This window comes from Anoplopoma fimbria, chromosome 7 (genome assembly GCF_027596085.1).
Source record: "Anoplopoma fimbria isolate UVic2021 breed Golden Eagle Sablefish chromosome 7, Afim_UVic_2022, whole genome shotgun sequence".
In the NCBI taxonomy this organism is placed as follows: Eukaryota; Metazoa; Chordata; class Actinopteri; order Perciformes; family Anoplopomatidae; genus Anoplopoma; species Anoplopoma fimbria.
The window spans coordinates 5381000-5447810 of NC_072455.1; the positions used below are offsets into that span (position 1 = coordinate 5381000).

At 37.4% G+C, this 66811-nt stretch overlaps 4 protein-coding genes across 4 annotated transcripts in view; all 4 read right to left on the minus strand.

Annotated features, from left to right (window-relative positions):
- Positions 1–25205: 25205 nt before the first annotated feature.
- On the minus strand, positions 25206–35584 carry LOC129093016 (solute carrier family 12 member 3-like). Its single transcript, XM_054600879.1, has 23 exons — positions 35514–35584; positions 35077–35185; positions 34388–34498; positions 34179–34290; positions 33927–34057; positions 33751–33835; positions 33044–33201; positions 32745–32852; positions 32219–32342; positions 31942–32043; positions 30965–31120; positions 30767–30866; positions 30543–30654; positions 30193–30327; positions 29773–29879; positions 29448–29530; positions 29253–29321; positions 28067–28171; positions 27767–27878; positions 27116–27202; positions 26657–26792; positions 26181–26248; positions 25206–25344 (listed from the first exon to the last, which is right to left on the minus strand). Exons 1-23 carry the CDS (start codon positions 35582–35584, stop codon positions 25206–25208), a joined length of 2520 nt encoding a protein of 839 aa, XP_054456854.1.
- A 12193-nt stretch (positions 35585–47777) lies between these two features.
- ltb4r (leukotriene B4 receptor) lies at positions 47778–53357 on the minus strand. Its single transcript, XM_054601264.1, has 4 exons — positions 53254–53357; positions 51678–52214; positions 49879–50140; positions 47778–49203 (listed from the first exon to the last, which is right to left on the minus strand). The coding sequence occupies exons 2-4, from the start codon at positions 52154–52156 to the stop codon at positions 48808–48810; spliced, it is 1137 nt and encodes a 378-aa protein (XP_054457239.1). The 5' UTR covers positions 52157–52214; positions 53254–53357; the 3' UTR covers positions 47778–48807.
- Positions 53358–55104: 1747 nt separating this feature from the next.
- Positions 55105–57776, minus strand: ltb4r2a (leukotriene B4 receptor 2a). The gene is made up of 4 exons (XM_054601984.1): positions 57222–57776; positions 55954–56154; positions 55804–55844; positions 55105–55408 (listed from the first exon to the last, which is right to left on the minus strand). The coding sequence occupies exons 1-4, from the start codon at positions 57774–57776 to the stop codon at positions 55105–55107; spliced, it is 1101 nt and encodes a 366-aa protein (XP_054457959.1).
- Positions 57777–63626: 5850 nt separating this feature from the next.
- The window catches only part of LOC129093863 (E3 ubiquitin-protein ligase TRIM47-like), a 4543-nt gene continuing 1358 nt past the window's right edge, over positions 63627–66811 (minus strand). Inside the window, exons 2-7 of the mRNA XM_054601985.1 lie at positions 66107–66475; positions 65772–65867; positions 65098–65331; positions 64386–64542; positions 64237–64296; positions 63627–64156 (exon numbers count right to left, since the gene is read on the minus strand). Of these exons, the coding sequence (XP_054457960.1) occupies positions 63627–64156; positions 64237–64296; positions 64386–64542; positions 65098–65331; positions 65772–65867; positions 66107–66475 (1446 nt within the window). The remainder of the gene's footprint in view (positions 64157–64236; positions 64297–64385; positions 64543–65097; positions 65332–65771; positions 65868–66106; positions 66476–66811) is intronic.

A 66811-nucleotide genomic window follows, 5' to 3' on the forward strand; every position in this document is an offset into this window, starting at 1 on the left:
AAAGAAAAGAATAGTTTTGGGTAAAATAGGCACTTGTTTGAGTGAAAAAAGAGAAAACCACTCCATGATTTAACGGTTCATTCAGCGTCAGAGAAAGCAATCATCTGTTTATATAAAACTCCATAAATGTGATCATCAAAAATAAAGATTTTACATGATTAATGCACATAGCCATAACCAGCTATTAAACAAAACGTGACAAAAAAGAAGTTCAAATGTTCCATTTTGAATACGTGGAAGCATTATCAAACCAGCATGTAAACTGGTGTATTTATTCCCATTCCAACCATAACATGCAACATCAAAAGATGAATAAACAATCCACATTTTAAGAGAAAGACAATATAACAACTTCAGAAAACAGAAAGTGATCTTTCAGGTGTTCCTGAAACAGAATGTGGAGACAGAAAAAATCCCTTTCCCAATATAAAATCTGCTGTTGGAAAGTCTGGAATTTCACAAATCTCTTCCCCCTTAGATTGTAATTCCTACGTTTCCCAGAATGCCATTCCATAGACACAGAGGATAAGCATAATTTAAAGTCACACCACTGCAAACAAACTGAGTAAATGTATAAAACGCCCGTCACCAGTGACTAAATTGGGTTTTTAACACTTAGAACAGATGAAATTAAACTTCTCGTCAGCATTCTTTTTGAACCACTTATGTTGTCCTCCTGTTTCCATGGCTCCAGACAGGTTACATTCATCCGTCCCTCTAGGTGATTCCCAGTTCTTGTAGTTGAGCACCTCGTCACTGACCCAGAACCATGAATCCAGAAGGCAGTTGTAGCGCAGTCCCATCCAGACGTGGGGACTGTTGGCCATCTTGGCTCTCTCTTGGACCCATCTCTGCTCGTCATGGTTAGTGATGGAGACCGGGTTACGGTGTTTCTCTCTGCAGTAGTTCAAGGCCTCCTCCCAGGTCTTGTTCTCCTTGATCAGGATCACTTTATCTGTCATGGTAGAAATGGAGACAAGCACAGGATCACAGCAGCAGCTTTGTTGGTGTTCTCTTGACTTTTGAGAGCACTGCGCTCCAATATGGTTTATTTAAATCATGTTTGGTGCTGATGGTGAATATTTTTAAATGCCTTTCGCAACTTGTAAGGAACATTATAGGGGATCATTTCGCAAAAAAAATAGTTATAATATTAATAGGTATGTATTCTTTAGTGAATAATCCCCTGAAAATGAGAATCGTTGGGTTTTGGTTACCTCAGAATGAGACGTTTATATCTATCTGCAAACTACAACCTCACCACTAGATGACGCCAAAAACCCGACACACTGGATCTTTAAGGGACATTTTATGTTAGAGCAAGCAGCGTCATAACAAAGTCTCTAAAAGAAAGCAGACAGAGCTCATGTACATGAAGCAAATAAGTAATCACCTTCATAGCAATAGAAGGGTTTTGTTTCATTGCATTTATCCGACTTCCATTTTCCATTTGACATAGTCATAGCACATGTATTGTTGCCTTCTTCAAATACACTTTGGTCCGGATTCCAGTGTCTGAAAGAGACACTACTCTCATCTGACCAACTCCAGGTGTCTGTGAACAGGCCGATCCACCTGCCAACTTGATCCACAAGCGACTTATTCTTAAATTCTGGGTCATTTAACTGTTCGAGTCCACTGATCAGGTCTGTGTAATTTTCTCTGCAGTATCTCTGAGCCTCTAGCCAGGAACTCTCATTTTGACTCAAATAGAATTTGTTTTGCTGGGTTTCTGTGGAATGAACAGAAACACTTAAGAAATACACATTTTTATTTTTTATTATGTCTTGTAAAATCCTATTTTATTATTTTAAACATGTGAAATAAATGAACATGATTCCACTGCATTTTCAGGTATTTACTAGATGAAAGTGTGTGGAATAATGAGCTGAATCACATAATTTCTTCTAAAATAGAAAATAAATAAACCACAAAAGCGTAAGGCCTATACTTGATTAAAGACAAAAATAAATTGTAGATATTTTTTCTATCATCATTACACCCAAAAAAAGTATATGTATAGTATATGTTCACATGGACAACTATTGTTAGACTAAATGGTATTCTGTATACACATAACATTTTTAGCCAACTCACCATTGTAGCAGATAAAATGTCTCCCAGTATCACAGAGGGCATCATGCCAATTGTTCCCTTTCACTATCACACAGTTTTCAGGGTAGTTGGAGTCGTCCGGCTCTCCTTCAGCCCATTTTGTCTCACTATCGTTGAACTCCACTCCTGGCTGAGACCAGTGCCACGTCCTGTTGACTCTGTTTTGGTTTCGTAGCCCAATCCATGCTCCATTTTGATTATTTTTATGGTCAATGAGGCTCTTCACATCCGTCATGTCAAACACTGTGGCCAGGTCAGTGTAATTCTTTCTGCAATGATTCTTGGCTTCATCCCAGGTCTTACTCTCTTTAACAAAGTGGTACTCGTAGAGGCGACTTACGCAGAAGGAACACTGACCTAAAAACAGAAAAATACGTGAAAGAATTTAACAGGGAGTCTGACTATTCTTATATCATTTGAGAGGTGCAATCGTTTTGAGCCGTAGTGATTCTAACTAAAATAAATTCAAACAGAAGCAGATGATCCACTTACCCATCAGGATGAGCACAAACAGACTCCTCTGCATCTTTGCTCTGTTAGATGAAACTGATATTTTTAGTGTGCAGTGAACCAAACCCAATTTTTTTTAACAGTTTGTTTGTTCAGTTATAAATAAAACAAACACTGTACCACACTTTACGGTATACAAAGTTAAGTCTAATAAGGAAGAGGAACGCTAGGAAATATGCAAACCGTTGTCAAAGCAGAACTAACAGTGTGCACACATCACTTTTTTTTTTTCATCCGACATAAGACATTTATTTGAATACAATTTTACGATTATACAAGAAACTAAAATGAATGTTTCTGTGTAAGCTTCTGATGTTCTGTTTGCTTCTATTATCAGAATTATTGTCATTTTCTTGAATTCACATGTAATACAAGGAACAAGAGGAACACGATGTGAGATGAAAATATATCAGTCAAATCAAAGGACATTTATTGTAATTGATTGCATTATATGGTCAGGTGTTCCTGTTATTCTGTCCACCATATGTTGTTGTTATAAAGCACAAAATAAAGTCTGATAAATAATCAAGTTTCCGTATTATGAGTAAATAAACCCTACTGTAAATGATATTACGTGTCATTGGAGAAGTAAGAAAGGCTGTGTATTAGAATTACTAGTAGTCACTTATACAACAATATATAGCTGTAACATGTATTTTTTATAAAACAGGCAGAAAAAGTAACCATTGTTATGACATTGAGTAATGTCTGCAGAGCAAGCTGCAATGCATCCCCTCCAAAAAACACAAAAAAACAGAATCCTGAACCTGAAGACTGAAACCAACAGCAAGAAATAGTCCACTAGCTTCACAAACCTTCAAAGTATTAAAGCGTTATTGTATTTTTTTGCATTATAAGGTCAGGTTTTCTTCTTATTTTGTCGATCAATCAATTGTAAATATCTGTAAACCTTATTGGAAATAAGCTGATGTGTAATTTGTACGTCTGGCAAATTAAAAAATGCAAATTGTCAATCTGATTCGATGTGAGATAATGTGAAATATAAACTGAAGAGAGACAATGTTGCACCGTCCACCTCTGCACAATAAACAATATATTAAAATGACACAACAGAATCATAACTTACATTTTGTAAGTCTTCCTCTCAGCTGCTTCACCCTGGTGTCTCTCCTCATGTACTGATGAAGACTCAAGACATAAACCAGGCAGGTGCTCTCTTTTAGCCCCCTTTATGCCAGCATTTGAATATTAAAATACAGAAGTGGGATGTCCATCAGAGAGGAGAAAGGATCCTCTGATGACACGAATGTCATTTACATGATGTAACAGGTAAACAAAGAGGAACACACTTCCCTGTTGACTGTCCAACGTGCAGCATGAACGTTGTTATACCAAGAAAATCTACTTATAAGGAGAATACTTTAAATTTAAGTTAACTGTTCTGAAAAAACTTAGTATTGTAATGTCAAAAAATTCAATTTTGTAAAATCCAAAGTTTGTTTTTTCCCCTGAATTTGAGGATAAATGTGATTTTAAGGCATTTTTTTGTTGTTATTCTATTTATTTTCTCATACATACTCTAGAACATTGTAAACAATGCCATCATTTCACAATGATATCAAATTCCATTACAATGTAAGTCCATTTCTATTAAAGTTAATGTTTTAGGAGTGTAGTATATTTTAACAATATTTAATCTGAACTACTCAAACATTTCAATAGCTCTGTTTACTTTGTAAATATACATTTTTTAACATGTGTTGCAGAAGCTATTTTCATGGTTACTGATGTATGTGTTTAAATATAAAGTTTATGGTGTAGAGTCCATCTAATAAAAACTGATTTCTGTAGACGACGTGCAAACAACAAAGTAGAGTAAAAGATACATCTTAAAGGAGCGTTGCGTAGGTTCTAGTGGCATCTAGTGGTGAGGTTGCAGATTGCAAAGGGCTCATTCTAAGTTACGGAAAAACACACAACGACTCTTAGTTTCAGGTGATCATACACTAATGAATTGTAATCCATATCTGCTCATAGATCCCCCTAAATGATACACACTGGTCCTTCAATCAAGCTGTTTTATCTAAACTCTCACTATGATCTTTACCCGGCCTTAACTGAATACATGTTGCTCCTACACAAACAGTACTCAATGCTTTTATTGCCATGTTTCACACAACTAAAACACACATTCTGTGTATTTTTAAGCCCCTAATATTGTAAGTCTGGCAATATTAGTAGAAGTAGAAGTAGAAGAATTTAGCCAGTGTTTTTTTCTTCTTCTTTTTTTCTCTATATGGAATCAGTATGGGGATAAATCAAAACATAATACTTATTTAACTTAATTTCCATTTATTTTCATAGCTTTGTTGCATACAAACACTTCTGTTAACCTCCCCCACTGTGCACCAATGATCACACTAACATGTCAGAAATATTGTAAAGTAACCATTTTTAATAAGCAGTCCACCACAGAAGAACATGATTTTTAAGAAGCCATAATCATCTATCGGTTGTACATTTTGAACAAGATAATAAAATAAAAGTAAATATATTCTCAGTTTTCATCTTTTAACTGTGATAAAAAAAGGTAAGATTTCATGTTAATAGTACATCAAAATAATATTAATAAAGTTAAGTAAGTAAGACAGTGACGTACTTTTCTTGTTGTCTAATAAAGTTATGCTTTTGGCAGATAAATGAGGGGAAAAAACTTTAAAAACCAAAAAAAAAAAACAATCATTTCGGCATAGTTGCAATGAGCGTTATGGCACAATGGTTAAAAAATAAAAACTTGTGGAAAACAATCAGAGAAACTGAGAGCAGATGCGATTGGCTGTTGCTTAATTGTCCTGTGAGCAAAAAAGTAATAATCAACCAATCAGTTTGTACAAGAAGCAGCATCCACATGAGTTTAAATTATAATTTGAGATCCAAAATATGTCATTTTTAACTTCCTTCTAGGATAAAAACAAAAGGAGTGTTTTCTGATTTGGATGGACGAATTTGAGTCCAGTTTCATGATGTAACAATTCAAAATTACTCGGTTAGGTTTAACAACAGGTTAAAGAAAAGAATAGTTTTGGGTAAAATAGGCACTTGTTTGAGTGAAAAAAGAGAAAACCACTCCATGATTTAACGGTTCATTCAGCGTCAGAGAAAGCAATCATCTGTTTGTATAAAACTCCATAAATGTGATCATCAAAAATAAAGATTTTACATGATTAATGCACATAGCCATAACCAGCTATTAAACAAAACGTGACAAAAAAGAAGTTCAAATGTTCCATTTTGAATACGTGGAAGCATTATCAAACCAGCATGTAAACTGGTGTATTTATTCCCATTCCAACCATAACATGCAACATCAAAAGATGAATAAACAATCCACATTTTAAGAGAAAGACAATATAACAACTTCAGAAAACAGAAAGTGATCTTTCAGGTGTTCCTGAAACAGAATGTGGAGACAGAAAAAATCCCTTTCCCAATATAAAATCTGCTGTTGGAAAGTTTGTAATTTCACAAATCTCTTCCCCTTAGATTGTAATTCCTACGTTTCCCAGAATGCCATTCCATAGACCCAGAGGATAAGCATAATTTAAAGTCACACCACTGCAAACAAACTGAGTAAATGTATAAAACGCCCGTCACCAGTGACTAGATTGGGTTTTTAACACTTAGAACAGATGAAATTAAACTTCTCGTCAGCATTCTTTTTGAACCACTTATGTTGTCCTCCTGTTTCCATGGCTCCAGACAGGTTACATTCATCCGTCCCTCTAGGTGATTCCCAGTTCTTGTAGTTGACCACCTCGTCACTGACCCAGAACCAGAAATCCAGAGCGCAGGTGTAGCGCAGTCCCATCCAGACGTGGGGACTGTTGGCCATCTTGGCTCTCTCTTGGACCCATCTCTGCTCGTCATGGTTAGTGATGGAGACCGGGTAGTGGTGTTTCTCTCTGCAGTAGTTCAAGGCCTCCTCCCAGGTCTTGTTCTCCTTGATCAGGATCACTTTATCTGTCATGGTAGAAATGGAGACAAGCACAGGATCACAGCAGCAGCTTTGTTGGTGTTCTCTTGACTTTTGAGAGCACTGCGCTCCAATATGGTTTATTTAAATCATGTTTGGTGCTGATGGTGAATATTTTTAAATGCCTTTTCGCAACTTGTAAGGAACATTATAGGGGATTATTTCGCAAAAAAATAGTTATAATATTAATAGGTATGTATTCTTTAGTGAATAATCCCCTGAAAATGAGAATCGTTGGGTTTTGGTTACCTCAGAATGAGACGTTTATATCTATCTGCAAACTACAACCTCACCACTAGATGACGCCAAAAACCCGACACACTGGATCTTTAAGGGACATTTTATGTTAGAGCAAGCAGCGTCATAACAAAGTCTCTAAAAGAAAGCAGACAGAGCTCATGTACATGAAGCAAATAAGTAATCACCTTCATAGCAATAGAAGTTGTTTCTTTTACTGCATTTATCCGACTTCCATTTTCCATTTGACATAGTCATAGCACATTTATTGTTGCCTTCTTCAAATACACTTTGGTCCGGATTCCAGTGTCTGAAAGAGACACTACTCTCATCTGACCACCTCCAGGTGTCTGTGAACAGGCCGATCCACCAGCCATCTTGATCCACAAGCGACTTATTCTTAAATTCTGTGTCATTTAACTGTTCGAGTCCACTGATCAGGTCTGTGTGATTTTCTCTGCAGTATCTCTGAGCCTCTAGCCAGGACTTCTTCATTTCAATGAAATATGATTTGTTTTGCTGGGTTTCTGTGGAATGAACAGAAACACTTAATAAATGCACATTTCTATGTATTATTATGTCTTGTAAAATCCTATTTTATTATTTTAAATAAATGAACATGATTCCACTGCATTTTCAGATATTTACTAGATGAAAGTGTTTGGAATAATGAGCTGAATCACATCATTTCTTGTAAAATAGAAAATAAATAAACCACAAAAGCGTAAGGCCTATACTTGATTAAAAACAAAAATAAATTGTAGATATTTTTTCTATCATCATTACACCCAAAAAAGAAAGTATATGTATAGTATATGTTCACATGGACAACTATTGTTAGACTAAATGGTATTCTGTATACACACAACATTTTTAGCCAACTCACCATCGTAGCAGATAAAATATCTCTCAGAATCACAGAGGAGCATCATGCCAATTGTTCCCTTTCACTATCACACAGTTTTCAGGGTTTTTCCCTGTCGTCCGGCTCTCCTTCAGCCCATTTTGTCTCACTATCGTTGAACTCCACTCCTGGCTGAGACCAGTGCCACGTCCTGTTGACTCTGTTTTGGTTTCGTAGCCCAATCCATGCTCCATTTTGATTATTTTTATGGTCAATGAGGCTCTTCACATCCGTCATGTCAAACACTGTGGCCAGGTCAGTGTAATTCTTTCTGCAATGATTCTTGGCTTCATCCCAGGTCTTACTCTCTTTGACAAAGTGGTACTCGTAGAGGCGACTTACGCAGAAGGAACACTGACCTAACAACAGAAAAATACGTGAAAGAATTTAACAGAGAGTCTGACTATTCTTATATCATTTGAGAGGTGCAATCGTTTTGAGCCGTAGTGATTCTAACTAAAATAAATTCAAACAGAAGCAGATGATCCACTTACCCATCAGGATGAGCACAAACAGACTCCTCTGCATCTTTGCTCTGTTAGATGAAACTGATATTTTTAGTGTGCAGTGAACCAAACCCAATTTTTTTTTTAACAGTTTGTTTGTTCAGTTATAAATAAAACAAACACTGTACCACACTTTACGGTATACAAAGTTAAGTCTAATAAGGAAGAGGAACGCTAGGAAATATGCAAACCGTTGTCAAAGCAGAACTAACAGTGTGCATGCATCACTTTTTTCATCCGACATAAGACATTTATTTGAATACAATTTTACGATTATACAAGAAACTAAAATGAATGTTTCTGTGTAAGCTTCTGATGTTCTGTTTGCTTCTATTATCAGAATTATTGTCATTTTCTTGAATTCACATGTAATACAAGGAACAAGAGGAACACGATGTGAGATGAAAATATATCAGTCAAATCAAAGGACATTTATTGTAATTGATTGCATTATATGGTCAGGTGTTCCTGTTATTCTGTCCACCATATGCTGTTGTTATAAACCACAAAATAAAGTCTGGTAAATAATCAAGTTTTTGTATCATGAGTAAATAAACCCTACTGTAAATGATATTACGTGTCATTGGAGAAGTAAGAAAGGCTGTGTATTAGAATTACTAGTAGTCACTTATACAACAATATATAGCTGTAACATGTATTTTTTATAAAACAGGCAGAAAAAGTAACCATTGTTATGACATTGAGTAATGTCTGCAGAGCAAGCTGCAAGCATCCCCACAAAAAACACAAAACAAACAGCATCCTGAACCTGAAGACTGAAACCAACAGCAAGAAATAGTCCACTAGCTTCACAAACCTTCAAAGTATTAAAGTGTTATTGTATTTCTTTGCATTATAAGGTCAGGTTTTCTTCTTATTTTGTCGATCAATCAATTGTAAATATCTGTAAACCTTGTTGGAAATAAGCTGATGTGTAATTTGTATGTCTGGCAAATTAAAAAATGCAAATTGTCAATCTGATTCGATGTGAGATAATGTGAAATATAAACTGAAGAGAGACAATGTTGCACCGTCCACCTCTGCACAATAAACAATATATTAAAATGACACAACAGAATCATAACTTACATTTTGTAAGTCTTCCTCTCAGCTGCTTCACCCTGGTGTCTCTCCTCATGTACTGATGAAGACTCAAGACATAAACCAGGCAGGTGCTCTCTTTTAGCCCCCTTTATGCCAGCATTTGAATATTAAAATACAGAAGTGGGATGTCCATCAGAGAGGAGAAAGGATCCTCTGATGACACGAATGTCATTTACATGATGTAACAGGTAAACAAAGAGGAACACACTTCCCTGTTGACTGTCCAACGTGCAGCATGAACGTTGTTATACCAAGAAAATCTACTTATAAGGAGAATACTTTACATTTAAGTTAACTGTTCTGGAAAAACCCATTGTTGTAATGTCAACAATTCAATCTTGTAAAATCCAAAGTTTGTTTTTTCCCCTGAATTTGAGGATAAATGTGATTTTAAGGCATTTTTTTTGTTTGTTATTCTATTTATTTTCTCATACATACTCTAGAACATTGTAAACAATGCCATCATTTCACAATGATATCAAATTCCATTACAATGTAAGTCCATTTCTATTAAAGTGAATGTTTTAGGAGTGTAGTATATTTTAACAATTTTTAATCTGAACTACTCAAACATTTCAATAGCTCTGTTTACTTTGTAAATATACATTTTTTAACATGTGTTGCAGAAGCTATTTTCATGGTTACTGATGTATGTGTTTAAATATAAAGTTTATGGTGTAGAGTCCATCTAATAAAAACTGATTTCTGTAGACGACGTACAAACAACAAAGTAGAGTAAAAGATACATCTTAAAGGAGCGTTGCGTAGGTTCTAGTGGCATCTAGTGGTGAGGTTGCAGATTGCAAAGGGCTCATTCTAAGTTACGGAAAAACACACAACGACTCTTAGTTTCAGGTGATCATACACTAATGAATTGTAATCCATATCTGCTCATAGATCCCCCTAAATGATACACACTGGTCCTTCAATCAAGCTGTTTTATCTAAACTCTCACTATGATCTTTACCCGGCCTTAACTGAATACATGTTGCTCCTACACAAACAGTACTCAATGCTTTTATTGCCATGTTTCACACAACTAAAACACACATTCTGTGTATTTTTAAGCCCCTAATATTGTAAGTCTGGCAATATTAGTAGTTTCTGAAGGTGACTTTTTAGAAGTAGAAGAATTTAGCCAGTGCTTTTTTTTCCTACTTTTTTCTCTATATGGAATCAGTATGGGGATAAATCAAAACATAATACTTATTTAACTTAATTTCCATTTATTTTCATAGCTTTGTTGCATACAAACACTTCTGTTAACCTCCCCCACTGTGCACCAATGATCACACTAACATGTCAGAAATATTGTAAAGTAACCATTTTTAATAAGCAGTCCACCACAGAAGAACATGATTTTTAAGAAGCCATAATCATCTATCGGTTGTACATTTTGAACAAGATAATAAAATAAAAGTAAATATATTCTCAGTTTTCATCTTTTAACTGTGATAAAAAAAGGTAAGATTTCATGTTAATAGTACATCAAAATAATATTAATAAAGGTAAGTAAGTAAGACAGTGATGTACTTTTCTTGTTGTCTAATAAAGTTATGCTTTTGGCAGATAAATGAGGGGAAAAAACTTTAAAAACCCAAAAAAACAATCATTGCGGCACAGTTGCAATGAGCGTTATGGCACAATGGTTAAAAAATAAAAACTTATGGAAAACAATCAGAGAAACTGAGAGCAGATGTGATTGGCTGTTGCTTAATTGTCCAATTTGAGTCCAGTTTCATGATGTAACAATTCAAAATTACTCGGTTAGGTTTAACAACAGGTTAAAGAAAAGAATAGTTTTGGGTAAAATAGGCACTTGTTTGAGTGAAAAAAGAGAAAACCACTCCATGATTTAACGGTTCATTCAGCGTCAGAGAAAGCAATCATCTGTTTATAAAACTCCATAAATGTGATCATCAAAAATAAAGATTTTACATGATTAATGCACATAGCCATAACCAGCTATTAAACAAAACGTGACAAAAAAGAAGTTCAAATGTTCCATTTTGAATACGTGGAAGCATTATCAAACCAGCATGTAAACTGGTGTATTTATTCCCATTCCAACCATAACATGCAACATCAAAAGATGAATAAACAATCCACATTTTAAGAGAAAGACAATATAACAACTTCAGAAAACAGAAAGTGATCTTTCAGGTGTTCCTGAAACAGAATGTGGAGACAGAAAAAATCCCTTTCCCAATATAAAATCTGCTGTTGGAAAGTTTGTAATTTCACATCTCTTCCCCCTTAGATTGTAATTCCTACGTTTCCCAGAATGCCATTCCATAGACCCAGAGGATAAGCATAATTTAAAGTCACACCACTGCAAACAAACTGAGTAAATGTATAAAACGCCCGTCACCAGTGACTAGATTGGGTTTTTAACACTTAGAACAGATGAAATTAAACTTCTCGTCAGCATTCTTTTTGAACCACTTATGTTGTCCTCCTGTTTCCATGGCTCCAGACAGGTTACATTCATCCATCCCTCTAGGTGATTCCCAGTTCTTGTAGTTGACCACCTCGTCACTGACCCAGAACCAGAAATCCAGAGCGCAGGTGTAGCGCAGTCCCATCCAGACGTGGGGACTGTTGGCCATCTTGGCTCTCTCTTGGACCCATCTCTGCTCGTCATGGTTAGTGATGGAGACCGGGTAGTGGTGTTTCTCTCTGCAGTAGTTCAAGGCCTCCTCCCAGGTCTTGTTCTCCTTGATCAGGATCACTTTATCTGTCATGGTAGAAATGGAGACAAGCACAGGATCACAGCAGCAGCTTTGTTGGTGTTCTCTTGACTTTTGAGAGCACTGCGCTCCAATATGGTTTATTTAAATCATGTTTGGTGCTGATGGTGAATGTTTTTAAATGCCTTTCGCAACTTGTAAGGAACATTATAGGAGATTATTTGGCAGAAATTAGTAACAATATTAATAGGTATGTATTCTTTAGTGAATAATCCCCTGAAAATGAGAATCGTTGGGTTTTGGTTACCTCAGAATGAGACGTTTATATCTATCTGCAAACTACAACCTCACCACTAGATGACGCCAAAAACCCGACACACTGGATCTTTAAGTGACATTTTATGTTAGAGCAAGCAGCGTCATAACAAAGTCTCTAAAAGAAAGCAGACAGAGCTCATGTACATGAAGCAAATAAGTAATCACCTTCATAGCAATAGAAGTTGTTTCTTTTACTGCATTCATCGAAGCTCCATTTTCCATTTGATATAGTCATAGCACATTTATTGTTGCCTTCTTCATTTTGGTCCGGATTCCAGTGTCTGAAAGAGACACTACTCTTATCTGACCACCTCCAGGTGTCTGTGAACAGGCCGATCCACCAGCCATCTTGATCCACAAGCGACTTATTCTTAAATTCTGGGTCATTTAACTGTTCGAGTCCACTGATCAGGTCTGTGTGATTTTCTCTGCAGTATCTCTGAGCCTCTAGCCAGGACTTCTTCATTTCAATGAAATATGATTTGTTTTGCTGGGTTTCTGTGGAATGAACAGAAACACTTAAGAAATACACATTTCTCTGTATTATTATGTCTTGTAAAATTCTATTTTATTATTTTAAACATGTGAAATAAATGAACATGATTCCACTGCATTTTCAGATATTTACTAGATGAAAGTGTTTGGAATAATGAGCTGAATCACATCATTTCTTGTAAAATAGAAAATAAATAAACCACAAAAGTGTAAGGCCTATACTTGATTAAAAACAAAAATAAATTGTAGATATTTTTTCTATCATCATTACACCCAAAAAAAGTATATGTATAGTATATGTTCACATGGACAACTATTGTTAGACTAAATGGTATTCTGTATACACATAACATTTTTAGCCAACTCACCATCGTAGCAGATAAAATATCTCTCAGTATCACAGAGGGCATCATGCCAATTGTTCCCTTTCACTATCACACAGTTTTCAGGTTTTCCCTGTCGTTCGGCTCTCCTTCAGCCCATTTTGTCTCACTATCGTTGAACTCCACTCCTGGCTGAGACCAGTGCCACGTCCTGTTGACTCTGTTTTGGTTTCGTAGACCAATCCATGCTCCATTTTTATCATTTTTATGGTCTGCGAGTCTCTTCACATCCGTCATGTCAAACACTGTGGCCAGGTCAGTGTAATTCTTTCTGCAATGATTCTTGGCTTCATCCCAGGTCTTACTCTCTTTAACAAAGTGGTACTCGTAGAGGCGACTTACGCAGAAGGAACACTGACCTAAAAACAGAAAAATACGTGAAAGAATTTAACAGGGAGTCTGACTATTCTTATATCATTTGAGAGGTGCAATCGTTTTGAGCCGTAGTGATTCTAACTAAAATAAATTCAAACAGAAGCAGATGATCCACTTACCCATCAGGATGAGCACAAACAGACTCCTCTGCATCTTTGCTCTGTTAGATGAAACTGATATTTTTAGTGTGCAGTGAACCAAACCCAATTTTTTTTTTAACAGTTTGTTTGTTCAGTTATAAATAAAACAAACACTGTACCACACTTTACGGTATACAAAGTTAAGTCTAATAAGGAAGAGGAACGCTAGGAAATATGCAAACCGTTGTCAAAGCAGAACTAACAGTGTGCACACATCACTTTTTTTTTTTTTCATCCGACATAAGACATTTATTTGAATACAATTTTACGATTATACAAGAAACTAAAATGAATGTTTCTGTGTAAGCTTCTGATGTTCTGTTTGCTTCTATTATCAGAATTATTGTCATTTTCTTGAATTCACATGTAATACAAGGAACAAGAGGAACACGATGTGAGATGAAAATATATCAGTCAAATCAAAGGACATTTATTCTAATTGATTGCATTATATGGTCAGGTGTTCCTGTTATTCTGTCCACCATATGTTGTTGTTATAAACCACAAAATAAAGTCTGGTAAATAATCAAGTTTCTGTATTATGAGTAAATAAACCCTACTGTAAATGATATTACGTGTCATTGGAGAAGTAAGAAAGGCTGTGTATTAGAATTACTAGTAGTCACTTATACAACAATATATAGCTGTAACATGTATTTTTTATAAAACAGGCAGAAAAAGTAACCATTGTTATGACATTGAGTAATGTCTGCAGAGCAAGCTGCAAGCATCCCCACAAAAAACACAAAACAAACAATCCTGAACCTGAAGACTGAAACCAACAGCAAGAAATAGTCCACTAGCTTCACAAACCTTCAAAGTATTAAAGTGTTATTGTATTTTTTTGCATTATAAGGTCAGGTTTTCTTCTTATTTTGTCGATCAATCAATTGTAAATATCTGTAAACCTTGTTGGAAATAAGCTGATGTGTAATTTGTACGTCTGGCAAATTAAAAAATGCAAATTGTCAATCTGATTCGATGTGAGATAATGTGAAATATAAACTGAAGAGAGACAATGTTGCACCGTCCACCTCTGCACAATAAACAATATATTAAAATGACACAACAGAATCATAACTTACATTTTGTAAGTCTTCCTCTCAGCTGCTTCACCCTGGTGTCTCTCCTCATGTACTGATGAAGACTCAAGACATAAACCAGGCAGGTGCTCTCTTTTAGCCCCCTTTATGCCAGCATTTGAATATTAAAATACAGAAGTGGGATGTCCATCAGAGAGGAGAAAGGATCCTCTGATGACACGAATGTCATTTACATGATGTAACAGGTAAACAAAGAGGAACACACTTCCCTGTTGACTGTCCAACGTGCAGCATGAACGTTGTTATACCAAGAAAATCTACTTATAAGGAGAATACTTTACATTTAAGTTAACTGTTCTGGAAAAACCCATTGTTGTAATGTCAACAATTCAATCTTGTAAAATCCAAAGTTTGTTTTTTCCCCTGAATTTGAGGATAAATGTGATTTTAAGGCATTTTTTTGTTGTTATTCTATTTATTTTCTCATACATACTCTAGAACATTGTAAACAATCCCATCATTTCACAATGATATCAAATTCCATTACAATGTAAGTCCATTTCTATTAAAGTTAATGTTTTAGGAGTGTAGTATATTTTAACAATTTTTAATCTGAACTACTCAAACATTTCAATAGCTCTGTTTACTTTGTAAATGTAAATTTTTTAACATGTGTTGCAGAAGCTATTTTCATGGTTACTGATGTATGTGTTTAAATATGAAGTTTATGGTGTAGAGTCCATCTATTAAAAACAGATTTCTGTAGACGACGTGCAAACAACAAAGTAGAGTAAAAGATACATCTTAAAGGAGCGTTGCGTAGGTTCTAGTGGCATCTAGTGGTGAGGTTGCAGATTGCAAAGGGCTCATTCTAAGTTACGGAAAAACACACAACGACTCTTAGTTTCAGGTGATCATACACTAATGAATTGTAATCCATATCTGCTCATAGATCCCCCTAAATGATACACACTGGTCCTTCAATCAAGCTGTTTTATCTAAACTCTCACTATGATCTTTACCCGGCCTTAACTGAATACATGTTGCTCCTACACAAACAGTACTCAATGCTTTTATTGCCATGTTTCACACAACTAAAACACATATTCTGTGTATTTTTAAGCCCCTAATATTGTAAGTCTGGCAATATTAGTAGAAGTAGAAGTAGAAGAATTTAGCCAGTGTTTTTTTCTTCTTCTTTTTTTCTCTATATGGAATCAGTATGGGGATAAATCAAAACATAATACTTATTTAACTTAATTTCCATTTATTTTCATAGCTTTGTTGCATACAAACACTTCTGTTAACCTCCCCACTGTGCACCAATGATCACACTAACATGTCAGAAATATTGTAAAGTAACCATTTTTAATAAGCAGTCCACCACAGAAGAACATGATTTTTAAGAAGCCATAATCATCTATCGGTTGTACATTTTGAACAAGATAATAAAATAAAAGTAAATATATTCTCAGTTTTCATCTTTTAACTGTGATAAAAAAAGGTAAGATTTCATGTTAATAGTACATCAAAATAATATTAATAAAGTTAAGTAAGTAAGACAGTGACGTACTTTTCTTGTTGTCTAATAAAGTTATGCTTTTGGCAGATAAATGAGGGGAAAAAACTTTAAAAACCAAAAAAAACAATAATTTCGGCATAGTTGCAATGAGCGTTATGGCACAATGGTTAAAAAATAAAAACTTGTGGAAAACAATCAGAGAAACTGAGAGCAGATGCGATTGGCTGTTGCTTAATTGTCCAATTTGAGTCCAGTTTCATGATGTAACAATTCAAAATTACTCGGTTAGGTTTAACAACAGGTTAAAGAAAAGAATAGTTTTGGGTAAAATAGGCACTTGTTTGAGTGAAAAAAGAGAAAACCACTCCATGATTTAACGGTTCATTCAGCGTCAGAGAAAGCAATCATCTGTTTATATAAAACTCCATAAATGTGATCATCAAAAATAAAGATTTTACATGATTAATGCATATAGCCATAACCAGCTATTAAACAAAACGTGACAAAAAATAAGTTCAAATGTTCCATTTTGAATACGTGGAAGCATTATCAAACCAGCATGTAAACTGGTGTATTTATTCCCATTCCAACCATAACATGCAACATCAAAAGATGAATAAACAATCCACATTTTAAGAGAAAGACAATATAACAACTTCAGAAAACAGAAAGTGATCTTTCAGGTGTTCCTGAAACAGAATGTGGAGACAGAAAAAATCCCTTTCCCAATATAAAATCTGCTGTTGGAAAGTTTGTAATTTCACAAATCTCTTCCCCCTTAGATTGTAATTCCTACGTTTCCCAGAATGCCATTACATAGTCCCAGAGGATAAGCATAATTTAAAGTCACACCACTGCAAACAAACTGAGTAAATGTATAAAACGCCCGTCACCAGCGACTAGATTGGGTTTTTAACACTTAGAACAGATGAAATTAAACTTCTCGTCAGCATTCTTTTTGAACCACTTATGTTGTCCTCCTGTTTCCATGGCTCCAGACAGGTTACATTCATCCATCCCTCTAGGTGATTCCCAGTTCTTGTAGTTGACCACCTCGTCACTGACCCAGAACCAGAAATCCAGAGCGCAGGTGTAGCGCAGTCCCATCCAGACGTGGGGACTGTTGGCCATCTTGGCTCTCTCTTGGACCCATCTCTGCTCGTCATGGTTAGTGATGGAGACCGGGTAGTGGTGTTTCTCTCTGCAGTAGTTCAAGGCCTCCTCCCAGGTCTTGTTCTCCTTGATCAGGATCACTTTATCTGTCATGGTAGAAATGGAGACAAGCACAGGATCACAGCAGCAGCTTTGTTGGTGTTCTCTTGACTTTTGAGAGCACTGCGCTCCAATATGGTTTATTTAAATCATGTTTGGTGCTGATGGTGAATGTTTTTAAATGCCTTTCGCAACTTGTAAGGAACATTATAGGGGATTATTTGGCAGAAATTAGTTACAATATTAATAGGTATGTATTCTTTAGTGAATAATCCCCTGAAAATGAGAATCGTTGGGTTTTGGTTACCTCAGAATGAGACGTTTATATCTATCTGCAAACTACAACCTCACCACTAGATGACGCCAAAAACCCGACACACTGGATCTTTAAGGGACATTTTATGTTAGAGCAAGCAGCGTCATAATAAAGTCTCTAAAAGAAAAAAGAACGGAGCTCATGTACATGAAGCAAATAAGTAATCACCTTCATAGCAATAGAATTTTTTTTTTTATTGCATTTATCCGACTTCCATTTTCCATTTGACATAGTCATAGCACATGTATTGTTGCCTTCTTCATATACACTTTGGTCCGGATTCCAGTGTCTGAAAGAGACACTACTCTCATCTGACCACCTCCAGGTGTCTGTGAACAGGCCGATCCACCAGCCATCTTGATCCACAAGCGACTTATTCTTAAATTCTGTGTCATTTAACTGTTCGAGTCCACTGATCAGGTCTGTGTGATTTTCTCTGCAGTATCTCTGAGCCTCTAGCCAGGACTTCTTCATTTCAATGAAATATGATTTGTTTTGCTGGGTTTCTGTGGAATGAACAGAAACACTTAAGAAATACACATTTCTCTGTATTATTATGTCTTGTAAAATTCTATTTTATTATTTTAAACATGTGAAATAAATGAACATGATTCCACTGCATTTTCAGATATTTACTAGATGAAAGTGTTTGGAATAATGAGCTGAATCACATCATTTCTTGTAAAATAGAAAATAAATAAACCACAAAAGCGTAAGGCCTGTACTTGATTAAAAACAAAAATAAATTGTAGATATTTTTTCTATCATCATTAAACCCAAAAGAAGATGAAGTATATGTATAGTATATGTTCACATGGACAACTATTGTTAGACTAAATGGTATTTTGTATACACACAACATTTTTAGCCAACTCACCATCGTAGCAGATAAAATATCTCTCAGAATCACAGCGAGCATCATGCCAATTGCTCCCTTTCACTATCACACAGTTTTCAGGTTTTTCCCTGTCGTCCGGCTCTCCTTCAGCCCATTTTGTCTCACTATCGTTGAACTCCACTCCTGGCTGAGACCAGTGCCACTTCGTGTTGACTCTGTTTTGGTTTCGTAGCCCAATCCATGCTCCATTTTTATTATCTTTATGGTCAATGAGGCTGTTCGCATCCGTCATGTCAAACACTGTGGCCAGGTCAGTGTACCTGTTTATGCAATGATTCTTGGCTTCATCCCAGGTCTTACTCTCTTTAACAAAGTGGTACTCGTAGAGGCGACTTACGCAGAAGGAACACTGACCTAAAAACAGAAAAATACGTGAAAGAATTTAACAGGGAGTCTGACTATTCTTATATCATTTGAGAGGTGCAATCGTTTTGAGCCGTAGTGATTCTAACTAAAATAAATTCAAACAGAAGCAGATGATCCACTTACCCATCAGGATGAGCACAAACAGACTCCTCTGCATCTTTGCTCTGTTAGATGAAACTGATATTTTTAGTGTGCAGTGAACCAAACCCAATTTTTTTTAACAGTTTGTTTGTTCAGTTATAAATAAAACAAACACTGTACCACACTTTACGGTATACAAAGTTAAGTCTAATAAGGAAGAGGAACGCTAGGAAATATGCAAACCGTTGTCAAAGCAGAACTAACAGTGTGCATGCATCAATGCTTTTTTTTTCATCCGACATAAGACATTTATTTGAATACAATTTTACGATTATACAAGAAACTAAAATGAATGTTTCTGTGTAAGCTTCTGATGTTCTGTTTGCTTCTATTATCAGAATTATTGTCATTTTCTTGAATTCACATGTAATACAAGGAACAAGAGGAACACGATGTGAGATGAAAATATATCAGTCAAATCAAAGGACTTCTGACTCAATGTCATGGAAAACTAGACATTGTACCGTGAGCATTTATTGTAATTGATTGCATTATATGGTCAGGTGTTCCTGTTATTCTATCCACCATATGTTGTTGTTATAAACCACAAAATAAAGTCTGATAAATAATCAAGTTTCTGTATTATGAGTAAATAAACCCTACTGTAAATGATATTACGTGTCATTGGAGAAGTAAGAAAGGCTGTGTATTAGAATTACTAGTAGTCACTTATACAACAATATATAGCTGTAACATGTATTTTTTATAAAACAGGCAGAAAAAGTAACCATTGTTATTTTCGCCCTGAGTAATGTCTGCAGAGCAAGCTGCAAGCATCCCCCCCCCAAAAACACACAAAAAAAAAGAATCCTGAACCTGAAGACTGAAACCAACAGCAAGAAATAGTCCACTAGCTTCACAAACCTTCAAAGTATTAAAGTGTTATTGTATTTTTTTGCATTATAAGGTCAGGCTTTCTTCTTATTTTGTCGATCAATCAATTGTAAATATCTGTAAACCTTGTTGGAAATAAGCTGATGTGTAATTTGTACGTCTGGCAAATTAAAAAATGCAAATTGTCAATCTGATTCGATGTGAGATAATGTGAAATATAAACTGAAGAGAGACAATGTTGCACCGTCCACCTCTGCACAATAAACAATATATTAAAATGACACAACAGAATCATAACTTACATTTTGTAAGTCTTCCTCTCAGCTGCTTCACCCTGGTGTCTCTCCTCATGTACTGATGAAGACTCAAGACATAAACCAGGCAGGTGCTCTCTTTTAGCCCCCTTTATGCCAGCATTTGAATATTAAAATACAGAAGTGGGATGTCCATCAGAGAGGAGAAAGGATCCTCTGATGACACGAATGTCATTTACATGATGTAACAGGTAAACAAAGAGGAACACACTTCCCTGTTGACTGTCCAACGTGCAGCATGAACGTTGTTATACCAAGAAAATCTACTTATAAGGAGAATACTTTACATTTAAGTTAACTGTTCTGAAAAAACTTAGTATTGTAATGTCAAAAAATTCAATTTTGTAAAATCCAAAGTTTGTTTTTTCCCCTGAATTTGAGGATAAATGTGATTTTAAGGCATTTTTTTGTTGTTATTCTATTTATTTTCTAATACATACTCTAGAACATTGTAAACAATGCCATCATTTCACAATGATATCAAATTCCATTACAATGTAAGTCCATTTCTATTAAAGTTAATGTTTTAGGAGTGTAGTATATTTTAACAATTTTTAATCTGAACTACTCAAACATTTCAATAGCTCTGTTTACTTTGTAAATGTAAATTTTTTAACATGTGTTGCAGAAGCTATTTTCATGGTTACTGATGTATGTGTTTAAATATAAAGTTTATGGTGTAGAGTCCATCTAATAAAAACTGATTTCTGTAGACGACGTGCAAACAACAAAGTAGAGTAAAAGATACATCTTAAAGGAGCGTTGCGTAGGTTCTAGTGGCATCTAGTGGTGAGGTTGCAGATTGCAAAGGGCTCATTCTAAGTTACGGAAAAACACACAACGACTCTTAGTTTCAGGTGATCATACACTAATGAATTGTAATCCATATCTGCTCATAGATCCCCCTAAATGATACACACTGGTCCTTCAATCAAGCTGTTTTATCTAAACTCTCACTATGATCTTTACCCGGCCTTAACTGAATACATGTTGCTCCTACACAAACAGTACTCAATGCTTTTATTGCCATGTTTCACACAACTAAAACACATATTCTGTGTATTTTTAAGCCGCTAATATTGTAAGTCTGGCAATATTAGTAGAAGTAGAAGTAGAAGAATTTAGCCAGTGTTTTTTTCTTCTTTTTTTTTTTTCTCTATATGGAATCAGTATGGGGATAAATCAAAACATAATACTTATTTAACTTAATTTCCATTTATTTTCATAGCTTTGTTGCATACAAACACTTCTGTTAACCTCCCCCACTGTGCACCAATGATCACACTAACATGTCAGAAATATTGTAAAGTAACCATTTTTAATAAGCAGTCCACCACAGAAGAACATGATTTTTAAGAAGCCATAATCATCTATCGGTTGTACATTTTGAACAAGTTAATTAAATAAAAGTAAATATATTCTCAGTTTTCATCTTTTTACTGTGATAAAAAAAGGTAAGATTTCATGTTAATAGTACATCAATATAATATTAATAAAGTTAAGTAAGTAAGACAGTGACGTACTTTTCTTGTTGTCTAATAAAGTTATGCTTTTGGCAGATAAATGAAGGGAAAAAACTTCATTGCAGCATAGTTGCAATGAGCGGCATTACACAATGGTTAAAAAATAAAAAAGTGTGGAAAACAATCAGAGAATCTGAGAGCAGATGTGATTGGCTGTTGCTTAATTGTCCAATTTGAGGTGGAATGACACTCTGCTGACATGAGTGGACTTCTTGTTGCTGTGTCTCAGTCTGGTGCCATCTGCTGGAATAATCCAGTACAGCATGTAGAGCAGAGGGGAGGTGGATTGTATGATTAAAAGACTGAATTACGCATATTTCATTTACAAAAATGCATTTAAAAGCATTTGTATTGTGTTCATCATTTTAAACATGTGAAATAAATTAACATGATTCCACTGCATTTTGAGATATTTACTAGATGAAAGTGTTTGGAATAATGAGCTGAATCACATAATTTCTTATCAAATAAAATAAAAAATAAACCACAAAAACGTAAGGCCTATACTTGATAAAAACATTTATTTGTAGATATTTATTCTATCATCATACCACCCAAAAAAAGATGAAGTATATATCCACATGGACAACTATTGTTAGACAAAATAGTATTCTGTATACACATAATATTTTTAGCCAATTTTACCTGCTCTGGGTTGTATAGAAGAACTATACAAATTCTGGATATACTGTCCACCTCTGCAAATAAAATAATAAACAGCATAAAAATACTTAAAAAATATACTGAATTTACATCTTTTGAATTCCTGCTTCACTCTGCTCCAATGTCTCTCCCTTCTCGGCTGATGAAAACTGCTCACACTTCTATATTAATCTTCTTCATAGACTCTTGTTTTTACATGGATGTCACTATTTGAATATGAAAATATTGAAGATGTCTGATCCTGATCATTGCCAGGAAGCTGTCCACTGTTGACAAGAATAAGTCCTTATGCTGAAGGATATTTTCATATTAGAGAAAAACAAACGTGTCACATTAAGCAGATAAAATGTATGTTACACAAAATGCAACCTGTGGAAATAGTGCAGAATAATGACGTTTAAAAATGATAAAGAATCACAAAATCTAGGAACTTATGAGAAAAATATTCATTTTGCTTTATATATTATTTGAGCTTCGAAGACACACATTTTGGGATCCTAAATAAACTATTTCAAAGAAAATCTTACCACCTGATTTAGGACTACTGTCATTCCTGCAATGAGTTTGCCCTTTTTTTAATCATTAATCTCATTTTATTAGGATTCAAAAATCAGATCAAATATTAACACACAGGCTATGTGAACAGTCAAATAATTACCTTGTACTGTAAAAGCAAAAGTTTAAGTCAACCTGGAGTCCTGTTACTTTTTTATTTATAGACATGAATAGGTCATTTGCCACAGATCATGTTTAATCCAAAATACTTTTCATCAGTAACATCCAATATTTAAATCTGGTTTGCACAAATAAAATCAACAATTATCAAGTGTTATTAATGTAAAAATGGCTCAGTAACTATGTTGATGAAGTTATAATATAGTGTTATTTATCAGTTACATACCCAGTTAAATTGCAATACATGCTGTACATGACCTTTGTTTGATGTTCACACACATAATAAGATAACATTTGAAATACATACTTCCAAACATGTAATGAAATTCTTTCCGTCATTCAAAATTCTCAGACATTCAATTCATAATCTTTAGTATAGTTCAATAGATAGCCATTTTGACATGTCATTACAGGATAAACACGGGTGCAATTAAATAAATAAATGATGACCCTGTTGCATTTAGGTGGGCCAGGGCCCTTGTATTGTTCAGGCTGGCTCACTGGAATGATGGTGATCCAATCAATAACACCTGTTAACCCTGTTAGGACATGTTAACATGGCTCCTAAGTCTCAAATTTGAATTCAATAGTTTCACAAATAATACAAATAATTAAAATGTTTAAAGGAGAACTTGCATTATGGAAGGGGATTCTGAGAATATTGAATGAAACAGAATATTCTGAATGAACATTTCTGTGTATGAAATCATCACACATGTTATTCACCACTACTCCCTACATAGTAGACATTCACTAGTTTACTTCAAATTCAGATTTTGGGCACTTATGAATCACCATCTTGCATCATGACTGACAGGTGTCCTATTGCATGACTGTTCATTTATGCATATATAAATTGTGATATGTTGCATTAAATCGGGCAGTGCCCACGCCATGGAAAAAAGAAATTCTGCACTAATTAAAATAATTATACATACTACTTTACTTATAATACTTATGATGCTTTTATTTAGCAATTATACTAATCATCTCAAGCTTAGTAAATAACACTTATCTTACAAAAACAAGTATGCTTTGAGAAGCTCATTTCTCAAAACAAAGAGGACCAAGAATAGACCCTTGTGGGACACCAATTCAAACCTTAACAGCACTTGGACACTACGACCTGGGTTCTACAAGTGATATTGATAATACCCTTCAATGAACTGTTCATCTAGGCTACAAGGAAGGTTTTTTTGGGTCAAATATCAAATTTATATATACATTATAATATAGTAAATAGGGAGTTCGTTTTGGAAACATCTTATGTTCGTGTTCATTCCTTATTCTCAAGTTTCTTTCAATAATTTATATATTTCTTTTAATTTTCGGAGACTTTCATTTAATTTCATACATTTTTAAGTTTCATGAAAAGCAACAATATATACAGTATCTATTTATACATAGAGGAGTGACAAATTAAAGTAAAAACACAGATACACGGCTAGAGAAGCAAATGCAGATACTTCCATAAGGGCGTCATACATGACATGATCAGTCTGCAGGTCGACACATACTGGCTGTTTAAGGACTAGAACCAGTCTGCACAACTACTGTACTACTTAGTTCAAGGTCGTTCTCTTTGGGTCTGGGTGCATCTTGTATTGTTTTCTGTTTCGGGTCGTTTTCTGTTTCGGCCTTTAAGCATCTAAGGGGGTCCTCCACTCTTTTCCCTCTCTTTGCTTCCACTGCCAGCTGTTGCCGGGTGTGACCCACTAAGATGGCATCGACATCCTGAAAATAACCCTGAATGCAAGTATCTGCATTGCTTTTATATTCCATCACTGCCTATAAAAGCTCTTGCGCTGTACATTCTACACTTTTTATGTTCAAATTTTATCGAGTTTTTTCAATACCTCCGCTGTTTTGTTTTTTTTCTTACTAGTTTGTGTCGCTTTATCTTATGTCCATCCCTGTAAGTCAGGATTCATTGGCAGTAGAAAGTGAGCACGTTCTGCTGGTTTCCTCGTATCAACACGGCGGGGCAGTGGAGGCCACAGGTCAGAGTATCCAGCCAGGCCATGTACAGAGCACTGGTGCAGTCTCTGTGTGGCACAGGAAGGCTCCTGGATAAAAAAAAACAAAATAAACATCACATTTACATGAACATAACAAAACTGCACAACAAGAATGAAGTTACTGTTTGGAGGGAAAGTCAAAAGTCAAATTAGTGTCCGCTGTGGTTTGCAGCGATACCCAGAGAGTCCTTATCGTTTCCATCTCTTTCTCTTATCTGAATCACACTTCCATGGAAATACCAAAGGTCTGCTGGCTTTTTGTGTATGGTTTTGCATCCCTGTGCACATCAGACTATGTTTGGTATCCATTTCCTCATGCGATTTGTTCATACATTTGTATATTGCTTTTGGCTATTTGCTGTTTGTCCATGTATTTATATGGTGAAAATTGTATCCGTTGTCAAAAAGATTGAAAATCTCAATGGAATAAATCTAGCTAATTAAAGGTTTGATGAAATAAACAAATAAAAGCATTCAACCCTCCCTATCCAGCTTATATAAAAAAGGGTTTATAACATACTATAATGTAGTTGTAAGCACACATCATTCTTTATTAATGTACCTTTCAACCACTATAACTGTGGGCGGTTAATGAATGATAATATAGGAGACCATATAAATAGGTCTTCCATGTAACAAATGCCGAACATTAATAAAGACTTATGTCCTTATATCTGCTCACAGCTGCATTATAGTGTTTTATAAAAGCTATAAAACATGTTTACGTAGTGCTTATAAATGCTAAATTGCATCTTATTTTGTTTTAATAATTTTCCTGTTATTTGTATTAATTTCTACCAATTTTGCAGGATATCTGAGGAGCCTTTACGTTATATTTCCATAACTTGTCATAGCTGAACTGATCATGTGAACTGTGTACTCACACAAGCACGAGAGCAGCATGTTGTGAATTCCTCCGGATGATTTCGTTCAGCCTCACTTTTCTCTCGGACTGTGAAGGAAGGAAAAATTAATTTGAGGCATCTGGCAGAGTTTATTAACCGTGGATGACACCGATCAGAATCAGAAGGAATTTAACTCTTTGTTTTTTTCATTGCTCCATATTTTCACAGGAACAAGGACAACAAAGTTAAACAAATAAAAGGTAAATAATAGACAGTACTATTATGTAAACATATATTATGTACATATAAATATAGTGTATATTAAAATATTGTCACCAATGACAAAAACAGCAACAGTATGTTTGTTGACATGAATGCACACACACACACACACACACACACACACACACACACACACACACACACACACACACACACACACACACACACACACACACACACACACACACACACACACACACACACACACACACACACACACCACACACACACACCTTAAGTTTGAAGGCCTCAAATTCTTTGTCTGATATTTTCCATGGGGCGCTTTGTCTCAGTTCCTGAACTGAGACGCCTTCCTGCTGTTCATCATGTAGCCTGAAGGGGGCGACACTGTCCACAAACCTACTGAGGCTTAGAAGAGGCAAAAGAGCAAAAGGACAGAAGTCAGCCTGTGATGAAGGACAAAGATAAAATGTATTGAAATTTCAAACAACTGCAGGATTTTATTATTGTATTTTTCTTTTTAATTTTAACATTTTTATTTGATAAAACTATATATTTTTTTAGCAGAACAATCCATGATTGTCATCTTGAATGGCACCAGTTTTTGGTGCTAGAGTCAAAACAATAAAGCTTAACAGTGAAGATGCCAGCATGTTGTTTTAGACTGATCCCTTCCTGTATCAGTTCAACTGTTCAGATTTCAGTGAATGAGAAGGTTTTTCCGGACATACTTTTTGGCGTTTGGATGCCTCTCGCTGTCCGTCACGACTGTAACATTGTTAAAATCCAAGCGAAACCTCTTCAGCAGAGCAATCATCCTAAAAGAAACAAAAGTCCAAGTCTCAGCACATCAGCTTCCAGAAACACAACGCACGCTGATCAATATTGTAAGATAACAGTGTCCTAATCTGATTTTTTTTAAATTAAAATATAAACGTTGAAATCTATCAGCCTACAATCTGCCGCAATCAAACTGCATGAAAGAAACTTAAAAATATAGTATACGTGAAGATAAAAGTCCTTACTGGACTGCAGAATAACAGGTGATGTATTCCAAAATCCCACACACAAGATATGGAGTTATATTTTATTATAGGGAAAAACAGTTTATCATAATCCTTATTACTTGTCAATTGTATTCTTATTGATTTCCTAAATTTTCCTCTTACTTTTCCATCAGGACATGACTGAATATAGAGTTGTGATGTTTATATAATGTCTTTTTTTAGCTCAGGCAAAGTGGAAAAAAACACAGCAGCATGGTATGCATCATGTTGGGAAGCTATCTTGTGCTCACTAGAAACTTGTGGGGAAAAGTTGACTTATTATTATTATAACTATTATTCCATTATTATTCACTTATCCAAAGAGGTAAAACCTACTCGTTGCGGCCTTGCTCCATGTTTTGTTCATCTCCTATGATGAAGACCCTGATCTTACTGCGGTGCCAGCGTTTCCTCCTGGCGAGCAGGTAAGGAACCAGCAGAGTCAGACCTTAAAAGAGAAGAAGAGGAGAAATACTTTGTATGTGTCCAGTCCACAGTGTCAGACACAGAGGTGGCCTCTCTTTATGTCCACTGACCAATATTGTAGCTACTAAAACTTTATCGTAACATTATAGGTTATCACACATATTAACAACAAGTCGACTAGTTTACTGTGCTTTCTTTGTCAGATCTAACCTCCATCGTCAGCTATCCAGTAGACGTCGATGGTCTTCTTCCCCTGGTCATTCTGAAACACTGTCTTGTTCTGATCACTGTCGCCTTTGTCGGAATTGTCATCCACTGTACACAGCAAAGGGAGGAAGAGTGAGGTGTGGGTGCATTGATCATAATGACCTTGAGTAGTAAAACAAAGCAGTAATGCACTCTGAGATGATCCAATGCTATAAAATATTGTAAAATATGCAAAAAGTGTATTTCCTGAGCTGCTAAATGCTCCACTATGTTCCCCAGCTTCTCTCTAGCATCTGCTGTTTGCTAATTGTTGCTGAGCAGGTGGTGCGCAGCAGGTTTTAACTCTTTTTCACTAAAAATCGGTGTCCATTGCAGCCGAAAATGACACCATGAGAGCCGTGAGAGTGAACCAAAACAGTTAAGTATCAGCCAAACTGATAAGTAATTAGCTTAAACTCACTATAAAGCACCCTCAGGTTGCACAACCAACTCTGCTCCCAGCAGACCACATGACCACATGACAATAATAACATGACAATAAAAACCTGTGCAATACATTACACATTACACTGTGCAATAATAGTTAAAAAAGTTAAAAATAGTTAAAATAGTTGTTGTTTTTTTCTCTGTCTGTAAATATAATATTTCAGTTATTGTTGTTTTTTCTACTGTTTTTTTTTTATTGCTTATTTATAATACTTGTTTTATTTTATTTTTATTTTTATTTTTTATTTTTTATTTTTAGCTTGTCTTCTTCTACTATGTCTCTTGTGTGCACTTTACTCTACGCTGTTGTAAGTCTGCAAATTTCCCCGCTGCGGGACTAATAAAGGATTATCTTATCTTATCTAAAGCCAAAGGGATGAATCTCTGTAGGTTTATCACTAAAAGCGACACCTTTCACATTGTCATTTGATATGTAGCAATATATTAAAAAACACATTGATTATAGCCCCTTTAAAATATCATGCTGCATCACAGTACATCTCTAAATGTAAATGTTGATGTAGTGGCTTTATGACGTCAGGTATGTGTGATCGACTGATGGAGCATGTCAGTAAGGAAATTGATGAGTAATTGAGGAAAGGAAGGATTGTGTACTTTGTTGTTACTGCATTTAAATCACATAGGAATGTCTTATCTGTAATACCAAAAAGGTAAATCGAATGTGTACGGTACATATGCTCACCAGGTTCCCTCTCAGGAGATTGCTGGTCGTCATTTTCAACAGATTCATCGGGCTCAAAGCCCTGGTTCACTGGAGGACAGGCAATACATTCTTCGTCATTCGTTTTTGTTAATAATTGTACAAATATGGTATGTTGTATGAGAGCATGCAGAGAAAAAATAAAGACAAAGAGATTATGAAGTCTGGATTTGAAACCTTCAGAATCAAACTGGTCAGAGATGTCGAGCCCGTCCATCATCCTCAAGATACACAAACAGTAGTTGGCGTCAAAGGTATCGCTGGAGAAAAGAGAGGAGGAGGGAAGTTAAAATGGGAGTATTAAAATGGAAATGTTGATGCATATTAATAAAAATGATTCCTACTGCACATATAGAGAATGGATTTGATTTTAGCAATAAGGAATTTTTAAAAAGGTGCAATATTTCCTAACACTGTCGGGAGCCGTGTAATCTTTCAATGCCAGTAAAACAGAGAGATTCAAATTATTTTATTTAAAATATGTTTCTTTAACTGCAGTTACTATATGGTGTTGATGTAATCTTCAATGCTTTCAGGTGAACTTTCCCTCCAGTTTGTCTTGAAGCCCAGGACCAGAGTGTTTGGCTTCAGCTTGCCAAGACCAGAAGCCTTAAAAAAAAAAAAAAAAAAAGTAAAATGAGAAAGAAAAATGATATTCAATGTTCAAAAAATACAAATAAAAACACAAAAAATACACAAAATATTATGCAGGTATTCCCAGGATGATCATGTGTTTGTAACACATTGCACCTATTGTCCTAAAAAACAAATGAGAAGACGTATAAATAGGAATAAGACAAGAAAGGATGAGATGATCTAACTTGTAGTCATCTTGATCAGTTGAATAAATTCAGTTAATGTGCTTCCTACATGAGAAGCTGTGGCTATTTCCCACAGATTTAAACACATGCAGATGTTTTACCTGCAGCAGGTGTCGAGCTCCAACTCTGAGGCTGTCAGCAGTGAAAGGTGTGTAAAAGGAGCGCACCTTCCTCCTGTTCATCCACTTCACCAACCAATCTGTGGCATCGTGCGGCCGAGTCTGCCTGTCCTGCTCCTAGAGGAGTCGGGAATACAATAATGTCTTTACATGATATAATAATAGGTTTAATAAAAAGAAAAAAAATTCAACATGACCAGTAAAACATGTTAGATGAAAATCTGCGGTAAGGATTTTGAGGATTGGCTAGTTTCGTAAACACAAATATATGAATCATCTCTATTATTTTCCTTTATTTGGAGGAACAAAACAGTTGAGATTGAACGACTGACCATGATTATGTCTCCACAGATCATGAGGCTTATGTGTTTGGTGAAGGAGCCCACAAAGTCCACCAGTGCCGGCCTCTGGTTTGGTGGCCCAGTCAGGACGAGACATTGCGGTCTGACGGAACACAGATCAGACACCAGTTCAAAAAATGGATTAGACAAATAACGTAGAAGACTGTATGCTGACATGTGATGGGAGGATTACTGATGGATGACATATCACTCACCTGAAATTCTTGACGTGATCCTCCACACCAGACAAAGAGACAGAGTATGACAGCGCCATGTTGTATGTACCCGCCTGCACCGACGAACCCCAGTTTACCTCTGTGGACACGGAAAAACACACACAAGTGAGGTGGCTTTTGGAAGAGCAGAGACCGGTTGTTGCATTTCAAAACATACAGTCTATTTTTGGAACTTACTGGGCTTGTTGTAGTTGACGTATCCAAAGAGGAAGAAGATGATGCAGAAGGTGATGAGAGCAGCCCACCAGGTAAACAGGAACATCAGCACCACAGAGACCACAGCTCCAAACAAAGCCGTCCATTTACTGTAGTAGTGAAAAGACGGCCTCCAACCTAAAAGGGGGGCAACAATATTAAATATGACTTTCAAGTGGCGTAAGGGGAACTCTTACACGGCCACACCTCTGTCCAATATGGCAGCCAGAAACAAAAATGGATGTCTCTTGTCATTTAATGACTTTGCTTTGAAAAAACACATGTTGAAAATTCTTTTTTATATTTCACTGTGCAAGGAGGGGAGAATTTTTTTATGCTTTACTGTCCTAGTTTGACATACAGGTAGAGCTGTTTCTCAATCTGTATTACATAATGGCATTGCAAGATTAGCTTGCATTCCAAATCGCATACTCTTCATTTTTTACTTTTAGTACTTACTGCTGCTTCCCCTACAGAGTACGTATGATTGCATGCAGTATGCATTCAAGTGGGACATACTACTTTGTCATTCCATTTCAGAATTTCAGTGAGCTCTCATCAGTCTGTTGTCGGTTGTAGATCAGAATAGGGATAAAAGCATGCATGCTAGTTTTCATGCTGCAAATTGCGACCGGATAAAGTGGGACATCCTGTTTTTTTTTGGCATTCTGCATTTGACTGGGATAAACCAAAACTTTTTCTTGCATGCTAAAAATGTTGTAGTAAGGGTATTGGAACACAAAGGGAAAGCCTCTTATGAAGGAGGCTGGAGGGCATGGATTATTCGCAAAGTATTGGACTGTGCCGGCTGATTTTTTATTTCTCGCTTCCTGTAGATAGTCGATTTGGTGTCTTTAACCATGACCACAATGTTTCCATAACCTAAATCTTTGCCATAGCGGGCGGCTGGACAGTTGACGTAGGTCATTTTGGAAGGCGATCACCAACAGGTAACTCACCGGGAGAGTTGGTGATTGACGCGTGAAAGCAGCTGAAGTTGATGAGGCTGTAGGAACACAGGAAGAAGTTGGAGATCAGGGCTGCAATGGTGTTCAGCTCAGCTGTGACGATGAAGGAGAGATAAATCAAAGACGCATTACACATCCAGAGCTAGATGAAGGTAATCAACCTCATGAAATGTCTCCCTATTTAAATACACTTTATTGGCATATATAAACAAATATGTGAATTGATAAAAACTGTGACAAAAAAGTGCCAGTATTAGATCACACCCACCAATGAGAATGAAAGCCACAGCGATGATGTAGCAGAGTAAATAGGCCCGGAGTGGCTCCTCATTTTTCCCATAACCCTTTGCAAAGAATCCAATGTACGGGTAAATATTGTCTCTGCATAGACACTGTCAGATAAGGCAGAAAACATAAGCTCATTAATATGTGCAACTTGTTACATTTTACTACATGTACACATGTGTTAGCATAGATATGAAGCAATTAAAGGGCTGTTTTTAAATTAAACTAAAGTTTTCATAAATGTCCTGCATGTTTTGGGAGATAACTTTTACAGTCAGTTAGTTACAGGAGCAGCTACATGAATATGACATTTTAATATATGTACGTATCCATAGATTAGACTTTGCATTAACCATGTTTAAAACACAGCTTTATCAGCAGACATGGGCAACTCTCCTCCTTATCAAAGCTAATTGATTATTAATTATTGGTTCATTGCTATCTTCGATTACAGAATCGTATATTTTTGTTAGTAAAAGTACAGTTTAGAAAGAAGCCTGGCTTCTCACCTGAAAGACTTTAGGGGCGGAGACGAGGAAGCCGAGGGCAGACGACAAGCTGGCTGCAAAGACACCAGCAGTGATGAGGTAGTAGAAACCTGAAACTTGGCCCAGTACCTGGTTGGAATAGTCACCATTGGAATGATTATTAACTTTAGCATATTATACATAACAGTATGAGAACAGAAATTGAAAACTGGCCTATTTTGCAAAGCCAGTGTAAAACCAGATCATTGGATTTAAATTGTTATAACAAAAGTTATATTTATATTTGTATTCCTTGATAAGAATTCTGGATTGAATGATACCTTTGAATTGTTGGCCAGACCATATTCACAAGATTGTGACTGGATGCACTCTGTGAAGTTCCAGCCCAGGCTACATCCCAGACCCACACAGCCGTCTGTGATGTTTCCAGTCAGAATGTCACTCAAATTACCAGAGGCATCCCGCAACACACATGCCCCTGGAGGAGGATGAAGATGTCAACATTATAGTCCTGTTGTAATGTTATATTTCAGATGTATAACTTGACACCTGTATTGTTTTGTGTCTGAAAACATCCAAGACGAGATGGCTGCCAAAAAAGGACTATTTTCACCACTCCAATGATAAATATAGCTTTCTCACATCTTGGATGATTCTTTTTAGGCTACAAACCAACAAAGAAAGTGCTTGACAGTTGCACTGCATCATTAGCAAATTCAGAATCTGACAAAAAATGTAGCTCCCAGTATAAGTGGATAAAACTGGTTCACAAGTACAAACTAGATGTTTTAATTGGTCTCAAGGTTCCTAGTAAACCGATTTAAAGCCCATTTACACAACCAAGATCATGCAGTACCCCGATGACACTGCCCTTTATTTGAGTGTTAAATCCTCAGGTACCATGTCTTCCATCTCTCCTCCCAAACTACCTAGGACCTCAAAAAATCCCCACCATTTCAGAAAATTAAATCAATCAAATGAGAAGCAAACCAATTCAAAATGAAAGCATGTTGAATGAGTAGCTTACCAAGAGTTACAGGGATAATTAAATGGCTGACTGTAGTCCAGAAAATGGCCATGAGGGTGCCTTTGGGGATGGCAGTAGCAGGGTCCTGCAAAAGGAAACCATACAGAGGTCAACATTATTTTATTTCTCGTTGGTGGTTTTGATGTCAAAAGTATCTGCATTTTTTCTCTTCATACTTTGAGGTCTCCAGAGATGTTTGCCCCAGACAGGATGCCAATGGCAGAAGGGAAGAAAATGGCAAACATCTGGAAAAAGTTACCCTCAGGTCCTCTCCAGTCTGGTTTCAGGTTCGATAGGAGGATATCACCTGGTGACAAGCAACAAAAAACACTCTTCTGTTCTCTGATAAACATAAAGTACATACACTCTAAAACGTATGATGACATGATGTATTAAAAGGCAGTCTGCCCCAAGAAGCCTGAACATACCACGGTATCCAAAGATGCCCAGGGCTTGTTTCTCTTGATTTTGGGGTAAAAATGTGCCCACCAAGTAGTTAGCAAACGAAACCAAGAGAACTATGAAGAACAAAATCTGGGTCTGAGAGATAGAGACAAATGAGAGAGAAGATAAAAGGAAAAACATATGAGTAAAAGGTAGTCAGTTAATAAAGTGAGATGTGTCAGGAGGTGCTCACCTTGGACTCCCACTCCATTCCAGCCAAAGAAATAAGCAGAAGAACAGTCACCGTGATCACGCCCACAATACGGACGTCATTGATTGAATCGACCATGACAACACCAAACTCCTACATTAAAACAACCAAATTATTCACACAAACACAAGTAAAAAAAACATGAGTTAATTCAGTTCTGGGTGGGAATTTGCATATCACTTAAAATGTTTTTGAGTTCATGCTCAATTTACAATACTCATTTGTTAATTTCAGGTTGTCAAGTACTCCCAGACAATGGTGGCCAAACTACGACTCGTGGTCCAACTAAGGCCCACTGGATGTTTCTAATTGGCATGCTGTGAATTATTTAAAATAAATTGTCACTATACGTACATTGCACCTCTTAGATTGAACACATGATGTTGCTGCAATTTCAAACATCTAACTTGACATACATTGATTACTAGTAAATGAAAAAGTTTACCTTAGGTGATAAGGTAAATATGGCGGAACCGAAAAGACAGAAGATGGCGAGTAAGAAAGCTATGTGATATGTTTCTAGCTCAGTAGAGAGCTCAAATGGTAAACTGAAAACATAACAAACGTGTCATGTTTTATGTCATCGGGGATTCTCGCCTTGTCAAGTATCTGTATTCTCAATGGTTATGTAAAATGATCTATTCTGCATCGATTTTTAGAGCCTTAGTTACCTGCAATAAATCACGGACCACCTCTGCAAAGCCAACGGTGTTGAGTGCACAGGCCAGGGCGTTGGCAAAGGAAAACACTACCCCAATTGGACCACCAATTTCAGGGCCCAGAGAGCGGGAGATCATGAAATACGCCCCACCTGAAAATTATGTTAAATCAATAAAGAGTTACACTGAGTCAAGTTTATAAGAAAATGATTATGTTATAAATTTACATATTCATTTCATTCCTTTTTCTTCAATCTGTTATACAAGTTTCCGTTCTTAAAAAGGGCCAATCAGTTATTTTTAATTGTGAAAAATCAAAGTGCATCACACATCTAGCCCATGAACAAATTTTCATACACTGGATAAAACCAATACATCCCTGCAAGCATCCTTATGTATGATGTTATCAAACTTTGCCCAGACTTTGAGACGCAGCAAGTGACTGACCTGAGATCACCCTCCCGTTGGTGGCGATGGCAGAGATGGAGAGAGCGGTTACTGAGGTCACCATCACAGACATCAGGATTATAAGCCAGGTCAACACTGAGATGAGAAAAAAATAGTTTTTTAACATTACTATCAGGTTTTAAGTTTCATGGCATGTTTCTTCATCTTTGCCAGAGAAAGACCTGTTTCTTTGTTTTTGTCTCTGCATGACCAGAGGGATGTACTATACATGCATGCACCTTCTCATCTTTATCAGCTTTAGATATTGCATGACATGGAATTACCATTAAACAGTAAGTATGTAAGCTTTGATAGGACTCTATACTTTATAGTTTTTTAGCCACTTTTTGTTGTTGTTTTGTCTCTTTGTCGACATTTTGTGTCTTTTTGTGGTTGTTTCACCGATTTATATAGCCGTTGTGAGTCTCTTTGTGTTTTTTTTTTATTTTATTGTTTTGGTCTCTGTACTTTTTTATGTGTTTTTGTGCTCACTTTTATTCACTTCCTGGTTAGTAGTTGTGTCTTTGATTTACATTTTGTAGGTAAAGGCCAGGGGGGCCCCTGACACTTTGGGCATGTGCCCTGTAGGCCCGTTTCATAATCCACCCATGTCTATTGATTGTAGCGTTTTATTATGGGTGAAACAAATACTGGAGGTAATGCACATGCAAGAGGTTCTGAAGAAACTATAGTCATCACTGACTACAGAAAAAAAAAACAATGTCAGTATGATGGAGATTTAAATACTACTTTCATGGAATTATCCTTTACCTTTACCTTTTACCATGCACCTGAGATAAAACTCTACACAATATTCTCTTGCAAAATAATGCATAAAAGGTAAATCAATTAAAGTAATATAAGAGGGCGAGAGTGACGCAATCGAGTCACGGAACAGAGGATTGAAAGGGACTAATGTATGGAGGGATGAATGAACTCACAAATGCCGGCCTGAGATGTGATCCACGAGAGACGGAGGAACAGGATGACTCCCCAAATATTCAGCATGCAACGAACCTGTGACAGAAGTTCAATGAAAACAGCTCAGTAACATATTTGTTCAGATTGTTTCATATAATCAAGTGTCCTGTAGACTACACTCAAATACAAGTTTGCTCACCATGACTCCAGTCACCCAGCCAAATCTAACAGGAGCCTTCTCCTTAGCTTGTGATCCTTCATTTCCACCGTCTGGAGCACTGCCGTCTCCTGAATCTGCAGCTGCGACCTCTATATCCGCCTCGGACTCCTGAGAAACATACATTTTATATGAAGAAAAACTGTTTTAAAAAGCCTAATGATAAAGGTAGTGTGAGTGGAAATGTATTCACGGCAATGGTCCGCTAAGTTAGAGGATGCACGTTGCTGGGAGATGGGAGGTTGAAGACTTGCCTCAAATGACCGGCGTAGAACCTCAAGAGATGGACGGCTCCTCATCTGACGGTTTGTCAATGAGCTGGCATAATGCTCCAGCTGTGGCACCAGGTCTAACGTGCTGTAGACGGAAGATCGGCGCAGCTCTATCCTGGAGCCCTGGTGCTCTGATGCACTGTTGGATAGGAGGTGTTATTTTAAAAACAAACACTAAAAATAAGAGCAAATTGTGAATATTGCAGAAAATGTTGAAGGTAAGTTGAAATTGTCATGAGCTGCAGTCCCTTTAATATCCACTAGATGCTGCTAGATGCTGCCAAATTATTGCCATGTGACTGTAGGAGCCGGAGATTGAGCGGCCAACCTTTATAGCACGATCCACTATACCCCATCAGCCACAGCCATCCCAAAAGAATACTACATCAATACTTTCTATATGGTTTTAGTAAAACGTTCTGGGGTCAGTAAAAACTATAAAGGTCATTAATTAATTAATTTATCATTTTTGTGTTTAAAACTAAAATGATAACTATTGAATATGGAATAAAGGATATCCCAGTGTTGCCAAGGTGGGCCCTAATTTAAAGAAAAACTTAAAAGAAAGTGAAAATGGACACTAGCAACATAAATCACAAACCTTGAATCTGTGTCCGAGACAACGATGGTTGGAGGAAGTTGGAGGTTACCATTTTGTTGCTGGCTACCGGGGTCAAAATGATGTGAACTGTACCTGGGAGGTCCTTCCTCATTGGTTGAGAAGCGAACATGAGAGAGGACACCAGGGACCAACTCGTCAGGTTTGGATGTGAACTGCCCCATCGGCAAGTCTCACTAATTCCTGTGTAACAGAATGGATAAAAAAGTCCTGACAATACAATAAATAAATTATGAAAAAGCTTGTTTTAACAGAAATGATGGTCCCAGCATTGACCAAGTTTGTCTCAGTTTGGACTCAACTAGGGTTGTTTAAGTTAAATCTTGACAGGACTGGCATCGGTAACGCAAAAGTCTAAAGTTATTTGGGGTCCCTCTGTAACTCACTAGATGTAAAGAAAAAGTAGGCCTGTGGGTCAATTTGCTTTTGTTCTTGTTTTGCAAATCCATCTGCATTCATTGTATTTTTAAAAACACATTAATACCCATAACTCATCAGTGACCCTGATCTTCAAACTAGCTCCCTCTAGGTGCCCCTCTTGCATCAATTGTGTGTCGTTGGCGGCATGTCAGTTTTGACTCGTAACATGCAGTGTCTTTTTTAAAATAGATTTTAGGTTTATTTTTGCAACCAAAATACTTGGTTAGGTCTAGGAAAATATTGTAGTTTGGGTTAAAATAACTTCTTTGTGTTACTTTAAATAAATCAGCTTGTTATGTAGCTGGCAGGACACAAACAGCAGTCTGTTGGGTGAGAGTCCTGTGTTAGTTTTTAGTTTGTTTTAAATCTTGTAGTCTTCAATCTCAAACAACACTGACTCGTGCGACATCAATTGAGGCAATATTTCAGACTTTGCGCTGCTCCCTGTGGAGCAACAAAGAGCTTTAAAGAATAATTTTTATATATGCAACAGGAAAATTAAACAGACTCTTATGTTTAAATTGTTGGAGCTCCTCTTTCGTAAAAAAATGGCGCAGCTTCAAATACACTCTAAAATTCTCCACTGTAACCCTGTTTTATTTCACTGATGCATTTCATACTGTTAAATTAACTATTTCTCGTTTGACTAATTACTGATTAAGTATACTGTAAGTCTTGAATGCACGGCAGTATGTGGGTGTTCTCTTTTCTACCAGATACTGAGCTCATCTATGATCCACCTGCATAAAGAATTGGGAATGTGCAAGTTTTTTATAATCTGTGAAACAAACATTTGACAAAAGATCATGAAATAGTTTGTGCAGGTTAAATAATATAAACATTGTTTCCTTCCAGTGAGACAAATATACATTAATGTTATAGATTGTTGCAAAAAAACAGGATGTAATATATTTATCATAATATTGTAATAACCTATAAATTAATTAAATATGTTAGCATCTGGTTTCTGTTGATCTAATTAAATGCCTTTGCATGCATAGATGAGTGGGAAGTCAAACAGTGAAAGAAAAGTAATAAGCTCACAGTATAACCTAAAATGTATCAAATCATAACAAAAATGTTAAATATGATTAGCCTTTAAATTATCATATAAAAACATTTAATTAGTATAGTATTTAGATGAAAACAAGTCTACAGTACTCACCCAGGTTATTTCTATTCCAGACGAATAAACTGTTGCCAATGGATGAAATATGTTCCTTTCATTTCACACTGCGACTCTTTATATTTATACCTTCACAGAGGGGACATCCCCTCCCATCTTATCTCAGCTTCCTCCCTTCCCCACACACACACACAATCATTGTGTACACTAAAAGAAATGGAAGATAATATAACAAAAGATCAATTTGTTTTACTTGTCATTTTAGTTCATGCCAGAAATTCTGGTATTTGAATTAAAGCATGACTCATCTTCAGGTAAAGATAAAATATTTTCGTCTTGAAACAAACCTTCAAACAAATTGGTTCACACACACACACTCATCTTTGCATAATCGTTCACATTGCAGAATAGACATAACATGTTAGAGTGATAAAAACATTCAACAGTGTCCTATACATTATATAATTATATTTTTTCCAACGCATTCCCAGGTAATCTCATATTTTATGTTTTCCTTATCTAGATTCTGGTAGCTGTTTTCTGAGAAAATAAATCTCAGGGAATGTGTTTTCATGTTTCCAGCAGCAGCAACAGCAGAGTTTGTAGTAAACAGAAGGGCAAGTGGGCGGTTAAAGATAGAAACTTTAGTTTTGTACTATTTACTATAAACCCAAAGCCCATAAAAAACACAGTCTTTGCGCACTGCTAAAATAAGCGCACTGCTAAAATATCACATTGTTGACCTATTCAACTCTGCAACATTTAGACGACATGAAGATGAACATTTTTACAATGTTTTATTCATCATTTATCCTGGGATTTCTCTTCAAAACATGTCATTTTCACTTATTCTGGCAAATAATAAATAATAATATTTTATTCCTATTTTTTCCAAGATATTTATTTTAAAATAATTTGTAAAATTTAAAAAGAACTATAAAACAATATTATCCCTATTTTTTTTGAATACAACAACATTCCTGAATGACAGAACATATTTTCAATTGCCCTGAGATGAGGCAACAGCTGAGATGAGGATTTCCTGACTCAACCTACGCTCTCTCAAAATTGTTGACCAAAGATGACCTCTTAATGTGTATACATCAACCTGGAAACTCCAGGTCCTCCTCTGCTTTCACTAGATGTAGAAGAAGTATTAAATATAATAAAACTATTTTGTTCTGTTTCTTACCTTCTCCAACTCTTCAGCGTGGACTTTTCATCAGTCAAATGTCCCTCTAAAGACATTCTCACAATGTCAATCAATATCTATTCAAAAACTAGCTAATAATTGTCTCATTTTAAAAACATACAGCTAGTGAGGTACAAAAAAAGACTTGGCTCCTAACATCCACACACGCTGTTTTTCTGCTTTAAAATATGTGTACTACTTAGAAACAACAGTTATTGGGTTGTTGTTATTGACACTTCAAAAAAATAAGTATAAATATTCTGCCTTACAATTTGAAAAACGGAATTATATTTATATATATATATATGAAAAAAGGTAGCCCCTTTCATTTTTAATATTCACAAAAAAAGATAGTTATGTCAACCTTTTTTCCCCCTTTGGTCTAAGAAGGAAAGGCTTTTAAGACTCCACACTGACTTAGGAAAGAAACTTCTTGCAGTGTATTCGTCATATCACCCAGCTATTATTAAACCTGCACTCTACATGTTCACAAAGCCATTGTGCCTTGGTCAAAGTCACTTGTTCCGCCCACGCTGCTGGAGGAATCACTAAGGTAGGTGTCTACGCAGTCTTGGGATCTTAATCATTTGTAAAAAGTGAAGACTCCACTTAAAATAATTACCGTGTGATGCTGGTGTGTCAAGCTACATATCAAAATTCGATAGAATTCTTCACATATTTACGTCTGTGCAGTATGAGGCCATTCAGATAATCAATGGTTGTGCAACAGAGAGACGTTTGTGTATGGAAACATTCTCTTCCAGAGAAAAGGAAAGGAGGCTGACTCGCTCGTAACCTCCAAAGAAAGGAGGCTGACTCGCTCGTAACCTCCGTGAACTTGGGAGCGTCCGTCCTAATGACATTGCTTGCAGTTCACTTTGTAGGTGAGGTCACGTTAAGAGAGCATAATAAATAAGACACCTCAGGGTTCACAAGGCCGATGTATGTGGGTCTGATGACAAAGTAAATAAGTGCAATGACTATGTATGTGACATTTCCAAGAATGCAGTGTTCACACTGTTCCTCCCTACTGTCACTGTTTTCTTTTATCTCGGCTTTCCCTTTTTAGCACTCTGACAGGAAACGTGTGGTCGTCTGCAATCGTGGCGTGTGGGTACAGCGACACAATATGGAGAGAAACCAAAAAAAAGAAGGAGGGGTTAGAGATGGAGGAAGTAAAAACAGATTAGGGTGATGTTGGGTGCAAAGGAACTCTCCACCAAAACCAGAAACATGATGACGCAGATACAGAATCAATCAAGCAGACTTTAAAGAATTTAACGCTCTTCACAAACCCTTTTCAACTCTCAATACGGACCCAGATCTCTTCTCTTGCATCCTTCCCTCACACTATGACATCCTCTTTACTCACTTACATAACCTTTAGGAGGAAGAACAACTCCTGGATTGCATTTTTCCACTGCAAGGAAACTCTTTCCAAGCTCACAGATGTGTCCCGGCAGCTGCCAGTCAAATCCCTGATGTAGATTTGGTCTTAAAACAAAAGTTTGGGATTTTGGGCTGAAGTTTTGAGGAAGGAAGGGGTAATGGAAGGTCGTGACCTCCTCCAGCCACAGAGCTAAAGAAGAGCTTGGCGATCAATTTTATTTGAATACCACAAATTTGCCTCAGAGGGCTTTACAACTTGCAACATACAACAGCCTCTCTCCTTGGACCCTTGCATTGGATAAGGAAAAAAAACACAGTAAAAAAAAAAGGGAAAGGAACCTCAGGGTGAGCAACAGGATGTCCAAATGTGCAACAGATGTCATGTGTACATAGTTACAACATAGTCCATCCCTGTGACAGAAATCATACATATGAGAGCAGTAATAGCAGTAATAGCAGTAGTAGCACCAATAATAGCAGAAATAATAATAGAAAATTGATTTCTACTACTAATAAACAGCAGCAGTGGATGTAATAGAATGATAAGAAAAGTAGCAGTGGGTGTCGGGCATCAACATGGTCCAGTTGAAACCACGTTCCATGAAAACCTGCTAGGCGAGAAAGCATAAAGACTCCAGAGAAGAGGTTAGTGGTTAAATGCAAGAGGGAGGTGTTCGTATAAACATCAGTGACAGATGATGATAATGGTGGAAACGGTTTTAATTAAATTCTAATGTCTTTATATGACCTACACAAGAAGACGAGACAATCAGCGAGAAGATTGTCTATTTCTGTACACTTTTTCTTAATGCTCGACATCGAAGACAAAAATCGTGCAGATTCAACAAAAACTCCTTAAAAGAAGCATAAAAGAGGAATACTCAAGTAAAGTTCCAATCATTTCTGGGCATCATACTCTGCTTCATCTACACGGGTCAGATATGGTAGCCAACAGATAAACTGTTTTAGTTCTGGCTGCAGGGGGCGCTCTCACTGTGCATCATCTTCCTGGAGGAGATAATGGACGAATGCTGGTCCTGGCTGAGACTTGAGGGGGTTGATCCAGCTGACGCAAGCTGAAGAGGAGTAAATCCTAGTCCACGTCCGGTGCTTCTCTGCTGGGGACAAAAGTTCAGGGATGTCCCCTACTCCTCCCTGGAGAAGTTGTTTGAGAAGTGTTCATATTTTTATTTCTGTCATCTTCTTTAATCCTAATACCTATAGATTGACAAATTAACCAGAGAGAATCGTGCAAAAATATGTCTGCACTAAGAAATAAAATTAAAAGCAACAGACATTTGTGTTTCTTTTCTTCTTCATTGTTTTACTCTTGAGCTATATGGACTTATTTGTTAACTTAGATACTTTTTTTTTTTTTCATATACTAGTTTAATATTGTGTGTGAATGATTTTTATTGAAAATAATTTTGGAAGCCCGTATCTGCTTTAATCAAAGGTTCATATTACATTTCCAATGTAACTGTTTTACAGGTGAACAGTTTAATATTGTTGGTACAGGATTCCTGTCAGTGACTCTGCATAGGATTTAAAATTATTCCACTTTGGCTCCACCTGGTGATATGAAGAAGAATGACTCTGTGGCAAAAAAATATTTATTCCATTATTTGAAATGAGAGCATCTCCTTTCATTTCATCAAATTGGAAATTATATACTTTTAAGTTGACATAGGGGATGTGTGTGTGTGTGTGTGTGTGTGTGTGTGTGTGTGTGTGTGTGTGTGTGTGTGTGTGTGTGTGTGTGTGTGTGTGTGTGTGTGTGTGTGTGTGTGTAGCAAGTGGGATTCAGAAATAGAGAATAGTTTTAATATTATTAATAATAGTAAATTTTTTTGTTCCAAGTGTTAAACGTTTAGAATTTGATGGTGTATTTATGCCTGTAAAATGGAAATGAGACATTAATTGGACAATAATATTCTTCAGGTCAGAAAATAGTGAAAAATGTCACAATATAAATCACAGGTGACCAAGTTATATCCTCCCATAGCTTGTCAAAAATCGGAAGGTATTCAGTTTACATCAAACTTAAATGTTAAGAGAAAAGCAAATATTAACATTTGGGAAACTAGATCCGGTCCTTTTTTAAAAAAAACAACGGTCGAGATTGTTTTCTGCCGATCAACTAATCAATTAATGGACTGACATGTAGCCTTTACTCTTTTCTCTGACTGTTTTAACAGGGTGAAGATTTTAAAAGATGACGACACTACAGGAGATTTAGTTTACAATCGACTGAACATGCCCGCAACTTGAGTGCGTGGTTCTGCAAGCTGAGTGGACAGGTTTGACTCACCCAAAGCTGCAAGTTTAGATATGTATCCTGGAAGCAACACATCATCCTGCAAAGCTGCTTCAACCCAGACCTTCTTTTAGTTTTTTTTCATTTAGGCAGTTCAGGGTTTGGTTTATTGGGTAAAAGGTGTTGTCGTCTCTGTTTGACACAGCTCTTCTCCTCTGCTGATCCTGGCATCACCCAGGTGTTCTCCATCAGTCGCTAATTGAGATAATGACCCCTTCCATTAATGTGTGGTGTCAGTGATACTCGCTCTAACCTACCAAACTCAAAAGACTTTTCATAACAATGAACCGAGAATTCGTCCCATATCCAGCAACTTGCCATCCAGCACGATTATGCAACACTATGGTTAATGTTTTGACAGTTGACAGTTTTAAAAACATGACATTAGGGGGAGCTATTGGGCCCTTAAACAAAGTTAGACATGAATTAAACATCATTCACCATCAGTGTCAGACTCCTCACCATCCACACTAAAAGAAAAACACTTTTGTGGTAGCAATGACATTTTATTTCCTAAATGGGAACAACTCCCTGCCATGCTGGGACAAAAGGGACTACTTTTCAGTGGCTGGACCATCAGGTCTTTGCTCTGGGTGGTAACCATGACGACGGTGCATACCTGGATGCTACACTCCTGAGGAGAACACCGAGTTTAACACTGAAGGATTCATCAAGTTATGTGAATCCTCCATCAGCGCCCTGCCTCGACCTCATCCGTCACCATGGGCAACTGAATTTGATGGACGGTTATACGTGGTGGGAGGATCTTCAGCAAACACAGCAACGGATACTAACTGAGTACATTGCTATGGCAACTGTGTCACATCCAGACACAGATCTGACAGCTTGTTTCATGCAACTTCCTGTCTTCTGAATTCTGTCATTCAAGCACTGGCTGATTCTTTTATTTGGCTCAAGAAAATCCCAAAGAGCAATCATATAAAACAGCTAAAATAATGAATTTGATGTTGTTGAAAGAACTCTTATACACAGCTACAGATGGATGCTTAAGGGCAACCTTTGTTAATTATAATAGGCACATCGGAGACACTGAGTCTGAGAGAAGAAGAGTCTGAGACAAATCTGAGCAGTTTCACAATTGAGTCAAGGTCAGTTTACTCATCATCCTGTAAAAAACAGTTGTATGAAACCTTTTATGGGTCTGAAGGACATCCTTGAGTCTGATCTCATCCGGATTTCATCAGAACACCCTCGAAAAAACTAGGAACTAGGAGCTCTGAGATTGAATCATGTGGGCAGGAAGGATGTGAAGGTAGGACGCAATCGGTTGCATTATGGGAAATGTACGATCAAGTGTTTTTTTTTTGACCCATAAGAGTAGTTTGACCTTGATTCTCATATGTCTCTTATGGGTCCCTTTTTACATTAAGAAAGTGCTGGACTACCCCCTTTTATGAAGGAATGGTAAGGGTAATTGTGTGTGAGTGGGTTTGTACACTTTTAATTGTCTGAATTAATTATGTAAGTTTATTCTTGCTGTACTGGTCGAAGTGTTAAATAAGGTCAAAGCTTTCTCAGAGCGCCGATAAAGTACAAAGGGAGACTTTAACTTGGACGTATCAAACACGGGGAAACCGACGTCATATTTAACGAGCTGACATCTGTGTAGATTCCAAGAACGTGAAATTATTTTTGCCATTTGACTCTCCAACAGTTCAATCAGCCACTTCAATCCGAAACGATGTTAAACGAGGTCACACAAGCCACAGCAACCAGTCCTCTGCTTTTTGCAACAGATTTGTCCTATTTAACCGTTCAAAAACAGCTTCCTGTCATCAGCGATAGTAGTGTGTGTGTGTGTGTGTGTGTGTGTGTGTGTGTGTGTGTGTGTGTGTGTGTGTGTGTGTGTGTGTGTGTGTGTGTGTGTGTGTGTGTTGTGTGTGTGTGTGTGTGTGTTGGATAGGCTGTGTGAAGACAATAAAGAAAAAAAAAGGGCGATTAAACAGATTACAAAGGAAATGAGGCAAACAGTCATTCGTGTTAATCACTGATTGAAGCGTTGCTGATGTGTTTAAGAAACTATGAAGAAAGAAATAAACCTTTCCTGATCAGCTTCTTCATTTATGGGTGTAATTTGTCTTGTGGTACTCCTTCAGACATTTAAAACTAATAAGAAAATTAAATGAAGTATCATTACAAAAGATTACTTTGTCTTAAACATCACCTCATAAAAATGTTGTTTTACTACATTTAAAATGATACATACAACTCTTCAACTCCTCATCAAACTCTTTTATTCTGCTTGGCTTAAACACAGTCCAAAGGGGGGGTCATTTAGGCCTTCAAAAAACAGGATTAATTCACCTTTTATAAAACAGGAGGCTCACATGATTTAATTCAAGTAGTTGTAAATGTGGTGGGGAATTCCACACAGTCCAGAGTTTGTTTTTTTAAGGTAAGGTGTCCTGTAAAATCCCCAAATATTCAGAGGACACTGCACTTACCCCAGGCGATGACCTGACCTATAAACAAGAGGTTGAATCACCATCATTGGAGAGATGAAAATGTCTTTAAATTGAATGTTGGAAAGACCAAATAATCAACTATGTCCATTGTTGTATGTATGAGTTGAACTGGTGGCAAATGAGTTTCTCCGCCGGGTATTAATAAAGCTTTTCTAATCTAGTTATTGATTTTACAGAGAAGAAGGAGACCTGTCAGCAGATAGAAATTGTCCACTCATTCAAATATCTCGGAGTCCACCTGGACAGTAAATTAAACTGGAAAGAAGAACACTGATGCTGCATTAAAAAAAGAATCGGTCGAGACCTTTCTTCATGAGGAAGCTAAGCATATTTGATATCAGCAAAAAAGCATTTTTTTTTTTTTAATCAGGGAATCTTAGTCTTCTTTCATGCTGAGCTCCTTCTGCTCCGATTTTTAATAAACACTGTTAAATGTGGTTTTTAGATGTTGCTTTTTTGCTGTAAATCATTTCTCAAGTAGTTTTTTTATGGCTGAAGTTTATTCGTTGCACTGTGTTTTCTGATTTGTAGTTATAGCTGCGTCTATTCGTTGTTGTCTGTATGAATTGATTTGGTGGCAAATGAATCAGAATCAGAATAAGAAGCTGTTTATTGCCACGTACGTCACACATACAAGGAATTTGGCAAGGTGATTAATTAATTGGTGGGTACAGTAAATAACAAACACAGTGCAATACTAAAGACATTATTTAAAAATAGAAATATGAAAATATACAATAAAATATGGTAAAAAGTAAACAAGTTTCCCCACTAGGGATTAATAAAGCTTTCTAATGTAATATAAACTATTTCCAAGGTCAAGAATAAACCTTTGAACTTGAGATTTATCATGGTCCCTATGAAGAAAGTGTGTGGAATTGTGACATTGTTATTACACATCTCTTATAGCAACGGGCATCTTGGTTGCTACAGCTGCTACTATGCCACCAGCATTTCATCATCATCCTGTACTACTAGTTTTCACGATCAAATCTACTGATGTATGGCACTCACCAGCTTGAAATATGACTTGAAAAATTTCCACTCTTGCAATCTGATTCATAAAACTTTTAAGACTAACTATCAACCGCATGGCAGCTGGCAGATTGAACGTTTGAGTCAGGGGTTGTGAAATCGTGGTCAGAGATGATGCAGAGTGATCGGAAGCATGCTTTGGTGAAATGTTTCATAAGAAGTGATCTGCTCATGCTGCTGAACATTGCTCAATTGCTTTCATTTTGAAAGACCTGTTGCGAAAAAGACACTGCAGCGGAAATTCAACATTAAGAAAGCTTTATTAAGTTAACATATGTTGTCTTTTGTTTTATAAATGTAAAAAAAAAAAGAAAGCAATTCCCAGACATATAGAATATATTTGATAATTTACATACACAAAAAATACATGAATCATTATTAATAATATGTAAAAAATAAAAAAGGGTTTTAAATGCTAAAAGGACATGACAAAAAAATCATATAAAATATGCAAACAAATGACTTTGTACATTTCTGGATCAACACTGCTTTGATAAGAAAAACAAGCAAAGACAAGTAAGAATGTTTTCTCGGTAATGCTTTGAAAGTAAACAGTCCTTTTTTCTACAAAGCCATGCTAGCAGCTCTCTGGGGCTTTATACTGAGGAACAGTGGTGCATTGAGCTACATGCACCATTCTACTTTAGCGTGTTCGCATGCTCAATAATTAGCAGTAGACACAAAGTACAGCTAAGGCTGATGGGAATGTCAAGGTATTTGTACTGCAGGTATTTGGTCATTAACATAAATATGTGTGCCACATTTCACGCCAATCGATGAAATAGTTTTCGAGGCATTTCACTCAAAACCACAAATGCCAAACTCAAAGTGGCACTACGAGAAGCTGGGTTCACACAAACCATTGCGATTCATCCTTTGGGGAACATTAATCTGTGTATGAAATAAGTGACAATCCATCAAATATATGTTTTTAGATTTCATTGAATAAGTGAAAACGTTGACCCTCTGGTGGCAAAGTCATTAGGGTTCATCCTCTGGGGAACATAAATAAGTGCCAATCCCTCAAATCTATGTTTTTAGATTTTCATTGAATAAGTAAAAATGTTTACCATCTGGTGGCAAAGTCCTTATGATTCATCCTCTGGGGATCATGAATGTGTGTACAAAATAAGTGCCAATCAATCAAATATATGCTTTTAGATGTATTTGAATAAGGGAAAACTTTGAGCCTCTGGTGGCAAAGTCATTAGGATGCATCCTCTGGGGATCACGAGTCTGTGTCTAATCAATTAATTAAGAAAAGTAGTCCAAGGAAAACAGCTTGGCTTTGGAGCTTAAGCGCTACTCTTTCTGCTGAACACTGGTCAGAGTCTTGAGTTCAGGCCCGTCGTCCTCTTTGCCCGCCACACTGCCACTCCGGTCCTTGCTCTTGCCCTTGAAAGGCCTCCCCAGTTTGGTCGACAGCGTTTGCAGGACAGTGCTCTCGTCGGGTGAAGATGCGCTGCGGCTGGAGCGGCTGCTACGGGTGAAGATGGACGTGCTCCGGCTCTCCGAGTTGGTGGCCTCGAAGAGCTTGCCCATGAAGCTGAGGCCGGCCTTGCGGATGTGGGAGCTGCCGGCGAACACGTAGAGAATGGGGTTGACGGCGCTGCTGAAGTAGGCAAAGGCCGTGACGTTCGGACGAGCTGTAGTGGCCGCGCCGATCACCGATTCGCTAATCTGCAGCAGACCCACCACCTGGTGGATGGAGAGGGAGGTTAGAGGAAGGGAGGAAACAGAATAAAAACAGCCCAAAAAAAAACAGGCCTGCTCAAAAACAATGAGGCTGGTGAAGTTACCTATTATCTCTAAGAAGGAATACTGTTCTCACTCACAGTCAACAAACACCATCAACAGTAAGCAGAGTCTTAAAATATGATATTCATAAAACCGGGAAATTATGGGAATTCGGGGGATTCGAATTAGGTTGTTGTTCATTCTGAAGTTGAGTAAAAAGTCACTCTATTTGAAAATATACAGTGAATTAAATTATAAATATATATAGTTATTGATACGTCAAGTAAGCAGCACTGAAATGATGAAAAATATGAAGTTTTGTTTACTGATGGTGATAATTGATGGTTGAAGGTTATCGCCAACCTATGTGTTTATTCATCACAACAGTTTGATAGTCCAACTTTCCCAAACTGACATTTTAATAGGGTTTCCCTGCAGGTTTAAAGACAGTAATGTGTCTCTGAATTTACCTTTCGTAACTGTTCAGGGTTAGGGTTAGGGTTAGGGTGTTTTATCATTTCGATAATATTTGTGTTTTAATGTCCTGTTATACATTTTACCTCAAAAACACCACATTATCTGACTACTTGCACGTTTGGCATCTCATCCATCAACAAAAAAGCTCAACACAATCACCTCTATGATGTTGACGATGTGATAGGGCAGCCAGAACACTGCGAAGGCACTGATGATCATCAGGATGAGGCGGCTCCCTTGCCCTCTGCGCTGGAACTTGGCGCTTTGCAGCCGGCAGATGACGGAGGAGTAGCAGGTGTTGATGAGGGAGAAGGGCACCAGGCAGGCCATGATGGTCTCAAACAGGTACTGGAAGACCCGGTGGCCCACGTTTCCCCAGTGCGGTAGGCAATAAGTCAAATTGTTTCTTTTCAGGAGATTACTTCAGTAGAGGAGGAGGAAAAACACAAATAGAAAGTGAATGTGACAGTAGATATACTGAGTACAGTGTTCAGTCCGATCTGTGACAAAATATAATTATTAGTAACTTATATCAGTAATTGTCTTAACGTTCATAAAATCTATGACAATTGAGAGACAAAGCTTCCAAGTCACTCTTGCCATCAATTCACCTTTATGTATGGAAGATCAATAATGGCAAAACTATTAAGCACCCTTTAAAAAAAATGGTACACACACACAAACAGATACATGAGACCCAAAAAAAAAAAACACTAGTGAAGAGGAACTATCTCTCTAGATTTTTAAGGACGTAAATGTGTTTTAGCTCACTGCCTATCAGTTTTGGTAGTTTGCATCCTTTTCCAAACTCCACCTAACTAGGAGAACAGCCTCAATTGGATTTGACCTGGAGGTGAAGTGTAATCTTGTTAGACCACACCTACATCAGGGTATTTCCCAGTTTTCTCACTCAGCTATTGCATTGGTGTAAAACACCAAAAGGGTCAAACCACAACAGACAGATATTTTCATGTCTTGCTGCAATCTGTTGTCCCAAATTGTTTGCGACTTTTCACATTTGCAAAGAGCTCCAATTAAGAAAACAAGCTGGAGAAAAGGAAGTTGAGGCCTGATTTTAAACTCAATGAGCTCCTTGTCTGAATTTGAACTTGTTTCTTGTTTAATCAACATTTAGTTTGAGTGACTCACATCGGATTACTTTGAGCTCACGAAAAGGTTTTTCTACAGTGGTGGTTTAATTAGTGATGGTTCAAGGTAAGCGCTTTAAACCCTAGGCGCCACACCCAATACTTGAACACGGCTTTGAAAATGGTCAAAAATGAATTAAAGAAACCATATTTCTGATTAGAGTTTGTTTGTTATGAAACAAAATAGAAAATTGGTATCTTCTAAAGTCTTTTTATTTTTTCAATTTGCTGACATTCCCCAGCATTGTTAGATTAAAAAGTAAAATCTTTATTCTTATAAATACTCTCGTGAATAAATAAATAAAAAAGCTATCTTTATTGTCTACTATTATATTTTTCAACTACTTACTATTATTATTTATTTTTATTTATTTATTTATTTATTTATTTATTTTTTATTTTTTTTATTTTTATTTTTTATTTTTTTTTTTTATTTTTATTTTTATTTTTATTATTTTTACTATATTTAGTTTTTCTGTTGTGATGCCTTCTGTTGTCATCCTGTCCCCTTTTGCTGCTGTAACACAACTAATAAAAGATTATCTTAAAGAACTGAATTGTGACAAGAAAAATTCCATAGTACACCTCAGTTTACACTAAAAATTACAGCTTCAAGACACAATAAAGAAAATCAATAATTTAGCTGGGGGTTTTTTTTTTAGAAAGAGTTTGCAGAAAACTTTTTTCTTCCCTTTTTTTTGACAGACACACAGTTGACATTACCTTTACTCTACTTCAGCTCCCCTCTCCTTTGCAGCAGCCATGAACACCTCAACATAACAGATCAAAAAAGGACATTGTTTGTCTCACCTGCGGTAGAAAGGCATCGGCAGTGACAGGAGGAACGCCAGCACCCAGACCCCCAGCAGCAGACCCAGCAGGGAGCGCTTGGTTCTCATCCTCTGCGACAGAAAGGGCCTTGACACGGCCAGCCAGCGGTCCATGCTCATCAGGCAGATGAGGTAAATGGACACGTACATGTTCACACTGGACAGGTAATGCACCAGCTTGCACGCCGCCGAGCCAAACTCCCAGCCGCGGCCTCCGGCCAGGTAGCGCATGAAAAGGGGGGCGCTGAGCAGCACGAAGGCGTCCGCCATAGCCAGGTTCAGCACCAGCAAGCAGGTCACCGAGCGCTTCTTCACCCGGCAGAACACCGACCAGACCACAAACAGGTTCCCGGGGAAGCCCAGCAAGAAGGCCAGGGCAAGGATGGCGATGCCGACCTGGTGGCTGATGGGCAGAGAAGAGGAGGGCGGCTGGGTGGAGGCGGTGATATTGGATTCCATCAGGAAAAGCCTCTGAAGAATCTGAGTTTGGCTTCGAAAACTGTGAAACTGACACAACCTTTCAACGGACAAACAGGGCAGGAAACAGGATATGTTGTGTTAAGGTTTTTGAGGTTAAGGTTTCAATGCTGAGAAATATTGCACAACATAAGTTTATCTCTACACAACATGTTTCTGGAATGTGGTGGAAAGCTAGGTTGCCTGTAAGCATCATAAGAGGGGTCAAAGGTCATGAGTTGCCTCTTCGCAGATAGTAGGGTTCAAAACTGTATTACTTTCTTTCTTTCTCTTTTTTTAAAGTTCTAAGCTCTCATCAAAACTTTATGAAATGTTCAAATTAAAAAGGTTTCCGCATTTCTTGACCCAGTCATCACCTCATTACATTTTCCTTAATTGTCCAAATATATCTGAGAACATTAAGGTCTTATGAAGGACTACAATATATGTTGAATTCATGCACGGAAAATTTGTACTTTTACCTATTTTTATTCCTACATTATGTGGATATTGTTTTGTCTTTTTTAGTTTTTTTCTTTTTTTAGGCATAATAAGTCAAAGAAGGAGGGGAAAGCTGATGCATTTTATTTTTTATTTTTTTTATGTTCTAAGCTCTCATTACAACTTGCTGAAATCCCTGAGAGCTTAGATCCCATATTGCTTAAACCAGCCAGCACCTCTTTACATTTTCTCTGGTACTCCAAATAAACCCTAGAATGTTATGATCTTATGCAGAAGCACAGTATATGCTGAATGAATCTACATTACATTACATTACATCATTTAGCAGACGCTAATAATCTAGTCAGTTATTATAATTTATGTAATAGTTCTGTTTTTTACCACGTAATCTCTAAACACACGTTTCACACAAAACAAAAGATAATTCAAAAATAGTCTTGTTCATTTTGACAAACAAGGAAATTAAGATTTTTTTCAGAAATTTTCACATTTTATAAAGATTCACGAATCCTACTGCCCAGATTTAAGAGAAGACATTTTAACATTTTTGTCAAACTCTGTGATCTCCAGAGGAAACTTTGGAAATGATTCAAGTTTTGCTATCAGGATGTTTTAATAAATTGAATTTGTATACTGACCTTCAATTGCTGATCTCTTTTTTTTAAGGCAACAACTGCAGCTCCACTCCAAAAAGGTTAATTTTACAGCTCGCCTGATTTACTGTTGACTCCCGGGCTTCCCTCTTTGCTCTGAGGACTGCATGTGGAGAAAGGTACAAATATTGAGTAAGAGGATTCATGTTAGGGGAAGCCCAGTGACAACAGGAAGCCAGCTGTAGGGTTGCGACGTCGCCGTGGTTCCTCTTACATGTTTTATTTTATTATTTCCGATCAGTGCACTAAATACTACATGATATTATATGGGGAAAGTGTTGACACTGCACCAACAATGCAGCTTATTGGCACAGACATTTAAAATCACATTAAGAAAGAGAAAGATGTGGATATCATGTGGACCCACACAGTGTTGCGAAACTGATGATATCATTTTCGGGAAGAGTGGGAATGAACCGCTCAAGAGGTTGTCATGAGGGTAGATAAGTGAAGGCAGTGAATATTCCTGTAAACTGTCAGGAGCTTGTTGATACATGAGTGTTAAAGCTTGTCTCTAGTATCTGCATTGTCTGCTCGCTTGCACCAGACTTCAGATTTACAGCATATTCTGCTGTTGGACCGTGCTTCACAGTCTGAGAAAAAAAAAAAAAACTTCACTTCCTTTTGTATATATTTCTGCATTTCATTTTTTACTGAGCATGCACACAGTAAAATATCAAAACATTCCAGTTTAATCAGCATAATCCTTTCAATTTCCAATTTCCCTGCTGCGGGACTAATAAAGGATTATTTTATCTTATCTCTTATCTTATCTCTTTAGGATTTTCTCTTTAAAGCTGCACTAATCAAAGCACAGACCAAACCAGACTCTTTCTGAAATCCATGAAATGTGTGTTGACGCTAGTGTTGAAGTGTTACATTAAAGGAGCAGTCTGGCCTTCTAATCAAATGAATATGACTATTGTGCAAGGAGTCCCCAAACGCACAGACAATCATCAATCAGCTCTGCAGTTCCCATCAGCTCTATGCAGTTTTATTTTCATTTTTTTCAGATTATGGTTTTGATTTTACGGCCCAACACTTTAATGTTTTGATTCCCTCTCTCTGTTCTCATTGTTCCAGCAAAATAAGGCATATGTTTTCAGCTAAAATAAGGTCTCATAAACCCACTGTGCACTACCTGCCCAGCATCAAACATCAGACATAGCTGAGCATTCAGCAGCTTAAGAGCCGTGTATTTTTTTTTTACATTCATCAGGTGGCCTGAAACACGACTGCAAATGAATGCTAAAAGTTCTTTGGGTTTGTTACCAATAAGTTCACCATATCAACTTTCTGTGTCATTGTTGTGTTTACAGCTTGTTCCACTGCCCTCGTGTGGTAAAAGAAATGTATTCATGCAGCTTTAAAACAGACCAACAGATGTATGAGAGAAGCAAGCAAAGCGAAACACATCAGTGCGAATATTATAAAAACAAAGTTTAGTGCCAAGCTCTCAATTTGTGCTCGTCACTGAGGTATAGTAATTTTTACATTTTCAGTTCGATGCTTCCGTCAGGCATTTTGACAAATAAAACATTGCATTAACAAAATGGCAGAGAAAAATTGTGTACATTCATAAGGCACCACCTGGGTCCTGGATAATAATCCACATTTCTTCCGTATGAAATAGTTCAGCGCAGAGCGAGGCTCATAACTCATCAAATATACATTTGTGTCAGCTGCTGAATCCTTTCTTGATTGGCAGGAACCAGCTGTGCACGTTCAACCCCGATGAAGTTTTTGAAACTGGACGTCGATTCAAAGGCCTCAGTGGCTTCATTTTATAGCCTGAAGGAACAACATCAGCTTGCAGCCCTCAGAATCTCGTGTCCTCTAGTTACCATTCTTCACTGGTTTGGTATTAGAGTTTGAGTTGGTAACAGAGTCTTGCTCTTTGTCCTTTAGCATGACGGCATCCGCCTCTTTGTCTTTGTCACGGCTGTTCTGGCTGTTCTGTCGGCTCTTCCTGGAGGCCGAGTCCAGCCCTGTGCCCTCAAACAAGCGGGCCATGAACGCAATCCCTTCTCGCCGGATGTATGACTTTCCTGCGAAGAAGTAGAGCACTGGGTTGGCGCAGCTGCTGATGAAGGCTATGGCAGAGGTGACAGCTCGGGTCTTTTGCCATATTAATTCCAGTCTGGGGGTGGAGAAGTGAGGAGAACATTTAAGTAGGAACAAATGACTGACTTTGTTTTTATCAGAATGTAAATAAAAGGTTCAGAGACTATATGCATAATGAAAAACTTACTTGTAAAAGTAGTAGTACCACAGATACCACAAATATTCTCTTATAAGTAAGCCAGGCTAGTGGTTTCCACCTGCTCCCAGTATGCTAAGCTAAGCTAATCGAACACCCACGAGTGGTGTCAAACAGCCCCAGAATTCTGCATTAAATGGCTCAATTTGAATCTTACACAACTCCCAGCTGTAGACCATGGAACGCATTATAACACTGATAGTTGGTTTGTGTTTGAATTTTTAACATTAGCTTTACAAAATAAGAGGCATGCAAGTTGTTGTGTCATCACTTACTTGTTTTTAACTGCACCAGGTGGATACAAAGCCCATGTAACCTGAGGACAATGGAAGAATGGATGAGTTAATAACTCTGAAAACGTGATGCTATTAGACCTGGGCACGCAGTGAATACATTTAAAGACTGAAGAAGGATGTATGACATACTTGCACCATGTTGATGACGTGGTAGGGCAACCAGAAGAGGCAGAAGGTCAACACGATGGCCAGGATGAGCTTCTCGCTACGAATGCGACGGCGGAACTTGGTCTGTCGGAGCCGCCGTAAGATGCAGATGTAGCTGACTACAATGACAACGTATGGGATTAAGAAGCCAAACACAAGCTCCAGCGTGTACTGGAGAACCACCTGTGCATGGAAGATAAGATGAGAGAATAGAATTGAATATTCATTAACATTCAGCATTACATGAAATTACATGCCGGCTACCCCAAAAAGGAAGCGAGAGGATAGTGTTTCAAAATCTAGACATGCCAATGGGATTTAAGTCTTTTTATATTGCAAAGCTTAACTGTCTGCTTTAAGAGACAAGATACACAATCTATTGGTTTTGGGTACATTGGCATTAATTATCAGTGTTTGTCCTGTTGTTCAGGACAAAAACTATGCCAATGGAAAGTCAATTAGAATAATTTTTTTCATGGTGGGCACACAAATTCAATTCATCCGCAGAGCTAGTGATGTAGAATTAAATATTGAGAAAGAGCACTGTTGGCAAGTTGGAGAGGAGGTGGATGGTTCCAACAAACACAGGACTTTCAACCACAAGACCAGAGCTCGACACCGCGTTGTGGTTTTGTTGCCCAAACCTAATGTTTGTGGCGGTTTCCCTAAACCTAACTTTTTTTTTTGTTGCATAGACCTAACTGAACATAGTTATTTTAAGCCTGAACTACGATGTTTTTCCTTAACCAAATTAAGTGGATGTGTTGCCTAAACCAAATTTTTGTTCTGTAACGTTATTTCGTGCCTAAAAAACGATTTGTGTCCCATTGGTGATTAGCTTAGCTTAGCAAAAATGAAAACTCTCAAGCTATCTTATTAAATAGCACATTGTATTTGCCTGTTTGACTCATTCACAGGCTAGAGGTTGCAATTTTTATGCTAAGCTAACCCAATAGATCATATTTAGCGAGCAGACATTAGACTGTGGTATCGAACTTCTCCTCTAACTCTCTGCAAGAAGGCAGAGAAAGCGTATTTCCTGTTCATTCAAATGGCACCAGTTTAGGGCATCCGTTTGTCTAGCAGCATCTGAAACCATCCTTTGCTTTCAGAAGTGGTCGGACGACACTTCAGATGATCTTCATTCCAAGCATTTCTGTTATTCAACTAACACATTTAGAGGGTTTTGCAGCATTAGCGCTCAATTGTTTTTGATAATATCAAGATTATCACGATTTTTAATTACTCACATCGTCGCGTTTCTCATGGACAGATTCGCACTTAGACGTAGGCTTGTCCTGCTTTCTGAAGATCATAGCTGGAATGGAGGCGACCATCACCAGCACCCACACCACCGCCAGCCCGCGCATCACAGTCTTGCGGCCAGTGATGATGCCGACGCGCTGAGGCCACAGCACCGCCACCAGCCTGTAGATGCTCATGAGCATGATGAGCTGGATGGATGCGTACATGTTGACCAAACAAAGGTAGAAGAGGATCTTACACATCACATTCCCAAACACCCACTTATTCATCGCCAGGTAGGTGATGAAGAACGGGGTGAGAGCCATCAGGGAGCCGTCGGCGATGGCTAGGTTGAGGATGAGGAGGGTGGTGACGGAGTGCCTCCGGGAGCGCGCCAGGATGCTCCAGATGATGAAGACGTTGCCGGGGAAGCCCAAGAGAAAGACGAGGCCCAGAATGAGCCCGCCCATAGCGTTGCCAATGTTGGGGCCAGTGTTGGTGACAATGTTGTTTGGATGGACAGTTGTCCAAATGGAGGAGTTGTTCACTAAAGGGTCCATTTTTGTCACCTGCCAAAGAGAGAATATTGGTGAATGTTTTTCAAGATTTACCTCAGGACATTTATTTTTCCTTTTTTAGTGAAAAATAGAGAAGTTATAACAATATTACAGTTTGTTTTTACTCTTGTTTTTCAAAGAGAAATGTTCCTGCTGTATCGCTGTTAGCAGACAATAGAAATGCTAAAAGAGAAAAAACAAAAAAGGGGCCTTTTAAAATGAATGATTACCTTACACTTGGCTGCCTTACAAAAGATACCTTAACAAATTTGCCTTGTCATATTTTGTGACTAATAAAGAGTCTTACTTCTGAATCCTACACCATGTTTTATCTGGCACAGGCCTCAGGTTTGACAAGACAACTATATATCCTGTAGTAAAGCGTAGGAGTGTGGCGCAAGTGTAACAGGTTTTAACAGGGCTTCTCAATTCCTGAACAACGAGGCCAGACATGAGTTGAGCATAATGAGGAGCATAGTAACTACCGTTAATGCAACCATGTTTGTCTCTAATACAGTTACAGATGACTGGTTCCCTAAGGCTAAGATACCTACCTGATATATTTAAATTAAAGCAGTACTTTATACTTTTTCCCATACTTAAATGGAAGCCAGTGTTAATCTTTTAAGGATGTGTAAGGTCATACTATATATATATATTTTTCTATTATTATATTTTCAGCAAATCCCATGAAAACACTAAAAAACGCAAGGAACTGACCATACTAACAAGTTTTGTCTTGGTATCCGAGGTCTGTCATATCTTATTCCTCTGTGCCATAATGCTCCATTGTTGTCCAAAAGCTATTAAAAACACATCAATGAGCCACACTGTTGCACAAGGCGAGCACACTGCAATTTATTTTTAGTAAACACTACTAACACCCTCCTGTTGCTATATATTCTGACTACCACAACAAATATGTATCCATCCACAGCTTAAAATAGTTCCCAACACATTAACGTTTTACTCCTGTTTGAGTGAAGTTTCCTAAAAACTACAGTGCCCAGATGTTTGAGGAAATAGTTACTATTATTTAGGAAATTAAAGTATGTATATATTAGAGACATTTTTATGACTTTTATAGATTTGTGGGCTTGGGGGATGAGTGTAACAGATTAACATGTTGTTGGTTGTGTTTTTCTTTTTTATGGGACTTGTTAATAACAATAACAACAATATATCTATGAATAACTGGAAGCCAATACAAACCTTTATTAATAGGAGTAATTTCATCGGAGTAAGCTCTCAGCAGTCAATCAGTAAAATATACTTTCTACAGTTTGTGCAACAGATACATTGTATTTATCTTATAAGCTCCTGCCAGGCAACATTTGTATGGACAAGAATTGTACTGGAAAAAGGGTTTCATATGTGGCATGTCATCACTTGTTCGACATATCTTGACTATTAGTTCAGGAGCACACCCTTAAGGCTAAAACTATGCAGTGTCTTTATGTCTACTCAAATATTCACACCCATTTCTGCTTGCCAAACCTGTTTGATATTTCTTTGCAAATTGTGCCGTAATTATGCATTATTACAGAGTAAATCAGTGTAGTTGGCTGCGGTGGTAAGCGAATGCACACAGGGTGATAGTACAGATAAAAACACAGCAGAGATGGAATGATTTCCTCTTAACAACCAGACCGTTTCTGGAGTTTTGGTTTCTGCCCCTGTAGCCTACAGGTGTTTAAAGATACTGTGAGGAACAAGTCTCAACTTCACCTTCATAAGTAAACAAAACCATCAGGGTTCATAAATAAATGTTATTGGTAATGCTAGTCATCCATGCTATCGGGTTTGATTCTGCACAAAATCAAATGACTTCATGCTAGTTCACCAGAGATTCATCAGCTCAGACTCCAGCAGAGGAGGAGAGCTCAGCTGCTCATCCTACGTCAAGGAGCAGAGCTTCACCTTGCTGATCCGCCAGCCCTCATTGGAAGCGCAACACCATCACCTTGCTATTGGAAGCCCAGGATACATTGCTGGCCCCGTAGGAGGTTTAGAAGGGAGGCACAGGAAAACCAGAAACAGGACTTAGAGGAGCAGCATGTCAGACCCCCTGCTGCAATGAAGTGAGAGGTTTTCTAGAGGGAGTCTGGTGCTCAGAAACACTACCATTTGTGTCCACAGGGACGGACAAAATATGCACACCTTAACGTTCCTTGTGGTAACTTTAATTCAATAAAACAGCACAACTGTGCTTCAGAGAGAAATAAAATAAAAGTCCGGTAAATAGTTAAATTAGCAAATAAAAAGTGCTATATCCCAAAATAAAATAGCAAACACTAATAATAATAATAATAATAATAATAATAATAATAATAATAATTAATATTATTATTATTATTATTATTATTATTATTATTATTATTATCATTATCAAAAATAAATAAAAATAATGGCCTCGACTCCTCTGTCCAATACAGTTATAATTGTGGTGTGCTGAAGATTATATGTGGTCGTTTTTCTTTACTAAAATATATTTTTTAAAGATATATAGACATTGCCGGGGATACATAAGTAAAAGTTTAAATCTTTTTCTTGAAATATTTACAATTTTTATGCTGATTATGAATAGTTATCCAGACATGGTTTTCTTCTTCTACCGCAGATGAGCTTGGAAGATTTAAATTCAAATGACCTCAGATAAAAGCACTTTCTCAAACTGTCACATGAAGAGAGAGACAAACAGATGTAACCACATGGCAGTGTTTACAGAAAGCCGGTCAAACCGCATTGACAGTGGCATCAAAGCAGCAACGGCCGCTGGAACTGCGCCATGTTGTGCAATGGCCCCAAAATAAGAAACCAGCTATTACCAGCGAGTGGGCGTCATTGTCATAGTGAGTCTTTTCTGTTTCTGTTCCCCGGTTAGTCCTTTTGTTTCTTTACAATCCAGACATATAAAGTTTGCGTTCTTTTCTTTTTATTGTCATGTAGACAAACAGAGCTCCCTGTAGTGACCACATCAAAGACCATAAAGCCTGACTGACTCAGAAGGTGTGTTTGTGTGTATTGTGTGACTCACGCACATGCCGTCTAGAAACTCACCTATTTGGCCCACAGAGAAAAAACATACATAGATTGTTCATAAATCAACAAATCCCAACTGCCAGCTTAACTCCAAAAATGTCACAAAATCACAGCTACAAACTGCAGAACAAAACTCCTGTAAAGCATCAGAAATAAAAAACAAAAGCTCCTTATTTCTCCTCCAAAAGTAGCAGTAACTACAGTTGATTGCAGTGATTTGTTGACAGTTGCAACCGCAGTGCTGACAGAAACCAACACAGATGCATGAATGAGAGACAGGAAACTGAAACAAACTCACCTCAAGTCATCGACCGTAAATCCCAACAGAAGACAGAAGACACACCAAGAGCTGGAAAGGAAGTGTGAATCTGGTGTTAATGTTGAGTTTTCTTCCTTTCCTTCTAAACCTGTCCTCTCCCCGTGTTCCCCCCCCAAACACTGTCTCTCCCTCTGTTTCCCTCTCTCTCTTTGTGATTGATTTGTCATGCTTGCCGTAACACGTAGTGAAGTGAGAGGCGGAAGGTGTGTCCCCATTACCTGGCCTGTCTCTGCCCTGGCAGCCTGTCAACTTCCTCACAGGAATTCCATCTGTGGAGCGTTGACTTAAAGGGTTAGTCCATTTTTCATCTCGCCATGCAGATCACCACAAAACCACAGTTCTATTCACCTACATAGTATCAAAGTGGTAGTTAATGATATGGAAATTACCCCACATGGCCAAAAGTATATGTGCACCCAAATATTACACCTATTTGTGAATGCTGAGCATGTCTTTCAGCGAGCAATGGCTGAATCTGCAGCTAAAATCTAGGATTTCTGAACCGGGCTTCAAGGTTTTGTTCGCCTTCAGCCACCGATGTTCAGTAATCCCCTTTTTAAACACTTCTTAGAACATATTTTTACAGTCTGCCTTTTATGTGATTCCTGCCTTATTTTATTATAATTATTTATTGTATATCTTAGTTTGCTCCTATCCCATCCATTGGTTTTCGGGGACAGTTTTATCGGGGTTTAAATTTTACCTTAGTTTGTCTTGCTTTTGACTGTTGGGCTTACTGTTGTTATATTGCCTGGCTTTGGCTGTTAAAGCACTTTATTAACTCTGTTTTTAAAGGTGCTATATAAATAAAGTTATTATTATAAGACCCCAGTTGCTGATGGCATTCTGGTTCATCCCTAAAATGTTAGACAATGTTGAAATCTGGATTATATTCTTTACAACAAGCTTTTTCTTTGGATTGGGCATAACCGTGTTCATGACAACTCATATTTATTTTACCTCTCATTTCAATTCACAACATGGCACAATGCGACAAGAGGTATGGATGTCAAAAATTTAATTTACTTTTTGCCTTTACATTTTTTACCGTGTGAAGCAATACAAACGTATGTATGAAAAAGCACTATACAAAACACAAATGCATATATTATAAGTGTGATTGGGTCTTATATACATATAAAGATAGTCAAGTCCCTCAGTATGACAACATCAAATACAGCAAACTAGTGCTGAATGCAAGAGAATGTTCTTATTGACAAAACAATATACCGTTAGCAGCTGTTTGCACTTGTATCATGTCACCAGCAGTTGAATTAGAGCCTACGTTCAAAAACATAAACACAAGTGATATCAAGGTCAGAGAAAAGTTACATTTGCATGAGTTCTGCCATGGTTTGACGTTATTCCAGCTGTTTATAACGCCTCTTTTATTTGTCACGGGTGCCAAAAAAAGACTTCTGTAATGGACACACTTAATTAAAAGAACTATGTCCTTCAAGATGGAAAACAGAGAAGAATTTCCGGGTCACAAGCCGAAGAATCAAGGAAGCACAAATGGAGTAAAGAGAAAGGTCCCATTGTAATAGCTGTACAAATAAAGGGCTTGGCATAAAGGGAAAGAGATCTGATATAGCCACAGTCATAGTGTTTCTTCATGGCTGGGGTTTGGGCAATACATGTTGTATTATGGGTAAATAACATTTTAAACATTTAACATAAATACACAAAACTGTACAAGCTGTGATGAGACTAGTTATTTTTTTCCTGACACAAATTAACTTATTAACAGCGTGTGTTTTAAACCAGAACACCCATACAGACATGGGTAAGACTCCACATGTAGTGTTAGCTACATGGAAATAAACTAGATACCATCTTCAATATAAGAAATGCATTTTTAATCACAAACCATACTCAAAGTATAACAATACATTTTACAATTCAAGACATTTTGCATTGTAAGCATTGTGTGTGTTGGGGGCCGATAACTCAGCTGAGTGCATCGCCAACCTCTAGCTGCTAGTTTGCACACTGTTAATATTTTGGACGGTGTGTTTAGCTAGCAGCTAACAGTACACACTATGTTGAGTACCTCACCGGCACTCAACTGCTGTTTTAAAGGCAAACATTTTTTTTTTGTTTTGGGCAAGATTTTATGAAATGTCTTTTGCAACAAATCTGAGCTGATTTTTCTGCATACATCACCTGTTGTTTTTCAGTTTGGATGAAGTTTGTTTTACGAACCCATCAGCCCATTTGTGCCTGGATGGAAGGTTAGCCAATTGTGGTTTGTATTCAATTCAGTCACACAATACAGTAGTGTTTGTTGCAGACACACCTGGGGAAGATCTGCAAGCTACCGAGTGCTCTATTTTTACATAAATGAGGAAGGAACATTGTATGCTCCCAACACCAATAGAGCAGTTATGGAGCTATGTACTAAATAGTTGCAGTCATTTTTTATTTATTTACAGTTTTTAGGACTGTCAATATGGAACAACTTTTCTATCAAATCTTTGATCAAATTTTAACTACCATAACTTGGTCAGCTGTGCGAACACGCCAATATCATACCATTCATATTCCAGCCCCAGGCCTGGATAAAGAGGCTTGGTGAACGTGGTCTGGATTTTGTGGAGAAGCACCATCGGGTAAGAGACGTGATAAAAACACAGAGTGCCTGCTCTATAATCCAGATACACTCCAATATTTTTGGAGCAAGGCCCATACACCTTTGTTTCCACATTATTGTGACGGAATAAGTAACCTTTTTCCGTGCACTCTAAACTCCAGGACTTGTCATCTTTTCCGAACTGTGACTCGTCTGATGTGCGGTTGATGTCTTTGTATGCCACTGCTGCAGACAGAGTGCGGGCATGCCATTCCACCTCCCAGTAACAGCGCTCTGACAAACCCTCTCTGCACAGCACCTGTGGCCACTTAGTGAACCTCTCTGGGTGAGCAGAATACGCGCTGGGTGAAGGCCTCACCCTGATGTCGTCGTCTATCAGGTGAAGATAGGGGTAGTTTGTGTTCCCGTCCAGTGTGAGGGGACAGCAATCTGCCAGGAAAACTAAGTGAGTATTAACATTGCCTATGATTATTGTGTTAAAAGTTAAAAAGTTCAACTGAATTTCTTACAGCGTAAAAAGTCCTCTCTGGTTTTTGATGCTTGTAGTAGTGAGAAGTCAACATAAGATACTGTAAGAAGGATACATTCTTTAAAAGATACCACTAGACATGAACATGGCCATTATATGAATCAGAATATGTATATTTTAATGTGCTACCTGTGGCAGAGATCCTGGGCCATGTGTCATTTACGACAGTCTCCAATTTACATTTCAGCTCACAGACGCACTCAGTCGCATCTCCGAAGGAACGCAGAGAACCAGGATCGAATGAAAAGTTTGGAGAGTCATAGGAAGTGGAGAGAGACTGGAAGCTCTGAGGGGGAAACGAGAAGGAATCAAAGGCGAAGACAGAAAAACAATACAAAAAAAAATGTATTAATGCAAATAGAGATAGTTTGAGTCAGAGAAAGTCAGTGTCTTTTGTTTTATTCAGAGTAACTATTCCGAAAATTCACTCCTTAATCCAGGAGCTTAAATTTGGTTTCTGAACAGTCTCAACTCAGTTCTCGTACAAAGAGATTTTTCCTTTTTTGCCCTTGCTTATTTTTAAATTCATTCTTTTATTGTTAACATTTTCAACGGAAAATAACGATTTTTATATATGAAATATCCCTTTTCTTTTTTTGACCCTTTGTATGTTATATGAAAATCGAGCTGTGATCATTACAGGTTTAAAATATCCTATGCATAGTGTCCTTTGGCCAGTAGACTGAACTGTTTTTAGCCGTCCAATTTGTGTGAATATTGTCAGTAATTTTGCTCTACTGCACTGGAAACTGTTCATTCAAACATGCAGAAATGTCACAAACAAAGAATCTTTAAAACAACTTCAAAAAGTCAAAATACAACACCAAAAAGCATCTGGTACCTGAATCATGTGGATGTGATCGCCAACATGCAACAGCTGTTTCAGTTCAGCGTCTCTCTTCTTCAGCTTGCTGATCTCCTCCTCAAGCTGAATCCGGAGGGTTTCAGTCTGAGCGACTGCTACCTTCTCCTGATCTCCGATCAGCCGCTTGACCTCTCTACATCTTCCCTGCATGCAGGAGATTATCTTGGCAAAGATCTTGTCACAGTCTTTCATTGCAGTCTGGGCACCATTCTGTTGGCACACATCAGAATTTTTTTACTTCTTAAAAATTGCTTTTGTTTAAAGCTAAAAAGTGTTTGAACAACATGATGTAACAGCTGGAGGGGCATCGCTCACAAGCTGGTGTTGACCTTTGACCTCCCAAGGGTCAAAATAAGAATGACTTCTAATCTTTAATCGTTGTGGAAAATTGGCAGCATATCCAACATAGTCCCTGAATTCCCAGGAGCCAAAGTTCATGTATCACTCGCGGTTACAAAAAGAATCTTGTGATCATCAGCTGAGAGCCAAATTTACCCTGACATAGTTATGCCCATTCATTGGCTTTTGAAACTGACTGTAGTGATGATTTTTAAAACACAGGAAACATTTTTTTCCTGTCCACATCATCCTTTATCACACATTATCACAATCAATAAAAGATGTATGAAATAATACAACTCATTTCAAACCTTGACATTCTCCTCAGCTTGGTTCAGCTCCCGCAGCTCCGCCTCTCTCTTCTTGACTCTCTCCTGGACTTCCTTTTGACTGGAAACCAGAAGTTTCTGGAAGGAAGAAAAGCATGATTATTCGCTGTTAGACTGGAGCGGTTCGTGTAAAAATAATGCAAATAATTACAACTACATCCAAATGATGAACATTACATGTCAGTGTAAGCTCAACAGAGGACATGAAAATACTTAATGAGCATGTTTTATGGCTTTAAAGTACTGGACTTTGAAAATGAACAATGTGTACAGATAAGCGAGTGTGTTACTTTAAAACAAAACACCCTTCAGTCTACCTCCGTCTCAGCTTTCTTCAGTGAAACAGAAATGGTTTTGTGGCCTTTATGCTCATCTATAACACAGAGATGGCAGATGAACTTCCTGTCCGTCCGGCAGTAGACCTCCATCAGCTTGTTGTGCTTCTCACACATCTTTTCCTGCAGAGGGATAGTAGCCGAGACCAGCTGGTGCTTCTTCAGCACAGGAACGCTGTGGTGAGGCTCGAGGTGAGCCGGACAGTAGGACGCCAAGCACGTCAGGCAAGACATCGTGGCTTTGTTTCGTCTGGTCCCAGAGCAGAAATCACAGGCGACGTCTTCTGGGCCGGCAAAGGCCAGAGAAGGGGAGGGCTGCTGGGTGCTGCTCTTCTTCAGCTTCTCCACAACCTAGGCATGATGGGAAATTCAGTCACTCATGACCAAGAAACCATTAGATTCATGAAATAAATAACACTCCACCAGTAAAATCTTCTTGTTTAAAAAAAAATAAAAAAATAAAAATAAACTGTAAGCAAGAAATGTACTTTACTATACTTTTACACTTGAGTTTAAACTCATCAGTTCTTTCTGTTGGGCAAACTATGTACTGGAAACCGTTTCTAATTGACTTTGTACCAAACTTTTGCTTTCGATACGGACATATAGTCTCAACCAATAAATGTGCTAAAAGTTAATATCGGCCTAACATTGACACAGTTGACTTGTAAGTCCAAACCAGCAAGT

Coding starts and splice junctions, on each gene's coding strand:
- LOC129093016 (XM_054600879.1), bottom strand. CDS start 35,584: ATGTCTGTGATGGTGACCTCAGTAACCGCTCTCTCCATCTCTGCCATC. Junction 33,202..33,750: donor AATTATCCCTGTAACTCTTG/GTAAGCTACTCA, acceptor ATCCTCCTCCAG/GGGCATGTGTGTTGCGGGAT. Junction 32,853..33,043: donor GTCTGGCCAACAATTCAAAG/GTATCATTCAAT, acceptor TATTCCAACCAG/GTACTGGGCCAAGTTTCAGG.
- ltb4r (XM_054601264.1), bottom strand. CDS start 52,156: ATGGAATCCAATATCACCGCCTCCACCCAGCCGCCCTCCTCTTCTCTG. Junction 50,141..51,677: donor CCGATGCCTTTCTACCGCAG/GTGAGACAAACA, acceptor CCTCTACTGAAG/TAATCTCCTGAAAAGAAACA. Junction 49,204..49,878: donor ACATCGTCAACATCATAGAG/GTGATTGTGTTG, acceptor TCCATCCACCAG/GTGGTGGGTCTGCTGCAGAT.
- ltb4r2a (XM_054601984.1), bottom strand. CDS start 57,776: ATGGACCCTTTAGTGAACAACTCCTCCATTTGGACAACTGTCCATCCA. Junction 56,155..57,221: donor TCCATGAGAAACGCGACGAT/GTGAGTAATTAA, acceptor TTCCATGCACAG/GTGGTTCTCCAGTACACGCT. Junction 55,845..55,953: donor ACGTCATCAACATGGTGCAA/GTATGTCATACA, acceptor CATTGTCCTCAG/GTTACATGGGCTTTGTATCC.